The 72,089-nt window shown below is 31.2% G+C and overlaps 4 protein-coding genes and 1 pseudogene across 4 annotated transcripts in view; 2 read left to right on the forward strand and 3 right to left on the reverse strand.

Annotated features, from left to right (window-relative positions):
• Positions 1 to 14,998, forward strand: part of Dok (docking protein homolog) — a 175,149-nt gene extending 160,151 nt beyond the window's left edge. The window contains exon 2 of the mRNA XM_065508898.1: positions 13,215 to 14,998. Within this exon, the coding sequence (XP_065364970.1) occupies positions 13,215 to 14,900 (1,686 nt within the window). The 3' untranslated portion in view covers positions 14,901 to 14,998. The remainder of the gene's footprint in view (positions 1 to 13,214) is intronic.
• On the forward strand, positions 558 to 737 carry LOC135959328 (5.8S ribosomal RNA; annotated as a pseudogene).
• Positions 14,999 to 26,021: 11,023 nt separating the features above from the next.
• LOC135958551 (uncharacterized) lies at positions 26,022 to 26,696 on the reverse strand. Its single transcript, XM_065509453.1, has one exon. It carries the CDS (start codon positions 26,694 to 26,696, stop codon positions 26,022 to 26,024), a length of 675 nt encoding a protein of 224 aa, XP_065365525.1.
• An 11,541-nt stretch (positions 26,697 to 38,237) lies between these two features.
• Positions 38,238 to 58,251, reverse strand: LOC135958807 (G-box-binding factor-like). The gene is made up of 2 exons (XM_065509709.1): positions 58,123 to 58,251; positions 38,238 to 39,600 (listed from the first exon to the last, which is right to left on the reverse strand). Exon 2 carries the CDS (start codon positions 39,447 to 39,449, stop codon positions 38,865 to 38,867), a length of 585 nt encoding a protein of 194 aa, XP_065365781.1. The 5' UTR covers positions 39,450 to 39,600; positions 58,123 to 58,251; the 3' UTR covers positions 38,238 to 38,864.
• LOC135958552 (uncharacterized) lies at positions 51,148 to 54,069 on the reverse strand. Its single transcript, XM_065509454.1, has one exon. It carries the CDS (start codon positions 54,067 to 54,069, stop codon positions 51,148 to 51,150), a length of 2,922 nt encoding a protein of 973 aa, XP_065365526.1.
• Positions 58,252 to 72,089: the final 13,838 nt, after the last annotated feature.

Raw genomic sequence — 72,089 nt, forward strand, 5'->3', positions numbered from 1 at the left:
AGTGGGACTACCTTGTATTTTTGTATCATGGTTCATGCTAGACTCTGTGTAAATAAACATCAATTGTGTGCCTTAAAGTCTGCTGTATTTCCCAGTGAATTCGTGTACATTATAAAGTGTGTCTGTATTTCTGCGAATTTATAAACGTCTATAAAAACACTGAATGACTACTTAATTCTGTTGTTGTTGTACATTTGAATAATTAAAGAGTTGTTACAATTTTTGAACTACTAAACGGCTTTTATATGCAATCAAAAGTATCCGGTTTATTTAAAGGAAATAAACCCCCATTTTTAAAAGGTAAGAACGTAACAATGGCCCATAATCATAGTCAAACACTAAAGTCGGTTCTTTTTAAAATCAACTTTTAAATAAAAACCTGCTTTTTATTAATTTGCAACCATAGTCAAAATTAAAGTATGTTTTAAATTGAACCGACTTTAACTGCGTGCCACCGCAAATGTAGAAAATGTTTTCATACAATATACAACAAAAAACAGACAAGTGGCAACGCTGAACAGCTGACATACAAAATTAAAAAAAAAAACTAAAAAACGTAAACTAAGCGGTGGATCACTTGGCTCATGGGTCGATGAAGAATGCAGCAAATTGTGCGTCATCGTGTGAACTGCAGGACACATGAACATCGACATTTTGAACGCATATCGCAGTCCATGCTGTAAGGTACTTTAATTTATAATTAGAGTGCTGCTTGTACTACATATGGTTGAGGGTTGTAAGACTATGCTAAATAAGTTGCTTTAAAAATATTTTATATATTTAATATGTAAAATTTTTAAAAGCATATGTTGTATAATTAGATATTTTATTGAATATATTCATAATACTAAAAGTTAAAGATACAAAACCTCTAACGAATAAAATCAGAGTATTTAATTATATATTTTATATTCTTTTTTTTAATGAGGAAGGTCTAGCATAAAATATTTTTTTATGAAACTAGGATTGCCTCTCTATTAAAAAGATTTTTTTTTTATTCAAACAGAAAATAAAAGAAATGATTTTTATTTGTGGTTTTGATATTTTATGATTTAAAAATTTTTTTTATTACAACCTCAACTCATATGGGATTATCCCCTGAATTTAAGCATATTAATGAGGGGAGGAAAAGAAACTAACAAGGATTTTCTTAGTAGCGGCGAGCGAAAAGAAAATAGTTCAGCACTAAGTCACTTTGTCTTTATGGCAAATGTGAGATGCAGTGTATGGAATGTCAAATTTCTAGTATGAGAAATTAACGATTTAAGTCCTTCTTAAATGAGACCATTTACCCAAAGAGGGTGCCAGGCCAGGTAAACTCCATCTAAAACTAAATGTAACCATGATACCGATAGTAAACAAGTACCGTGAGGGAAAGTTGAAAAGAACTCTGAATAGAGAGTTAAATAGTACGTGAAGCTGCTTAGAGGTTAAGCCCGATAAACCTGAATATTATGGAAAATTCATCTTTATGATTTTAATATTTATAATATTATAATAATGGTGTGCATTTATTCTATAAAGGACATTGTAATCTATTAACATAAATATATTTATCATAAGATCATTTGCTTAAGTTTATTCAAATTATTTGATAGATGTATTATATATAGTGCTTAAATATTTATATTTTATAATAGCATATTGATCATTGATCTTTATGTTTATTATATGCACTTATATGATTAACAATGCGAAAGATTCAGGATACCTTCGGGAACATATTTGCAAGTTATTGGGAATAAAAACCTAATAGCGTAATTAACATAACTTTATTTAATGGGATTAGTTTTTAACCTATTTATAGTCTATTAATTCAATCCCGGGGCGTTCTATACAGTTATGTATAATAGTATATATATTATTTATACCTCTAACTAGAGCGTACCTTGAGCATATATGCTGTGACCCGAAAGATGGTGAACTATACTTGATCAGGTTGAAGTCAGGGGAAACCCTGATGGATGACCGAAACAGTTCTGACGTGCAAATCGATTGTCAGAATTGAGTATAGGGGCGAAAGACCAATCGAACCATCTAGTAGCTGGTTCCCTCCGAAGTTTCCCTCAGGATAGCTGGTGCATTTAAAAATTATGTAAAATAATCTTATCTGGTAAAGCGAATGATTAGAGGCCTTAGGGTCGAAACGATCTTAACCTATTCTCAAACTTTAAATGGGTAAGAACCTCACCTTTCTTGGTATGAAGGTAGTGGTTGTGATATAATGTGCCCAGTGGGCCACTTTTGGTAAGCAGAACTGGCGCTGTGGGATGAACCAAACGTAATGTTACGGTGCCCAAATTATGTTCAATTTTTTAATATTCTCGAATATTCTCAAATATCGCAATCAAAGGTGAATTGGTTTTTCCAGATTTTTTCGGAATTACCAAGGAAATTTTGGTTTGAGTCTTCAAAACTGGAAAGCAAATATATAAAAATTATAAATCGCCTGTTTACTGGCCATAGCTATGGTAAAACCTACTAGAAACTAATTCATACTGAACAAACGGATACCTGTGACACCTGTCAGGTACGCCAAACAGATAATCATGTAATTTTTGACTGTAGCAAGTATGCAAACTTCGTCTTTTTCGTCAAATTTCGTCTTTTTTGATAAGTATAATAACCTGCTAGATCTCCTCAAAGATAAAGATATTGATGTCCTCAAAATGCTTGTGGACTTCATTAAAGATGCAGATATTCAGCTTTAATGGATAAATTCAAATATAAAATTTTTGTTGTATCGCTCTTTTTGTTTTTTGGTCATACGTGGCCTTGCCACATCTCAAAACACCACCAAATGTGACATTTAAAATGTTATGTATACACTTTAAAGACAGCAACACATCGTGAAGAATGAAATAAAATAAGTTAGCACTGGCATATAAACATATGTTTAGCCATTAAACACAGTCAAAAAAAAACAATAAAAGTAACCGGGACATCTAAAGAAAGAAAGAAAGTTGTTTGTTGTGGAAAAATGGAAAAGATAAGATTAATTAATAATAATTACGATATTTTGGTACTAATTTTATTGATAACTGTTCAATAATTGCAAACTCTCTACCAATATCTTGTAACTTAAACATTTTTTTACTTTGTGACGAACTTTTTCACTCGTCGAAGAACAGCTGATGCTGTTGTTAAACGAGTTAAAAACAACTTCAGATAGTTTTATATTTAATACTTTAACTTGTCTATGATAGCCCTAAAGTCAACTCTTAAGTAAAGTCGAGTTTAATTCTCTTAAAATGTACTTTATTTTTGACTATGATTATGGGCCAATATATTTAATTATTTTATTTAATAGTTTTTATTAGCCATTAATGGCCCCTAAGGCTTGGTTATATAAATTGAAGATAAATAAATATAATATTTATTATACAGTGACTCTCATTAATATTCGGTTTTTATATATCAGTTTCTGAAATCCGAAAATTCTTACTGAATGTAATGACATCTTATTAATGTTAATTTTTTTTATCTAAAGGTATAGAGGTTTAGAGCTCACTTTACACCAATTGGTTTTAATTAATATTGAGTGAATCTATTTTAAAATAATAAGAAACTAAAATACTACAGAAATGCATGCTTCATTAATATTCGGTTTTTTAGTTTTTACATAAAATTCACCGCTGTAAATCTGCATATTTACATAAATTATTTGTAAAATTGGGATACACGCATTAATTAACATCAAACAATGTTAGCTGAATAAACTCGTCATTCTCAAGTTTTTTTTATAAAAGCCGCGGTGGGTCGAAAAGGAAAAAATTCTTCGTTAGATCAAATAAAATCAGTGATTTTCATTACAAAAAGGAAAAAAATAAATATATTGCTGAAATATTGAATATGAAGCCGAATGCTGTCGGTGACATTATTCGAAGCTATAAAAACCAGGATCGAATTGATTTAAAAAAAACAATCTGGACAGCCAAAAAAGCTTGCCGAGGTGGAAGAGCTCCGTTTTGTTAGAAAAATCAAGGCTAACCCACGCTTCAGTGCCCCCAAAATTGTTACTGAAGTTAAGGCGGAATTTGGAAAGACAGTTTCAGAAGCAACAATAAGTCACACCATTAAAAAAAGGGTTCAATGCTCAAAAAAAAAACCGTTCGTGAATTTAATGTTTTTTTTCGGGCAATACGGCCGTTTAATACTCGGTTCAAATTTACTAAGGAACTTATAAAAAACCATGTAAATTGGTGGGAAGGCGTAATTTTCTCGATGAAATCTAATTTAACTTATTTGGAAGTGATATAAAAACTATGGGGTAGTGGAAGCCGAATTAGGAGTTATAAGGAACAAATATTACTCCAATAGTTGAGCATGGAGGAAGAAGTGTAATGGTTTGGGGTTGCATATCAACGAAAGGGGTTGGGAAATAATAATCTGCAGAAAAAATAGGAATTGCAAGAACTTTTGAATTATAGTTCAAAGCATAAAGCCCATGATATTCGTGAGTGGTTGCTTTATAATTGTCCAAAAGCGATTAATACGCCTGCTCAGTCCGAAGACATGAAACCCAAAAAAATTTATGGTATTATTTCCCGTTCCTTTGAAAAACGATCTCAAAAAAAGCTGCAGGAAGAATGGTATAAAATCTGTGTTGATTACTTAGAAAAAATTATTTATAACATGCCAAATAATTTTTCTGAGGTTATAAGAAATAAAGGCCTAGCCAACCATATATTACATAATTTATTTGTTTAAATTTTTATTTAAACAATAATGTTATATGTACTAAAAAACCGAATATTAATGAAGTGTTGTAATAAAGTCGTTTCACTTTATTATGGGGTTTGAGGATTTTTATATTTATTTATTCTGAGTCAAATAAGGCAGTCAATCGCCAGTATTTGTCTTCAGATCTGCTAGTCACAGTAGTCCACAAAGGTCTTCCTGCGTCTTAGCAATTTTGTTTAGTTATTAAAACAAATATAATTTTCTTTATTCAATGACTATCGCTTTTAGAATGGCACATACTTGTTATTACAATGAGCTTACTTGATTCTAGCAAAATTACAAAAGTCGTCTAGTATAAAGAATAAACAATTATTACAAAAACAAATTAATAGGAATTACAATGAGAGCAAGAGCAAGTGATAATAATTAGTCTCTTTTAGTGATGAACATTAATATTGATTATTGATTACATTATTGTGGTTACATCGTTAGGGTGTACATTATAATATTAAATAGATCAAGTAAGTTTACATAAAATAAGTGATATTAAAATAATCACAATACAAATAATGAAAATATAAAAATATATGTGTAATAAAGAAGAATGATCAAATATAATAAAAACAATGATAAGGTTAAATGAAAATAAAAATAATGTCAGATACAATTCAGGCTGTTACAACCTCCCCCTCTGGTGGATTAGTCGTCTCGATAATGCAACCATGATTTTAATTTCTTCGATTTTCCTCAAGCCGCAATGATTTTCTTAGGGTTATTGGATGATTACTGTTGTTTTGCTGCTTGTTGCTATGTTGTTGAGTTGCATGGTTGTTGTGTTGTTTGGTCGTTGTGTTGCTTGGTTGTTTTGTTGTTGTGTTGCTTGGTTGTTTTGTTGTTGTGTTGTTTGGTTGTTTTGTTGTTGTGTTGTTTGGTTGTTTTGTTGTTTGGTTGTTGTGTTGTTTGGTTGTTGTGTTGTTTATTATTACTTGGTCGACCTCGTTTACGAATTGGATATATTGGATTTTCTGAATCGCCTTCATATGGAGTTAAATCTGATGTATGTAGTGTTGCTAATGGTATATTTGGAGTAGTTAATGAGGCAATTGTGAAACATGATGAACCTTTGGCTCCAATTACAACATACGGACCATCTCTTCGAGGTGTAAATTTCGAAGTAATTCTATCTTTTGCTTTGCTTAGTATATGCGTTGCTACTAACACCTTGTCACCAATTTTAATTTCGTTTGACGGTTTTCGTTTCAAATCTGCAAGACTTTTATTGCGATCTTGCATTTTACATTGAGTGTCATTTGCAATTTCTAATATCTCTGCAAATAGATGAGGCGTTATTTGAGGGATAAAGTTTTCTGCCTTTACAATGGATTTGAAGTCGTAGTTCACTTCTGTCGGCGTTCTCAGTTCACGACCAAATGTTAGGAAAGCTGCAGAATAACCAGTACTGTCGCATTTTGCAGTGTTCATGGCGAATCTAATAGCTGGTAACATTACATTCCATTTGGTATGGTCTTTTTCGACACAAATTGCTAGTTGAGTTTTCAAATCCCGGTTTTTTCTTTCTACAGGGTTAGATTGTGGATGATATATAGCAGTAAATGTTTGTTTAATACCCAAACAAAATGTTAATTTTTGCATCACTGCAGATATAAATTGTGTACCATTATCTGTGTGTAATCTCCGTGAAATTCCATATCTTAAAAAAACTTCATTAAGAAGCGTCAAAGCACAGTTTTCGGCAGTTGCTTCTTTCAATGCAAAGAGTTCCACCCATCTACTACAAACATCTTCTACTATTAATATCCATTGGTGTCCTTCTGGAGTTTTTGGCAAAGGACCAAAAAGATCAACTGCAATGATTTCGAATCTTTTGTTGTTGCTAAGTGTTTGTAACAGTCCACAGGGTTTCATATTTGTTGGTTTGTACTTTTTACATTTTTCGCACGATTTAACGAAATTTGTAATATCGGTTCTCATACCTGGCCAGTAAAAGAGTGGTGCTATCCGACTTATGGTTTTATCAATTCCATAGTGACCAGATATTGGGTCATTGTGATATTTGCTTAAAATTTGTTGACGATGTGATTGTGGTATAACTAACTGCCCGTTTTCGGAATCTTGGTCTGAGTTATATTTGTACAGAATACCATCAATCATAATGTAACCACGATTTGTGTGTCTTGTGATGTTTTCATCATTATTTTCAAAAGAAGATATAATATTTTTCAAATCTTCATCCTCTAATTGAGCCTTACGAAACTCATCAAAACCTTCTCGTGGAAAATCAACTTCAACTGCATTACAGTCACAATTTTCCATACATAGTTCATTTATACATGGTGGGCGAGAAAGAGAATCCGCAATAACATTGTGCTTTCCTGGAGTATAATCAAAAGTTAAATTATAGCTTTGAAGTAAAAACGACCATCTTGCCAGCCTTCCGGTTGGAGTTTTTAGTGAAAATAACCATTTGAGCGGTTGGTGATCTGTGAAAACTGTTACTTTTGAACCTTCAATGTAGCCACGAAATTTCTGAACAGCCCATACAAGAGCTAAAGCTTCACGTTCTGTAGTAGAATAATTTTTTTCAGCTTGAATTAGAAGTCGACTTGCGTATTCAATAGGATGTTCTTCGTTCTTCTCCCCCTGCAATAGTACAGCTCCGATCGCATAATTGCTTGCATCAGTTCTTAAAGTAAATGGTTCGTTTTCTTTTACTTGTTGAAGTATTGGTGGTGTTATTAACTTTTCCTTTAACTTTTCAAAAGCTTCATTTTCATTTGTAGACCATTTCAAAATAACATTCTTTTTAGTCAAGTTAGAAAGAGGTTTTGATATTACTGCAAAATTAGGTATAAACCTTCTAAACCACGAACATGTTTGCAGAAATGACATTAGTTGTTTAAGATTTTTAGGTTTAGGACGTTTTAAAATAGCTGATTTTTTTTCAGGGTCAACTTCTATCCCGTCTTTTGTTAAAATATGTCCTAAATACTTTACTTTTGGTTAGCAGAAAAAATATTTATCATTATTAAGATGAAAACCAGTAGCTTTTAGTTTTTTAAATGTAATTTCTAGGTCATACAAATGAGTTTCAAAATCCTTAGAGCAAATAATAATGTCATCCAAATATGCCAAAATAAGAATGTTTGGGAGGCTTGATTTAATTTTATCGATTATTCTTTGGAACGTTGCTGGAGCATTTTTAAGTCCAAATGGCATTCTGTTAAAAACGAATATTCCGAAAGGAGTTGTGAATGCTGTTTTTAGCTTATCATCTTCGTTCATTTCTATTTGCCAGTACCCAGATTTCAAATCAATAGTTGACATATATGGTGTTGTTTTATCAGCATGTAAAAGATCTTCCATTCTCGGCAAAGGGTAAGTGTCAGAGACTAATAGAATTAAGTTTTCGATAGTCAACACAAAGACGTATAGAGTTATACTTTTTCGGTATTAACACTACCGGAAACGCCCATGGAGATTCTTTTTCTTCTATTATTCCTTTGCTTATCATCTCATTTAGTTAAATTTTTAACTTATTTTTCATGGTTGGTGAGATTCTATAAGGTGGATTAGTTATGGGTGTATTATTTTCGGTGTTTATTCTATGTTTGACTCCTATTATCGGTGAGCATATGTTTTGAAAAATGTCTTCATAAGAAGTTAAAAGCTTTATTAAATTTTCCTTTTGATTTTTGTTTAAATGTTTAGTTTCATTTTCACATATATTGAAATCGATTGCATTTAACTCGAACGATTTTGTTAATGGTGAATCTTCATTACCTTTCTTTTTCTTTAAAGGAGGAAACAAATCGGTTTCCTTTTCTTTAGGCATTCCAAAATTTTGTGGCAGAGAATCCTCAAAAATTTTAAAAATTCCTCTGGGGGAATAATCGTTTTTAGGTGAATAAATAGATTTTAGTGCTGGGATATTTTCCGCATCGTTTTTGTTATTGGATTCAAACCAAGATAAAAAATCATTTATACTGCTTACATTTGATGAACTTGCTTGACTATCTGTTAAGTTGGCTAGGTTAAGATTACCGTTATCTTTAACCTTAGATGGTTTTGATTTAAATTCAAAGATTTTCAGTGGTTCATCTTTGTAATGTCATGTTCTTTGAGCTAAATACATTACAATGCCTCCAAAAAATCAATACCAAGCAAGGTTCTATTATCTTTAGCCTGTGGCAGGCAAATAAAACGAATTCTCTTTAAGCGATTACCGATCATAATATCGACTATGGTTGAAAACACGTTTTCTTTACGAGATATTCCATCAGCTAGAGTTATCTCCGCAAAGACTGATTGAAATTTAACTTTCTTTTCTATAAGTTTTTTAAAAAGAAAATAGCCAGCTATACTAGTTCTAGCGGCGGTATCTAGATATGCTTCACCTTTTAACCCATTTACATTTATCTCAACAGTTGGGACATTTCTACCAATAATGTTTGTTTGAATACTGTGAAAATCCATTTCTTTGGGGCTTTCTAGAACGTTTTTATAATTACATGTAGGACAGTTTGATCTGTAGAAGCCAACTGCTCCACAACCGTAGCAATTTAGCTTGACTTGATCAGGTTGTTTGTCTTTTCCATCTCTAAACGCTTATAACAAACATCTGCCGTGTGATTTTTCTTCCTACAGAAAGAGCATTTTGCTTGAGTATTTTCTCTTATTCCTATAGATTTTGCGAAAGATTCTGACTTGTTTTCATTATTAAGGAATTCTATATCCCGAGCCCTTGAGAGTAAATCTTGGAAGGTTTCTATACTTTCCCTAGGAATTTTCTCTCGGATTTGTATAGTAATTAATGAAAAAATCATATTAACTTTTGTATTCTCTGGAAGTCTTTCCTTCCGTTGGGCAAATAGGCGTCGTTTTCTGCAAATAAAAGTGTCTGTAGATTCAAAAGACTTCTGTTTGTCTTGAAAAATTTCAGAATATATTCTCCAATCCGGTTTGGGTGGAGCAAAGGCGTTACGTAGGAGCTCTATAGCTTCATCAAAATTGCTGGCCTCATGCTTAACTCCTTGCCACCACGACGATGCATAACCCTCTAGCAATAATGGTAAGCTTGTCAAGGCTACAGAGTCGGAAATTCTTCCGGCCTCTTTGAAAACTAAAATTGTGGCTATAAAATCTTCTACCTTCGATGTATTTCGACCTCCATTAAAACGAGCGCTACAGGAACTGAATGTGGATTTTATTTCTTGACGAACTTGTAGAGATACAAGTAAATCGGAAAATTGCCGCTCTGTTAAGTTAATACTTAAAGGTGCATTACTGGTGGAATTTGGGGCTGTAGAATTTTGCCTATTGGTACTAGATTGCCTATTTGTGGACGGTATGGACGAGTTCGTGTTTGTAGGTACAACGGGGGTTGGAACCTCTATGGAATTTTGCATTTCTGCATTGAGAATAGAATTTTGGGAATTCATAGTTGTTCTAGGCATTTTCGAAAAACTTTTCTGAAAACCCTAACTAATCAATTTTGTTTTATTATCTTATATGCTCTTTAAAATGTTTCTCTTAAGAAGTTGAAGTTACACGAATATTTATTTGTTTGGTATATGTTACAACAACGCATATACTTTTCAATGTTATATTTTTTCCAAGCAAAGAAAGATATAATTAAGATATTTTTGAAGAATAACCGTTTTATAATAACAACACTACAGGTTGATGATGAATAAATAATATTCTTATGTGCTCTTTAATTGTGTCTCATAATAAGTTGAAGTTACACTGCTGTTAATTAGATTTTTATAATATGTTACAACAACAATGCATGTACTTTTCAGAGTTAATAATTAAGCAAAGAAAGATGTAACGAAGAGAATTGAAGAAAAACAACCGTTTTATAAAAACAACACTACAGGCTGAGGATGAATAACCAATATATTGATGAACAACTGCAGCTTTTTTGGAAATTTTTCTTCAATTTGAATTATTTTTGCAACAAAATTTTTAATTAATTTTTGCAAAAATTATTAACAATATTTTGCGTTGGGCGCTAATTCTAATAAAGTGGTTTCACTGTATTATGGGGTTTCAGGATTTTTATATTTATTTATTCTGAGTCAAATAAGGCAGTCAATCGCCAGTATTTGTCTTCAGATCTGCTAGTCACAGTAGTCCACAAAGGTCTTCCTGCGTCTTAGCAATTTTGTTTAGTTATTAAAACAAATTGAATTTTCTTTAATTTTTGGTCTTTATTCAATGACTATCGCTTTTAGAATGACACATACTTGTTATTACAATGAGCTTACTTGATTCTAGCAAAATTACAAAAGTCGTCTAGTATAAAGAATAAACAATTATTACAAAAACAAATTAATAGGAATTACAATGAGAGCGAGAGCAAGTGATAATAATTAGTCTCTTTTAGTGATGAACATTAATATTGATTATTGATTACATTATTGTGGTTACATCGTTAGGGTGTCCATTATAATATTAAATAGATCAAGTAAGTTTACATAAAATAAGTGATATTAAAATAATCACAATACAAATAATGAAAATATAAAAAGATATGTGTAATAAAGAAGAATGATCAAATATAATAAAAACAATGATAAGGTTAAATGAAAATAAAAATAATTAATTAAAATAATGTCAGATACAATTCAGGCTATTACAGTGTGAATTATTTAAGTTTTTTTTATTTTGTTGTTATTTATGTTGTTTATACAATATTCAGAATTCTGAAATAACTTTTTTTTTATCTCCTAATATGACTTATGAATAAAAAATAATAATATCACCGATTTTTTAATATTTTCTATTAATTTTGTTGACTTTTAATAACTCGAATGTAAGAACCGAATATTAATGAGAGTCACTGTATGTATACCGTACACCAAATTTTATTATGATCGGTCCATAATTAGTCATAACTCCCATATAAGACCCGCTTCCGTAAATCACTTTAACGTTCCTAAATCTCATAAAAATGTTGGTATACACATAAAATGCAATATAAATATGTTTCATATAGACATAAACTACGACCTAATTTCATGGTGATCGGTCAATAATTGGTCATAGCTCCCATATAAGGCCCACTTCGAAAATCACTCACGAATGTAAATTATTGAATTTTTAAAAGAAAAAAATTGTTGCTCATTTACTTAGTGTAAACAAGAGCTACCAAAATGCTATCGAATCACCAAAAAAAAAAGGTTAGGAAAAGTTTTGTTTTCTATATTCTTTGGACCCCAGGATGGATGCCCATATGTCAAACAAAAAAAGAATTGTTTGAAAATCGTGAGTGACTACAAAATTATATGCATTTGAATTTAAAAATTTTAAAAAGTCGATTTTTCTGTAGTTTTTCCGAAAAAAATACTTTTTTTCTTTTTAAAATATCTAAAAAAATTCTAAGATGTATAGGGAATTTATACTTTTTGAAAAGCTAACTTTACATAAAATATTTTAAATGAAAATCAATTTTAAAATTATTGATCCGAGGTCCATCCAAAAAACGCATATTTTTTATGTAAAATACAACTTTAGGATATCAAAATATGGTAAATATGGTTCTTAAATATTTTGTAAAGGGTTCCTCTCTGGTATGGATATTATAGCCAAAAAACTAATAATCCCATTTTTGGATTTTAAAATTTTTTTTTTTGTGAATTGCGGGATTCCTGATTACAAATTTCAAAATTTGGTTTTATTTTTCCATTTTCAACAGAAAAATCAATATATAACTGTAATATAATAAATAACAATATAAATTCAATTTGATAAATTTGTATCTTCGTATCAAAAATATGAAATGTAGACATGGAATGTAGATCCGTTGATATATAACATGTCTACCTTATGTTTTTTACGTGGCAAATTAATTAGAGTAAAAGGTACTTTTTTTCGCTTTAAGTTATCTAAAAAATTTCTAAAATTTCTAAGAAATTTATACTATGTAAAAATTTTATTCAAATAGGACTAAGGGTTTAGAATTTACAGATTTATTTCCCTCTTTTTTTTCTATACCACTGTGTGTCGTCTGTCAGGGTTAAATTTTAATTAACATTAGTGTGCTCTTAATGCAAATAACCTTAAGGAATATTTTTTGGAAATACGAAAAATTAGTGTCTATGAATATTTATTTATATCTAGGAAACAAATAAAAATAATTTTATGTAATCATTAACATGAATAATGTGCTTAATTGAAAAACCATATTTCCGAAAATTTACTAGATATTTTTTTCATTCGAAATGTCAAATGAGGCAAATTATTTTCTTTTACAGGATGATAAAATAAGACTTCCTGATCCAATTTAATTTGGTATTTATTATAGAACGCATTTTGATTTTGTGTAAATATGGCTATCATATAATATATTTGATCGAATTCATAACCTTTTATGGGCTTTAAATTATTTTTTTAAATTAAATAAATATGTTCAATTCACAACCGAACAATACGACGGTTGTTAATTGACAACTAATATATCGTGTAACTGTTTAATTTGCAAAAACATTTTTTTAACTATTTTTCAGAAACCGTGCCAAAAATATTGTCTACTTTTTAAATCAAGTCGATATGGTATAGAGCGATTGGAAATTTGTGAATCTAAGGAAGATAAGAATCCAAAAATTGTTACACTAGAAAACTGTGTTAAAATTACACAAGGATCGTGTCCTGCTAACTTAATCCATATAGTTAAAAAAACTGGAACTCTGACTTTGAACGCATTGAATGAAGATAGTTTAAAAGAATGGGTGAATGCCCTTCAGACAGTGGCATTTCGCAGCAAGAACGATACATTAACACAATCAGCAATTGAAGAAGACAATGATTTATATTGTAGTTCTTATGGCGATGGGTTATTTATTGTCACTCTGATACCTTCCGAAGCTTCTATTCGTTGTAATATTGAGCCAAAGGTTTATATGTTGCATTTAACTCCGACGGAACTACAATTAAAATCTACAAGTGATTTAAGTAATATAATTTCTAATTGGCCATATAGATTTATAAGAAAGTATGGCTATAGAAATGGGAAATTTACATTTGAAGCTGGAAGAAAATGCTATACAGGAGAAGGTGTATTTACTTTAGATCACACAAATCCGCAAGAAGTTTTTCGTTGTATGTCATCAAAAATGAAATCTATGAAAAAAATGATTTCAGGAGATTGTACCAAAATAGATAGCTATGAAAACCAACTCCATGTTGCTGCATCAATGGAAGCCGGATCCCGGAGTCCGTTACCACCATCTCCATCTAATCAAAATATAACGGAATTTGAGATCAATTCTACACAAAGTAGTTTTTCTATTCGCAACTTATTGCCATTATGTGAATCTTTCATGATTGCCCCAAAAACTATTCCTAACAAGCCTCCTCGTAAAATAAATGCAACTGACAAACAATGTATGCCTTCTAACAAACAACCCCACAGCGAACAATTTATTAAATATAACAGTTTCGAAGCTGTTTCAATTACATCATCTTCTGATCCAAACAAAGCTGCGGGATCATCAGTTATTTTGAAACCGCCTTCTCCTGGTGAATACAGAAATACCCAAGAAATTGCAAAATCCGTCCCTGAACTCCCTGCACGCAATGATTTAAAGTATGAACGAGATTATGAGTGTATTGAAACTATCACAGATGCATGGAAAACATTGGGTATAAATGATGTTAAACATAACGAAAATATAAACTCAACGGATCTCAATGATATTATATGGACCCGAGCTAATACAAAAAGTATTTCTACCCCAAAAATTATAGATATTGATATTGGGGAATGTAGTAAAAGTCAATTAAATAACATACGTTCCGATCTTACATACGATCGCCTTGATTTTTTGTCTGCAAACCATAAAACGTCAAATGGTTATAAAACAATTGTTACAATCGCTCCTTTATCAAGTAAAAATATTGAATACAAAAAAGCTTCGCAAAACGAATACGAATTAATAAATGTTCCAGAGTCAGAGTTAATTCGTAAAACCGATGAAAATTGTTTAGGCTACGGAGTCCTTCGACCGACACAAACACTACCATCTTCGACCAAGGAAAGTAAAGCTGAACACGGCATAACAAAAAACATAACTATAAATGTTGATACGAATAATGCAGGAAATAAGGATGCTACTTCTAATGATGTCTATCTAGATGACAATAAAGATAATTGTTTAAACTACGCTGTTGTTAGTAAAGCTAAACGGATATAATATATGTATTTCATTGTATTTTATAGTTAAACACTAAGCTTTTTACTTAAAAAATAATTTAACCAAAATAAGAAATAACAATTATTATACGACAACAATTCATCTGGGTGTAAAATCGTTATATTATAGTTATAATATTACATAAAATCATTCCTCCAAAAGCTTAAATATGAACTAAAAATTAAGTGTCCCTAGAGACGATTTATTTCAAATAGCAATAACAAAATTACTTGCAGCTAATTTGAATTATATCTTGGGTTATAAAAACACATTCTGCATAAAGATAACTCGTGCCGCATAGGATCTGAATTTCAGATATTCATCCCAAATTCCTGATGCATGGGAAAAACTAAATTTTCCAGTTTTTGCACAAAATTGGTTTATATCAGTGATGTTCATCCCATACAACAATTGTTTAAAAAATTTAAACACATTTGTTACGCTCTTTTAAAGAGCGTAGATTCGTCTAAGATTCATCCTTCAGTAAATTTTTACTGAATACTGAAAAAAATCAGTAACAGTAAATTGAAATCCATTATGCAATTACCGGTAAAATTTTATTAATTATATGTTAGTAGAAAAATATGTTACACTTCTTAATAGATATGTTATTAGTAAAAATATTTACCTAAAGCCGTAGCCCACTGGATTTGAACCGAGGGCCTCAGGTTTGCTGGTCGCCATTCTACTCACAACACCACCCCCTTATTTATTAACTGTGCGTTTTTAAATACTATGTACTTTATTTTCTGTTCATGTGAAAAACAGTTTAAAAAATAAAATAGACAAATTAACAAAATATACATATTTCGATTCAAAATGTATGCATGTAAACAACGCACTCTTTGTTTTGTATTTTTTTTATTTTCGTTCGACATAAAAAATGATATGTATACTTGTGGTTTGTATTTTTATAAAAGAGAAGAAAATTTGTAAATTGGTTTAGACGAAACTTTTTATTTTTTCAAGTTGCAACTTCAAGAAAATCCCCATATTACTACTTTTGCTACCAAAAGTGCTAAATTGTCATGACTGATTGTAGGATAGTAAGTGAAGTTTTTGTTGAGAATATAAAATATTTTAAATTTAAAATAGTTTTTTAAAAAAAAATATATAAAAAATACTTAACACGTCTATTATTCGAACCAGCGATGTCAATCTTGTAGTCCACTGTTCTACCGACAACACCACTGCGTAGCTATCTGATTCTATGTAAATTATTTTTAAATATAAATAACAGTTTCCTTTCCGTTTTAAACAAAATATTTAAAAATAAATTCGGCCAATTGACAAAATATAACTGTTACTTACATTTTTTGTTTATTAACACTTTCACGTATGCGGTCACCGGTGCCCCAAGATTTTTTGGACATTCTTTAATCACATGCAAAAGTCTATTTGAGTGTTAAAAGTGTTAAATTCCAAGTGTAAAATTTTGAAATGTTGGTGTTAAGAAAAGCTAACGGTGTATTTGAAAACAAAAAAAACTTTTTTTCATCAAAAATATTTTTTTAACAATAAATAAAATAAATATTATTAATTCTTTTTTTAGGTCTGTTCATTTACTTTCCTAGTAAGAGTGAGTCGAAAATCCTCAAATACATATTAACATGTAATTCATAAAATTTTACCGGTAATGCATAATAGACTTCAATTTAATGATACTGATTTTTTTCAGTATTCAGTAAAACTTTACTGAATACTGAATTCTTTTTCAGTAATCAGTAAAATTTTACTGAATACTGATTTTTTTTTCAGTAGTCAGTAAAATTTTACTGAATACTGATTTTTTTTTCAGTAATCAGTAAAATTTTACTGAATACTGATTTTTTTCAGTAATCAGTAAAATTTTACTGGTAATGCAATCTAAATTTCATTACCAGTAAAAATTTACTGAATAATGCAATGCTTAATGCATTAGAAATATAATGCAGTGTGCCCATGTATGGGTGTTAGACACTATGGTGGTGTAGGGTATAAAAATATTTTTAAACCCGAATTTTTATTTTTCACCAAAAAAAAAATTTTTAAATTTAAAAAAAAATAAAAAAATTTTAAAATTTAAAAAAAAAATTCGAAAAATATTTTTTTACAAAAAATTCAAAAAACAAAAAATTTTGTTTACTTAAATATATTTAAAATTTGTATTTTGAAGTATAATTTGGTGAAGGGTATATAAGATTCGGCACAGCCAAATATAGCTCTCTTGTTTATACCCAATCTATCGGAAAATGTGCGGGGACTGATAAAAAATAAATACTTTTGCAATTTTGCGTACTAATTTAGAATTGTCTATATATGTTTAGATTTCCAAAGTGGTTATTCCCAAATGCAAAAAAATAAGAAAGTATAGTCGTTGAAGCCCGACCATATGATACCCTACATCAATCGCCTTAAAATTAGGTGGCATAACTTCTATTTACAAATAAATAAATCGTTACTTTAATATATGTATAAAGGCCCTAACTCGTGTTTTTTATAAGCCCAGATTTTCGATTCTTTCGATAAATATCATATATCATATTTAGCATAAAAATTTCGACTTAAAAAAACACGAGTTAGGGTCTTTCTATATTAAGGTAACCAAATGCTAATTAATATTAAAATTTTTAGATTTTGTGTTTATTTTAACTAATTTTTATTAAAAAATAGTTAAAAATCAAATTTTATTTCAATTTATAATTCACTTGTAACTTGTAAAAAATTGTCTGAGGGTCTCCGTCGACCCTAAGCTTTTTTTCTACAATTCTACAAGTTTACAAGTGCAAATTTCACAATTTTACAGGAAAAAACACTTGTAATTGTGAACTTGTAGCTTAGTGAAATAGGCCCCAGATATGAAAAATGTCTCTAACAACGAATTTTTTATATATTTAACATAATCGAAATTCTTAAGTTCCTTAATTAAACAAAGAATTTATTGATTTTATACTGATTAAAAGTACGACTGTGACAATACCTATAAAATGCCACTATTAAATTAGAAAGCCTTATAAAGGCTGGACCAACATTGTACTACCAAATATATTATTTTAAAAGCCTGGTACAATTATAAGTCAATTTGTTCCAAAAAATGTTCCTGTTTTTTGTTTAATTTAGTGTTAAAAAATTCCCGGGAATGAAACGATTTTTTAATTTACCCCCGGGAAAGAAAAAAGTCCGGGAAATTAGGAACCCTCATTCAGGAATACCCGGCATTCCTCAGTTAACCTAGATGTCGTGAAGACACCCGCTATTCCGTTAATGGCAGCCTTGCTGCCAGTAAATATACATATTTCACCAGATATTCGATAATACCTCAGCCAGTTGGATGCACCTTTAATGGCAGTAATTTCCGCCTGAAGAGCTGTACAGAAGTTAGGATTTTATCCCAAAGTTCTCAATATAGAAACCTCCACCGACCCTATTTCCCCTATTGGAGCCATCAGTGTATATCCGTATGACATCAGCAGGGTGAAAGAGTCCGCGCTGCCATAAATCCCTATTCGGGATCATAATATGGAAATGCCTATCGACAAAAGGTATTGCGATGCAGTAATCGACATTACCATGTATGTGCCCATAGTAATTCAGTATCCTAGAGTGTCCAAGGCATAGAATAATATATCCATAGAAGCGTTACTGAGAGCGAAAAAACCTAAGTCTGTTGTCAAAAACCTAAGTCGTGAGAATGTATTAGTACATAGTTTTGAGGTTGTATTGGTGCCTTTTTAATTTTCACCAGACACACAGACTTCTATAAAAATGTTTAAATTGGATTTTATTTAAATTTTCTTCTATTTTCAATGCCAAAAAATGAAACTGTTCTATAAATTAAATTCCACCACAAATAATATTAAGTGTCAAAAATTAATAAAAAAAATATTTTTTTTTCGTTTGAGCAAAATTAACGTTTTTCGGAAAAAAGTGTCCTGCAAAGTATTCAAAAAGTTTGCCAATAATTGTATAGAAGTGTAATAAAGTGGTTCGGTCTGTATTTAGTCGGAAAATCAAAGTTAAAATTTCAAGTATTTTGATGTGTTTAATTCTCTCACAAGTATGTTAAATTCACATATCACAAGTACGTGTGAGAGAGTAATTATTGTTACTCTCAGCTTACTCTCAGTTGCACCTCTAGTTGTACGCTATGGTCCAAGGTCCTTACCAGACCACGAACAACCAGCATTTAGTCTAACAGCAGAGTTGAGAGCCATTTGTATCACCATCAAATCCACTGGTAACCAGTTTAGAATAGTAAAAAGTGCCTTAGAGGAAGTAGACCTTATAGCGCCTGTAATCAGTATCGTCTTTTCGGTGAGTAGCATTATCAATACCAATACTCCATAGAATAAGATGGGCTTAACGACTGCTTTGAAGATCCAATTAATACCTTTGGGCATAATTCCCCAGTTAGTACCAATTGCCTTTTTGCAGGAGTAGATGGCCACATAAGCCTTATTAATCCTGTTCTGAATGTTCAAATTCCAGGACAATCTCTTATCTAGAATGATGCCAAGATACTTCGTATTATCCCTGATCTCAAGAATTATTCCATTCAGTCTAGGTGGTCTAAAGTCATCGGTCTTATACCTCCTAGTGAAAAGAACCAATTCCGTTTTTTAGGAGTTAACACTAAGTCCATTCGATATACTCCACTCACTCAGTGTAATTAATGCCGATTCCATACAACTAGATATTGTATCCAGAAATTTACCAGATATAAATACTGCAACATCGTCAGCATACGCGACTGTTTTAATCCTTCTGTTGTCCAACCTGACCAACAGGGTATTCATAGCCACATTCCACCCTGTGGGGTTCCACGATTGGCCACTTTTGAAACACCTAGGGTAGCTCATATGACTCTATAGCCGAGTATCTTTCCGACTAACAGGCGTACACAAAGATCTATTCCAAGTTCGTCCATCGCAGATAGGATGGCGTCGGGCCTAACATTGTTAAAAGCTCCTTCAATATCGAGAAAGGCAACAAGTGAATACTCCTTATGTGATAGCGACTATTCAATGGATCCAACTAACGAATGTTGAGCTGTTTCCACAGATCTGCCTTTAGTGTAGGCATGTTGGTATTTAAAGATGAGTTCCGTTGGAATGGTCATTCTCAGGTATACGTCAATCACCCTTTCTAGGGTTTTCAGCAAAAAGGATGCAAGACTAATTGGTCTGTAATCCTTTGGTTTAGTGTGAGTCGCCTTACCTCCTTTAGGAATGAAGACTACTCTAAACCTCGTCCACCTTATAGGAATATAGGTCCATTTAATACACGCTGTGTATATGTTAATGAGCCATGGTACAACTATTTCTTCATTCTTCTGAAGATCAGCAGGAATAATTATAAAATTTTACGTAATCGGTTAGAATCAGAGGATCCTTCCACGCCGCTACAGAAGTCCCTCCAGGCTTTCCTTTTCGCATTCCTCGTAAGGTTCTTGAAGTGATTCAATGAGTACTTGTATGCCAGCCAGTTACCCAACCTCTTTGCCTTGTTGAACAGTTTACGATACATGTGCTATTTCAGGATTCCACCATGGAGGCTTATTCCTACATCTGCGGATGATCGGCCTACAGGCCAAATTAGTAGCCGATTGGAACGCTTCTGTAAGTGTCTCAACTGCTACCTCAATATCTTCCCTCAATAGAGGCCGGGTTTGGTAAAGACCGAGAGAGTACGTCACATTGCATCTCCCAATTGGTCTTTCTCCTATTTAGAATGTTATCAACACTTCTATAAGTTACACTAATATTGAAGTCAATATATTGGTGATCGGAAAAGGAGCAGCACTAGCGGCAGCCCAATTAGTAATCATACTGTGGTGCTCAGCACTCACAAGTGTTAAGTCAATGAACGTAGGTTCTGAACCTCTATTTACTACTTCCAAACTACTATTAAGAATGAAATTGAAAAGATTCTCACCTCTTGTATTGGTGTCGCTGCTACCCCATATAATGTGGTGCGATTAGCGTCAGCATAGATAACCAAAGGTATCCTGGACTCATTCGCCTTATTAACAGCACTATGGACAGCATCGTATGGCGGATGCTCCCCATGATCGTGCGCCATATAGCTGGAAATCAGCCATATCAAACAGCCTTCATTGCTGTAATCAGATAGAATGAAGATATTCAAAGAGCTTTTAGCCAGTATACAGGATCTAATTTTATCTGCGCCTTTAGCGTAGTAGAGCTTATAGCCCTTCAAACATAGTCCACAGATACGATCCTGATGGATCCAAGGTTCCTGGACCATGACTAGCTGCTCCCCTTTTTTGGCAATTCGGTTTTCTTTGAGAACACCCCTACCAGTTTTTGCTTCATCATATCCCAATTTTATTGAGATATGGATCCGTCATTACAAAAACTATTTTTCTTATTAACTTGCGCCATCAAAAAATACAAAAATAATTTTTTTTACCAAAATCTTTTTGTAGTGATTTGTCGAATACTGCTGCCTCATGGCAGAATCAACCAAGTACAATTACACTCTGCTACAAAATAACACTTTTTGTCAGAACTTGAAAAGCGACCTAATATGGGTTGTAGGCCTAGGTGAGGACATACTAAAAAAAAAAAAATATTGAGATATTTTGAAAACATAGTTTTAGGGTAGGTCGTACCTCTAACTTATACATTTTTAGACCGATTTCTAAATTTTAAACAATTATAAAGAGACAAAGAAATAAGATTGCATAAAATGTATATTCCCAGAAACTGTGTAAGTTTTTATAAAAAGTTTCGAATGTTTTTTATTTTTTTCGTAATTTTTCAAATTCAACAATAGTTATTTAAATTTTTTTCTGTGATAACCAATCTTTTTTGCACAGCGTTTTAAAGACAATTTTATATAGAAAAAAACGAGACATTACTTGGTAAAATATTTGCAAATGTTATTAAACTTTTTCTAAAAAAGTTCGAAAAAATGTACCTTGTAAATTAAAAATTGTACAAATATTTCTTTTGTACAGTTTACTGTTTTTTATTTTACATGCGCTGGGGGAGAAAATACTAAAAATGGTATTAATGAAAAGTTGAATAACTTTTACAATTTTTTCCGATTTGAGTAAATAAAACATTGTTATAAATGTTTACATACTTCCATATCAAAATAAGCGATGAAAAGCGACTAAAATCAAAAAAGTTGATAAATTTTGTTTTTCTTTTAGATATTCTTAACAAAACAATACTTATAATCAGGGAAACCGGAAATATGCTCTAAAAAAAGAGTTTTAGGCGCTTTAAATATGCAGTAACAACTTTAAAATATGCTCTTAAAATTTAAAAAATATGCTCTTAAAAAAACAAACTTTTACATAATTTTTAACCAAAAAAAATTTACTTATATTTTCAAATAAAAATCGTTGTCTATTGGATCTGAAAACATTTTTATACATAGAAAATGTTCTTTCGACACCAACTGATGTTACAGGAGCAAATTTAAAAGACAATATTTCTTTAACACTTAGAACGGTTAAGTTTGAATTATAACTAAAATTTGATATTTAGATGGAGCTATTATTAAAATAGTGCTTATTTTATATTAAAACAAGTAAGAGAGCTATATTCGGCTGTGCCGAATCTTATATACCCTTCACCTAATTATACTTCAAAATACAAAATTTGAATATTTTTAGGTGAACAAAATTTTTTTTTCAGTTTTTTTGGGAAAAAAAATTTTTTTTTTTTAGTTGAACATTTTTTTTCAATTTTTTCATTTTTGGGATAAAAAAATTTTTCGAATTGTTATTCTAAATTTTAAAAAAAAATTTCTGTTTTTTAAATTTTTTTTTGGTGAAAAGCCATCTATTTTTCAATTTTGAATTTTAAACAAAGGAAGTAAAAACCTGTAACACAACAGCGAAAAATAAGTAAGACAAAATTTGTTTTTGATAAACTCAAAATATGCTATTAAACAGTAAAATATGCTCTAAAAACGCAAAATATGACATAAATATGCTCTTAAAACAAATATATGCAAAAATATGTATTTAAGGGTAAAATATGCAAAAATATGCACTAACAAATCGATGCCAAAATTCTTAAATAGTTCTGAAACGTATAAATATCTTATCCATGTGCTCATTAGACTCACCAGAAAAAACATGCATTTGCATATTTTGGTTTCCCTGCTTATAACTTACAAATGTACGTCATTTGAAATCGTAATCAATTTTCTTTCCAAACCTATTAATATATTTAAAGTCGGACATGAATTGGCTGAGTTACAGTTCGATAAGTTACGAATATCACTGAAAACTGTTTTTTTCAGAATAACTTCTGAATTTGAGGGTGTTTCTGAAATTTTTTGACACAATTTGTAATGTATTTACCAAACCCTATAACCCACGCTAGTTCCTTTTCCAAGTTTTTTTTTTCCATCGTAGCACCGTGTTATTAGGGAGAGTTGTATATATTTACCCCTACAACGCACAGTGGTATGAGAAAAAAAAAGAGGGAAATAAATATGTAACTTCTACTTGCGCAAAGGGGAAGTGTTGTCGAGTTTAAGTTTTGAATTTGGCCTTCATGACCCCACCATGAGCGGGACCAGGGGTCCCCAAATTAGGACACCTCGGAATATTCAATTTTAAAAATGATCCTATTTCTTCGTTTGTTTTCCGATTACATATATAGAATCTTCTCATCGAGCACTACACAAAACCTTGTCGTAGCTATCAATTATCTTTTATAGCTTAGAAGATATTCGCATTTGAAAATTAAATTTTCAACATTTTTACCCACCCTACTCCAGTTTTTTTATGACCGCGGTTCCAAATATTTCCTTTTATAGGATTAACAACAGATGTATATATCAAATAAAGAAAGAATTGTTTAAAAATCATGACTGAGTCCAAAGTTACATGCATTTGAATTAAAAAAAAATGCGATTTTTCGCTATTTTTTGGAGAAAAAAGTACTTTTATTCTTTTTTTACAAAAAACTGGAGTAGGGTGGGTAAAACTGATGAAAATTTAATTTTCAAATGCGAATATCTCCTAAGCTATAAAAGATAATTGATAGCTACGACGTGCTCGATGAGAAGATTCCATATGTGTAAGTTTTTTGAAATCGAAACACAAACGAAGAAATAAGATAATTTTTAAAATTGAACATACCCGAGGTGTCCTACTTTGGGGACCCCTGGTGCCGCTCGTGGTGGGGTCATGAGAAGTTCAAGGTCCTCTTTGCGCATGTTAAATTTCATTCAAATTGGACTAAGGGTTTAGAAGTTACAGATTTATTTCCCTCTTTTTTTTCTCATACCACTGTGCAACGTCAAATAACGCATTTACTGTCATAACTTTTTATTTTGTTTTCACGATGTTTTGCACGTTATATTAAAACCAACACATATTTCACGAACAAATTTAAATACATAAATATTTTTAAATACAACCACAAATTAATTTATTTTTCTCTTAGGGCCATTTTTTGAGATCGTATTTAAATATGAATTATTTTTAAGTTCTATTTAAATACGAAAATGAGTTTCTCAGGGTTTTATTAATACTTAAATGGCCAACGTTGGCCATTTAAATTCTATTTAAGTTTAATAAACTACCACAATTCCGATGCGGAGCAATTGGAGCATCTTTTGTGCATTTTCCTACCAATAATTTTATTCCTTAATGGGCAAAATGTATCAATTTTTGTTTTGGTTGAACAGCTGTTATATGCATAACTATCGATAAATTTTTGATATTTAGTAGTGCTACCGCACTTTTATCTTTTTAAATAAGCTACTCTATTGGCAGCAGCATGGAAAAGTGTGACTGAGTCCTCTCTTGCAAAGTGTGGGAATAAGATTTGAAAAGAAAGTGATCATTTTGATGATAAAGATGACATCCCATTAGCCTCATATTTACGTAATGACGAACATGCTAAAGCAATTCAAACTGGAGTTCATTTGTTAAGATCAATTTTTCCCACTGTATGACAATTGTTTTTGAAATTAATGGCCCTAAGAGAAAAATGAATTACAATTACGGACAGAAATATCAGTAGAAGATTTAAACTCTTGGGTCGAAAATAATATTTCACCTGAAGAAGATGATGAAGAAGAAATTGAGCATGATGATGTTGTCGAAAACATATATGCAATATAAACACGAGCATGTAGTCAAATACTTTGAAAGCTGCATTAAATGGACGCAGCAAAATAATATTGATTTTTCAAAATCAAAGATTTTAAGAGAGCTTCAAGAAGAAGCAATAAAAATGGAAATTTTTAAACCCATGATACAATAATTGTAGAAGGTAGAATCACTAGGGAGAGTTTTCAATATTTAGCCCTATAACGTCAAACTTTGATTTTGATTTTTTTCATATTTTTTTATATTTTCTTTTGTTTGACGTTACAAGAATTGTATAATTGAGAATTTATTTTCTACTGGGTGTTGTTGTATCATGTTTAAACCAAGAAAACAAACATTTATAAATCAACTTTTTAAATAGATTTGTTTCAAAGAATTTTTTTGTATGTTTTTGTTTATGTTCTTTATGCGTACTAATGTGATATGAATTATTATTTTTTATTATTTTTAAACAAATTCCAACTCTTATTTTGGAAATTTGTTCTTTATTTTGATTTTATATTTGTTAATTGTTAACAAAGATGGTTCAACAACAGCGTTGAACGTAGCACTAATAAAATTGAGAATTTTATTTGATACTCACTTGCTTTTGCCTTTGGTGACACAAACACTTTATTGTTTTTTTTATTTTATTTTAATATAAGAGCACGGGAGTGCGTTTTATTGGGGTTTTTTAATTATTTTATAAAACATTGACCGGGGGTCGTTCGGGTTTTTTACAATAATGACTTCGGCGCCAAGCTCGGCTTCCTCCAAACACTTCCTAGGAAGTGTTCCGAATTTCCCTGAGGAAGTGTTCGGGGACCTTCAGTCGAGGTCGATGAGGCCGTCATCGAAGTCGATAACGTCGTCATGTAGATCGATCAAATCGTCTTGGTTTAGGCCTGACCGGACTTCGACATGCCGGCCCCCTTGCACTGGTGCAACCGTTGACCCGGTAAGCTGGCTGAGGGCCGAAACAATTTGATTTACCAGCACCTGGGTTGAGGCTGGTGATGGCACCGGTTCCGCAATGGCAATCGGGGGTTGTACAATCAATGGTTGGCGTGGTTGCTGCCGTTGTTGCTATCGCCGTTGCTGTCAGCCACTCGTACACGTTTGTCCCGACCGGCATGTACGGCTTCTATTCGTCCTAACCTCCAATCGCATGGAGGAAGAAGCTCATCCTTTACGATGACGAAATCACCAGTCTGTAGATCACGTTGTGGATTCAGCCATTTGTACCTCTTATGGAGTTCGTGAAGGTACTCTGTTTTCCATCTTTGACTAAACTTGTGATGGAGAGCCTTTAATCGTTCCCAGCGATTAATCAAAGATAATTGATCAGATGGTAATTCAGGTGCGAATATCAACGGGGCCCCACGGAGGAAATGACCTGGAGTAAAGGCCTGTAGCTCATCAGGATCTTCAGAGATCGGTGAAATTGGTCTTGAGTTGAGGACGCTTTCAATTCTTGCTAAAAGAGTGGAAAACTCTTCAAAATTAAACTTCTGTGAGCCAGCAACTTTCCTAAAGTGAAGTTTAAAACTTTTAACTCCAGCCTCCCATAAACCTCCCATATGCGGAGCGCTGGGTGGAATAAACTTCCACTCAAATCCGTGAATGGCATATTTTTCCGTAATATCTTTCGAAGTAGTTTTGAGGAATAAGGAATATTCCTTGAGCAATGACTTACTAGCTCCCAAGAAATTAGTGCCATTATCAGACATAACCGATTTAGGTAGTCCTCTTCTTGCTACAAATCGTGCAAATGTGGCAAGGAAAGCTTCGGATGACAAGCTAGAGCAAGCTTCAAGATGAATGGCTCGTGTTGCAAACAAACATACAAGTATAGCCCTTCATATATGGCGAATTTCGCAAATTGCCGGACTTAATCTGAAACGGACCAGCAAAGTCGACACCCGCATGTGAGAACGGTAAAGAAAGAGTAGATCTCTCCTTTGGCAGTGCAGCCATTATTTACGATTTCACATGCTGTTTATAGCGAACACAGGTCAGACAATTATGCACGCATTTCTTAACTGTTCTTTTTAAACCAGGAATATAGAACTGGCTTCTTACTGCACTCATCATAAGTGCTATGTCAGCATGGACTAAAGTTTAGTGGACAAACTCTAGAAAAATTTTACAAAATTGGGAAGAGTTGGGTATAATTATGGGAAATCGCTCATCGTGCGTAAGCGAAGCGTTAGCTAATCTACCATTAACCCGCATAAGCCCTTGGGAGTCGAGAAATGGATTCAGAGTAAGCAGAGAGCTTTTTCTGGAGATATGCTTAAAATCTGAAAGATTTTTAAGTCTTCAGAATAATGAAACTTCTGCGTTAATCTAATGAATACAATTTTAGCATTATTAAGCTCTTCGTGAGAGAGCGTTAAGTTTTCGAATCTACTTTTCCCCAATGTTTTACGAGTGGATCGTATGAATCTATACATATATGCTGTTACGGCGAGTGCTCGCCGATATGAAGAAAATCTTTGAATAATATTGAAGTCATCTGTAGCGGAACAGTGAACTTTAACTTTTCTTCGTTCCATAAGAGATATGGCAGGTGGGTTTGATTTTGGCCAATTGTCTTGGGAGTCAAGTAGCCACATTGGTCCATACCACCATAAAGGATTATCCTTAAGATCTTGAGGTTTACAACCTCGTGTTCCAAGATCTGCAGGATTTTCGTGGGTTACAACGTGGTTCCATTTAGTATTACCAACATTTTCAATAATTTGAGATGTTCTGTTTGCTACGTATGTTTTCCAAACTGATGGATGTTTTTGTAACCTCGCTAAAACAATAGTAGAATCAGACCACAGGAAAAGTTGAGAACTTTTGAACGAATTGTTAGTTAGAGTTTGTTTTATTAGTTTCGAGAGCAGTAAAGCTCCACATAACTCTAACCGAGGAAGACTTACGCGCTGCAAAGGCGCAACTTTGCTTTTCGCCACTAGCAGATTAGAATACCTACCAGTCAAATCTTCCACTCGTATATATTGTCGCACAATAAGCTTGTTCAGATGCATCAGAGAAACCATGGATCTGGATTTTGCTATCTGGATGGAAATGGATCCATCTGGGGATTTGAATGGATTTTATGTGTATAAAATCTTCTAAGAAAATGTTCCACCTTGAAAGAGTCTGAGGTTTCACATCTTCGTCCCATTCGACCCCATCTTGCCACAATTCCTGTAGAAGGATTTTATCTTGTACAATAATGGGCGTTAGCCACCCTGCAGGATCAAACAATTTGGCGACCGCGGACAAAATTGTTCTTTTCGTTGGTTTTCTTTCGAAATTTGGAATTTCGACTTTATAAGTGAAGGAATCACTTGCATTCCACTGAATACCTAACGTCTTCGTAGAGCTCGAATCGTAAAGTTTTAAGAAATCTGATCTTAAAATGTCTTCAGTTGGAATGTTTTTTTCCACTGAATACCTAACGTCTTCGTAGAGCTCGAATCGTAAAGTTTTAAGAAATCTGATCTTAAAATGTCTTCAGTTGGAATGTTTTCTAATAATTTACTATCATTTGCCGTGATTTTCTGAGGTGGAAATCCAGCTGATTTTAAAGATTTTATTAATTGATTCTGCGCTTCTAGAGCTGAAGCTAAAGTATGTCCACCAGCTAATATATCATCGACATATGTTTCATGTCTTAATATATGAGATGACAAAGGAGCCTGCCTCTCTACATCTGTTGCTAACTGCAGCAACGTTCGTATAGCTAGATATGGTGCGCAATTCACTCCGAAAGTGACTGTCAACAACTCATAATCTTCAATATTGCTTGAAGTTTTTCTTCTATATAAAATTCGCTGAAATGGACGATCTGACTCCGTTACCAGTATTTGGCGATACATTTTTTCGATAACACCGTTAAAAACGTATCTATAATTACGACAATTTAAAATAACTGACATTAAATCAGATTGCAATGTTGGACCTATATGCAATGTGTCATTCAACGAAAATGAGCTTTTCGTTTTGCGTGAACCGTTAAAGACAACTCTAACTTTTGTAGATGCGCTTTCAGGTCTAAATACAGCATGATGAGGTAAATAATATGAAAAATACTTCCCATCTTGACAAATTTCGGTAGAATTAGTTTTTCTCATATGGCCCAATGATATATATTCTTCTAGAACGTCATTGTAAATCTTGTAAAGATCTATTTGTTTCTGTAATCTTGTTTCTAGATGTATATATTGGCTTTTTGCGGCAAATCTGGAAGATTGTAAGTACAAGTTTTCTGGAAAATCTTGTTTAAAAGGTAGTTTGACAACATATCTACCATCATTTTGGCGATATGTTGTATTTTTATAAAGTTCTTCACAGTAGAGATCTGTTTCTGAGGGAACTTTCGACTTTGGAACCTCTTCTGATTCCCAAAATAGTCTAAGCATGGAGCTTAATTTCTCATTTTCTTCCTTATTTTGAATATTAGCAGTTAGGGAAACGCTATGTAATTTCATTGGGCCATAAATATACCAACCATATATAGAATTTTGAGCAATGAGATTGCCTAAAATGTTCTTTTGTATTCCATCTTGAATAATATATGGAATTATATCACTACCTATTAACATGCCTATTTGTGAAGATACCAGGAAGTTAGGTTCGGCTAATTCCAGATTTTTTATCTCTGAGAGATCAGCATTTAATATTGAAAAGCTTGGCATAAATTTGGTTAAATTTTGAACTATTTTAACTTGAGTACTGATTGAGAAATCGTGTTTTTTTCTACACAATGTTATGGTAGTTGTTTTACTTGAATTTGCTACCACTGTACCCCCTAGTCCACAAATTTCAAAATTTGCATTTTGAGTTGCTAAACCAAGCCGTTTTGATATTTTTTTGTCAAAAACGAGCGTTTTGAACCTGAATCTATTAGGGCTCGAACCGTAAATATTTCTCCTAAATGTAAAATTTCTACTAGAGCTGTAGGTAATAAAATATCATCATCATTGACAGAAAAGTTCGTTTGAGTGTTTGTCTTATGCATTGTAGACATTGAGCTACATGGTTGTTGGAGGTTTATTGCATCCACCATTTGCTGTGAGGAATCAGCACGAAACGTATTGGACGTTTTATTTTTATTTGCCTTATTCTTCCTATTATTAGGATAATTATTAAAATGAAGCAAGCTATGGTGCTTGTTCTTACATTGGACACACGTGTAAACGCTTTGACAGTTTGTATTTAGATGTGCTGAAGATAAACAATTACTGCAAATTTTGTTCTTTTCTACATATTCTATTCTCTGCTTTACTGAAAAATTTTGAAATTTAGGACAATTTCGAATGATATGCGATTTATTACACAATTTGCAAAGCATATCATCATTTTGCGATTGAGCATTTTTGTTCGGTCTATCATATCTAGTTTTATGCTGCTGTGAAGAGTTATTATAATTTCCACCTTGATTATAATTTGGAACATATGTTTGATTTTGCGCTCTGAAACTAGATATTCTTTCCATTACTTGATGCCTATTTATCAAAAACTCTTCCATTTCCGCCCAGGAAGGTAAACGAGTTGGTGAACTCAGAGATTGCTCCCATAGAGCTAATGTTTCATCAGGTAATTTTGTGGAACACAAATATATTAGGATTGGATCCCATTGATCGATTCTTATACCCTGAGCTTTTAATATTGATAGACAATCACTAATTGTAGTTTGAATTCTATTTATAGATTCGCAATTTTCAGTCCTTGCTGCTGGTATATTAAATAGAATTTTCAATTGATTGTCTACTAATATACGTTTATTTTCATATCGCGCCTTTAATGCGTCCCGTTCTAGTAAATAATTCTGATCTGAAAGTGTATATTTTGCGACTATACTACCTGCTTCGCCCTTTGTTTTATTCCTAAGATGATATAGTTTCTGAGCTTGAGTCAATCGGGGGTGATTACCATAAATGGCAGTAAACATATCGCGGAATGATGGCCATTCCTCATAACCCCCATAAAATTCCTGAGTATCACAAGGCGGAACTTTTATACAGATTTCCGAATCATTAAATGTTGTATTAATGGGATACATATTAGACATATTGTAAAGTGTGGAGTTAGCCGGGTGATCCGGCCTTGGACCTTGAGTACTTGCAGATACTTTTATCTTCAATTGGTCCATTATGTTTGCCTTTGTACGTTGGTATTCGTCTTTAACTGACCCGAATTTTACTTTTGCCGTACACTTTTCACTTTCAGGAATGATATTCTCATTCGTTAAAATTACATCCTCAAAGGCTTTTCTAACTGATTGCCAGTCCTCCTCAAGCGATTATAATTTTGTCTCGAGTAGTGAACACGATGTAACTAAATTATCGCATTCTAAAACAAACTTCGCACCTAATGTGGAGCCCATTGTCAGAAAAGAAATTGGAAAATTTAAAAGCCGAATGGAAAAAGTATCAAATCAATGAATATTAAATAACAAGGAGCACAATAAGTGATATGCGCTAATATTATTTTATTTTACCGTAGATTGACTACTAATTATCTAAATTTTTACTTAAATTCGAGAAAAATATCCTAAAAAAAAATTCCGTATACAAATCCTATGATGTACCTAATATACCGAATTTATGCGTAGGGTGACCGCTAATTCGCGAAAATATTCCTCAACAATAATGTATGTATTTATTTTGTTACTTGTTCTCTACTTTCTTTTGTTATAGCTACGGTATAGCGTATAAAAAAGAGTATTTATTTTGTTATTTTAAGAGATAAAATAAAACAAAAAACCACCACCAAATTCAATTTAGTATTTAAATAATAATATTGTAAATATTAGTAAGTATGTATGTGCTATATTCAACAATGTTTTGATGAAAACAAAACAATAAATATCACTAGTTCTTGCACTAAATAAAATGAACTGTGTATCAACAATAATTAAGTATGTGAAGAATGGAAACTCTTGCGACTATACTTATTATTATTAAACTATATTTCAATTAATTTAGCACTTTCACTATGGTTCAAGATAGGACCATAAACAAATTCCAACTCTTATTTTGGAAATTTGTTCTTTATTTTGATTTTATATTTGTTAATTGTTAACAAAGATGGTTCAACAACAGCGTTGAACGTAGCACTAATAAAATTGAGAATTTTATTTGTTTCTCACTTGCTTTTGCCTTTGGTGACACAAACACTTTATTGTTTTTTTTTATTTTATTTTAATATAAGAGCACGGGAGTGCGTTTTATTGGGGTTTTTTAATTATTTTATAAAACACTGACCGGGGGTCGTTCGGGTTTTTTACAATAATGTCTTTGGCGCCAAGCCCGGCTTCCTCCAAACACTTCCTAGGAAGTGTTCCGAATTTCCCTGAGGAAGTGTTCGGGGACCTTCAGTCGAGGTCGATGAGGCCGACATCGAAGTCGATAAGGTCGTCATGTAGATCGATCAAATCGTCTTCGATAAGGCCTGACCGGACTTCGGCAAGTTTTATAAAATAACAATTAATTTTTTTTATTATTTTTATAAAAAAATAATTAATTTTTATAAAATATACTTAAAAAAAATATTTTAAGTACTTTTGAATTATTCTTATACCAAAAATCCACATTTAAGTTAGTACTGCATATAACGAACTATTCGATTTTACCTGATAACATATAGGTTCGTTAAATCGGATAACTACTGTATTGACATATTTATATGAAAAATTTTGAGGAATGCACATGTGATTTGACTGAAAAGTATGGCAACGCTTACAAAATTAATCCATTAAGCTAAGTACTCTGTTCATATTTGCGAAAAACGATGTTTTTCATTCCAAATATTTTATATGTAGTTTGACAGCTTTTCGCACGAAATTTTGAACAGAGTACTTAGGTTTAGTGAGAAACCTAAAACATATTTCAGGTTTAATATAACAGCGTGTTAACCTGCGTTTAACTGACAAGTATGAAACTAGTTCTTAGACATTTCGTTTTGGTTTTTTCTAATTTTCTTTTGTTTGACATTATAGGGAATGTATAATTGAGAACATACTTCCTATTAATTGTACCTTGTTAGTTCTGTCATGCTGCTGTCTATAGTTTTTTTTACTATCTTTTGTTATTTTGTCATGGTATATTGTTATGGTGTTGTAGCAATTTAATTCCTCTTTCTGCATTAGCGTTAACCACACGTTAAAAAAAGTCTATAAAATATCAAATCTCTCGAAAACTTTTATAGTATTTTTTGAAAATTTCACAATTCCTAAAATTTTCCTATTTTATTATAAGCTATTTGGTATTTCTTCGTCTTCATTTTCAGAAGTGCCTATAGACATTTTCTCCACTAATTTGCCTTTTGTTACTTTATATATTCTTTCGTCAAGTAAAGAAAATCCAATACATTCCTCGTTTAAATAAAAACGATGATTTACTATTTTCAAACATTACATAGCCTTGGCCATACATCTAGCATAGTGCAATTCACCAGATTTAGTGAATTTTATATTAGAGGAATACTACCACCAAGGAATATAATTATTAGTTCATCATTTCTTGGAAACGATTCATTAATATTATTATTAGCAAAAGCTAAAACTTCAGCAACATCATCGCCTTGAATTTCAATAACTCTTGGATGGGCTATTCCAGGAATATAATTACACTAGGTAGAAAAAGTCTGCGTACATAATGCTTAGAAACAGTATTATTTCTCAAATTTTTATCAAATATCAAAACACCTAAAAAACAGGTGTATTTTAATAGATCGACTCCTTACTAAATTATTGATGGCAACTCTATTTCACAATGATCGATAACATTAATTTAACGGGATTATTTAAGTTGTTGGTTTAGTTAACTGATCGTTGTGTATAATTTTTGTTAAAAATCGTATTCTTACGTGGTTTTAGTGAATTTTAGTGAATTTTAAAGAATATTTAATTTCATAATTAGTATGGTCCGTAAAGCCTAGTACTCTGTTCATATTTGCTAAAAATCATGATTTTTTCATGCGAAAAATTTTATATGCAGTTTGACAGCTCGTTGTTGCTTTTAATTTCGTGCGAAAGAAGTGCTGCGTATGTTATTTCGTGTGGAAAAATAAGGTTGCCAGATGTATTTCACATGTTATCCACAATAAAAACAGAGTACAACTTTTGCGGAATTATTTCGCATATATTTCATTACAAATATTTTATATGTAGTTTGACAGCATTTCGCACGAAATTTTGAACAGAATACCTAGCTTAATGGAAAAGAGGTAAATCCGGCAGAGCGCGAAATTATCGTTAATTTATGGAAAAAAGGAGAAAGTTTAAGAAAAATCGGTCAGACGGTGGACAGGTCGCATTCTTCTATTTAAAGAGTAATAAATACTTGCAAAGAAACTAACCAATTTGTCTCTAATGCTCGATCTGGTAGTCCAACCAAGCTTAATTGACGAGAAAAGAGGTACGTGATTCAATCTGTCAAAAAAAAATACCAAGGTAACAGCCTCGAAACTAGCTTCTTCTTCAATAAACAGAAGACGATTTTTTTCATCTTAAGATTTTAGTATAGGTGATTTAGTAATATTTTCATCCCATTTCAAAAGGTCATAGTATTACGTAGCATTAAAATTTGTAGTTAGTATCTGAAACAGCCGTAATTTATTTGGCGATGTGAATCTACTTTTCAATATTCGATGGACAGCTAATTCACGAATAAGTTGTTGGGATATGTTAACATTACAATTAATAAGTTTTCAGGATGTGCTAAATACCTGTTTCTTTGAATCACTGGGCCGACAAACCTTCAAAGTTGTTGGTAAATATCTGCTAAGTTTGATTAGTTCCAAAAAGTGTCGAGGTCCTTCTTTACAGCTGGGAAGAGTTTTTATAGAAAACCACACTGGAGCGTAAACCTTTACAATATATATTGCAAGAGTTGTTAGATTTGTTCTCAACTGAAATTTATAGATGAAGGTCTGCTCTGGTAAGTTCGTGGGAATTGGTTGAAACTTCACTATTGGCCTTTTTTAAAGTTTTCAAGTTCTTTGCCAATTTCTCCTAAAAATGTTTGTGGTCTTGATGATCCACCATCAATATGTTGAAACAGGTGTCTGAATGGTAGTTCATTCATATGCAACATACAAATCTTTTTTCTAATAAACGAATATACAATTAAAAAATTTAGTATGCAAGAAAAAGATTTTAATGGTAATAATTGTAATTGTTCTGTTTCTTCACAATCTGACTGATCATATTCATGTTCAGATGCACTGCTCAATATAAGTATCTGGCTACTTATAGCCATTTGTGTAACCGTTCTCTGGTATGTTATCAAAATTCGATCTCTTGCAGGTATTTTTTTGTTTTTTAATGCAAGTACATTTCAGAAAATCTTTGCACTTACATGCCAAAATATCAAACAAAGTCTTGCTTTCACACAGGATCTTTTCCAACTTTTCTTTAAGAATTTTCGGGTTAGACTTTAAAAGATTTTTACATTTTAAATGACATGTTCGTATCATAACCTTCATTCGTCTAACAGATACTGAAGGTATTGACGATTTCTCCCATATTTATATCAGTTTTCCAATAACGATGGCTTCTATTTCTTTATATGTTGGCTCTGTTTTAGTTTCCCTCTCATATTTAATGCTAAGTATGGTCCACTCAAAATTTCATAAGATCTGCATTGGTTGCCAATATATTATTTTTTAAATCACACAAAACACCAAAATAAGGTACACTTCCAACTATTCCACTTCTAAGACTATGAAAAACAAATAAATAATAGAACTTTTCTCCTAATCTATCGAAATATGTAGAAAACTCGATTTTTATTGTATTTGTATAAAAAAAGTAATATATAAATACTTGTTCTGCTGAAATGTAATAGTAAGAATCCTGATTTGAATGGTAAAATTTTATATTGGTATTTTATATCACTAGTTAATATTATTTCGCATAAAAATATATTATTAATGTGATGTAAACAATTTTATTGCTCTTAATAAAGAACACTTGTCTGGTACAGTGAAGCATGGATAATGGTCTGGGGGTGTATGGCAGCAAACGGGATTGGACAGCTGCGATTTATTGAATCAACTATGGACAAGAGAGGCTATTTAGATATCTTGAAAAGCAATTTACATCAAAGTGCTACAAAATTGGGTCACAGGCATACGCGTAGCTAGACTATTATTCTGGGGTGGGCAAGTACCCTTCCCAAATAGTAAAAATAAACAATTTTTTTATAAAAAAAATATTTTTGTATTAAAACAAAACTAAAATATCACAAAAATTCAGTTTGCTAACATAACTACTTCATTTTTAATATTTAAAACTGCTAATTTATTTTATAAAATATTTTTATAATTTTTTTTTGAGTTTTTTTAATTTTCCTCTTGATCTAAACTGTTATTTGTTCCTTATTGTATTAGTTAGACAAAATACTATTTTTGAGTTGAAAAGATTTATTTATATCTAAACTCTCTATATCTAAAAATGGAATATTGTATACATACATATACGCCTTTGTACAAATAATTTTATAAATAAAGAATTGAACTGAAAAAAAAACTGCTAAATTTGAAAATCGTTCCTGAAGCTGAGAAACTTCTTTCGCAACTAGCAGAACTAATAGTAATGCATAATGCCTCTATGATAAGAATGTTTGCGCTGATGATATGTGTGAACACGAATCCACAATAACTAAATTTAGCCTGTCGGATAAGAAATGAACCAAAAAGATTTGCGGATTTGACTCCTTTATTTTAGCTTGTAAAAACCAAACATTACATGTGCTCCATTGTACGATTGGCATTGGAATATTTTTTAACTTTTTGGGTTCCAAAACCCCATGATTAATGTTCTAGGGCACAGGAATCTCTTATCGGAACAATCTACAAATCCAAAAAAATCTTTCTGCGACTTTCCAAATTTTTATCTGGGGTGGGCAGATGCGAGTCTGGGGTGGTTTTGACCACCCCAGCACCCCCCAATACGCCAATAGTCACAGGGCATACCGCTGAGATAGTAAAAATGTGGCTTCTCTATGATGTTCCCAAACAGCTGCTAACATCTCCCCAATCGCCAGATGTCAATGCCATTGAGCATCTTTGGGATTTATTGGAAAAGAAAATTCGGCAACATCAAATAACTTCAAAAGCCATGCTTAATGATGTTACGCAACAGGAATGGAACAATATAACACACGAAGAATCCAAAAAAATAGTGCAATCTATGCCAAAAAGATTGACAGAGGTTCTGATACGCAAAGCTGTTCAGTGGTGCCACTTGTCTATATTTATTTGTAAATTGTATGAAAATATTTTGTACAAAATAATTAAAAGCTGGTTTTTATTTTAAAGTTATTTTTAAAAAGAACCGACTTTAGTGTTTGACTATGATTATGGGCCCCTATCTTTTCCAATTTTCCACAACAAACAACTTTCTTTCTTTAGATGTCCCGGTTACTTTTATTGTTTACGTTTTTTGTATTTTTTTTAATTTTGTATGTCAGCTATTCAGCGTTGCCACTTGTCTGCTTTTTGTTGTATATTGTATGAAAACATTTTCTACATTTGCACCCAGTTAAAGTCGGTTTAATTTAAAACATACTTTAATTTTGACTATGGTTGCAAATTAATAAAAAGCAGGTTTTTATTTTAAAGTTGTTTTTAAAAAGAACCGTTTGACTATGATTATGGGCCATGATGTTCAATATGATTGAACATATAATAAATGTTTTGTTTATGAATCGTTTTCATCGAAATTTTCACTTAGAAATAAATTTGTGAATTGGTATTGATAAACCCACAATTCCAAAAAAAATTTTCAAAAATCACAAAAAATTGTATTTTTTAGATTTTTGACTTTGTTGACTGTACCAAGGTCCGGATTATAAATTGTCTTGCAAGATATTTAAGAACATATTGGGTCATACAAGAATGGTTTTAATTTTTTAAAAGCAGATATTCCATTCGAGTAAATTTGGCATAAATTCGCAATTTACAAAAAAAATAGGTCTAATTCGGACCGCGCAGTTATAAAAATTTTCAAATTATTTTCTTTTATAGTACTTCCCTAAATGTTACCTTTGAAAGAAATATAAACACATTATTTATTTTGTTTTTTTTTTCTGTATAACAATAATGTAAATACTTTGAAATAATCTGATGGGGACAGATTACCTTAAATCTTCCACGCCTTTGGGATTTGGGAGTTGAAGCTTTAATGGAAGATTATAATTTTAATCACTCAAAGTTAGTGATTAAAATTATATAGAGTTTTGAAGAGAAATAAAAGAGATTAATAGTTTCTTTTCAAAACGTTATAATGATTTTATTTCAGGGGTTTTGTTACCTTTTGTTTGGTTTTATATGTAGGTGAAGAACTTCAATTGTGGCAAGTACAAGTTTGTGTTAAGGTAAGTATGTATATGATTTAGAGTTACGGTAAGTATATATTTTAAGGTTACGGTAAGTATTTAGATTTACGGTAAGTATTTAAATTTACGGTAAGTGTTTAAAAAATTGAATATATAAATATAGTAAAATTGAGGTAAATATTGAAGTTCCGAATTTGAAGTTGTTCAGCCTGTTGCTAAGTGCCAAGTGAACGATTTATAATTATATTTTATGTTTCAACATTTTCTGTTCTCAACAAATACAAATAATTTTTGGAACATTCCCGTTAGTATATGTTGCTAGCAACTTCAAATTCTTTAATTAAATTAAGGTGATACATATTTTTCAGTTAACAATTCAAATATATGTTTAGATAAATAGTACATTTGGAATTCATATATGTTACTATATATATAATTTTACAAAATTTAAATCATACAATTTTCAATTCAAGGATAAAATATAAAAATTATTTTATTATGTTTATTGTCTAAACTTAGGTTTAGACATGGCGCCGGCCTCGGCATTTGCTATTATTATTGTTTACTGGTAACACACAACACATCGGCCAGTGATTTTATGGCCTCGGCTAAAATATGCGCATTTGGCTGTTGTAAATTGGATGGTTGTGCTGTAGGTGGCTGAATTTCCTGCTGCTGACGATGTTGTTGTTGTTGCTGCTGGTGATGACGATGTTGTTGTTGATGTTGATGACGCTGATGTTGTTGATTTTGACGTTGTTGATGATGACGTTGACGTTGTTGACGATGATGATGAAGTTGACTACTCTGACGCTGAAGTTGACGACTCTGATGCTGAAGTTGAAGATTCTGATGCTGAGGTTGAAGATTCTGACGATGAAGTTGACGACTCTGATGTTGAATATGTGGTCTTCTAGGGCTGGCTGAATGGCGTTGGGGGCTTGACGTGCTTCGGTTTGGCGATGCACCTCTTCGCTGCCGTTCTTGGCGACGTGGCGGATGCAACAACGTGTGGTGTAATTGGTCGCATCTTTTGCACGCTCCCATAGATGAGCAAGAATTTAGATTATGGCTCCTAGCCAAGCAGTTGAAACAGTAGCCTAGATTTCCAACCACTTCCCTCCTCTTCTCTACTGACATCTTCTTGAACTTCCGGCAGAACCTTAAGCCGTGGTACCCCCTGCATATTAGGCAGTAAAATACCTCTAAATCTCTTGGCTGATGGCTGTTGTTGCTAATGAGGTTACGGCTTGGGCTTGTAATTCTTGTTGCCGTTAGTCTGCGGTTAGATCTATTATTAATAAATGGAGATTAACAGAAGAGACAAAACAAATTGATTAGTTTGCGAGTTAAAATTCAATTGGAAGCTGGAAAAGAGTAGATTTAGTAGGAAATCGGATTAGAGTTGGGTTATTAATGAGTTATATTTAATAATGATAGGAAATGAGTGTAGTATTATAAGTAATCTTATGATTCTTAATATATGTGTGAAATATGCTTCTTGTGAAATCTCTAGTTGCCTAAAAATGGTAGATAGCATAACTTTACTATGGGTCTAGTTACCAGTCCAGAAGATGTGCGTATCTCCGCAATACGAGCGTTTTTATCTGTACCATGGAAAATTTTCTCAATCCTACCTAGACGCCACTCATGAGGTGGTAACAAGTCATCAATTACGACTACTAGGTCGCCTATTTGACGGTTTGGAGCACAGTTTTTCCACTTATAGCGTTTATGTAAAGATTTTAAATATTCCTCCTTCCATCGTATGGAAAACTGGTGATGAATGGCTTTCAACTTTTCCCATCGGTTTATAACAGAGATATTTTCATAAGTTTGCTCGGGAAAGGCCATTAAAGGAGACCCTCTTAGGAAATGTCCTGGAGTTAGTGCTGTTAAGTCAGATGGATCTTCTGATAGGGCAGAGATTGGGCGAGAGTTGAGAACAGCTTCAATTCGCGCCAGTATGGTAGAGAATTCCTCAAAGTTGAATTTCTGAGCGCCTGCTACACGCTTAAAATGAAACTTAAAGCTCTTTACAGCGGCTTCCCATAAGCCGCCCATATGAGGAGCGTGAGGAGGTATAAATTTCCATTCAAACCCGTGAGCTATATATTTTTGGGAGATATCTTGAGCTGAGTTTCTGAGAAATGTTGCGAATTCGCGTTCTAGAGCTCTACTTGCCCCAAGAAAGTTCTTTCCGTTGTAACCCTTTGGGGGAGGCCCCGCCTCCCGACGAATCGAGCGAATGCGGCTTGAAACGCCGCCGTACTTAGATCAGAGCAGGCTTCTAAGTGAATAGCTCTTACACTGAAGCACACAAAAACGCAGACGTAACCTTTAACATAAGTGGAATTGCGTAAGGGAGAGACCTTGAGCTCAAAAGGCCCAGCGAAGTCAACGCCTGTTGACTGAAATGGTGGCGATAAAGTGCACCGTTCAGGTGGTAAGGGAGCCATAATTTGGGAACAGGGCTTTTGCCTTTGTATTATGCAAATTTTACAGTTGCGTATTATGCTCTTTACTCTAGGTTTAAGCCTTGTTATAAAATATTCTGTTTGTATCATTCTGCACATTTGGCTGCATTCAGCATGATACAGAAATTGATGTAAATATTTAAGATACAAACGACAGAATTGTGAGTTACCTGGGAGAATTATAGGGTAACGCTCATTGTATGGAAGAGTTGAGTTAACTAATCTACCGTTTGCTCGAAGAATTAAGTCTGAGTCCAAAAATGGATTTAAAGTGTTTAGGGGACTTTTATTTGGCAAATTTTTAGAGGCTTTCAAACATTTGTATTCTTCGGGAGTAGTATAAATATGGGGTTTCTGGCGTGATTTAGAGGAATTTTTTTCCTCTAAACTGGCAGTGAAGAGGAATATTGAAAAGTTGTTATGAGGAATATTGAAGAGCATTTTCTGAAATTAAGGCAGCTACAATTTGATGACGAGGAATTGTTGGCAGAGAAAAAGGTAGCGACAATTTGATGACGAAGAATTGTTGGCAGAGAAAAAGGCAGCGACAATTTGTAAATTTTTGTTTTCTTGCTTCAGGTAATTTGAGTAATGTATAAAAATGCTTTGTGTGTTGTATTGTGTGGAATTGATTTTGTTTTTTTTTTATTTCATTAGTTTTGTTGTACTATTGTGTAGAGGCTTTTAATAAAGTTTTAATAGGAGGGTTTATTTTCTTTTAATTAGTCTACATTAGGGTACACAATTTTTAATGGGATAATTTTTTTGTTTTTATTCACATTTAACATATTCATATCTAGAATACTTTTAAAATTAGTATATGGCTCAATATTTACACAACGAACGTAAATTAACATTCTTCTCAATTTGAAATTACAAAATGAAAATAGAATTTTAAAGCATACGCCACTTAAATCTCCTCAGTATAACATAAAATCTAAACAATTTTCATAGAAGCAAATATAACCACGAAAAATCTCTTTATTCAAATAAAAATTTAAATAACTATAACAGGTCTCACTAAGCCTTTAATTCACAAGTCTCCACTAAATATAACTTTAAAACGAAAATAAAATGTTAATAAAAGTCTTTACTTTAACCAAATTTTAAGAAAAAAATATGAATTACCTACTTAAAACAATATAAAATAAATCCCTACACCAGTTTTACAAATTTCAAACATTTTAATTTCAGAACAAGGTCTCAGATATAAAAATAAATTCACAAAATAAATATTTTAATCCAAATTTCATCCAAAATTTAAGAAACAATTACCAATTATTTAACTGCTACAAATCAATAATAAATTATATTCAAACTTAGTTTTCAGTCTTTATTTGGGAATTGAACTTTCAACCTCCTAATTGATAGATTAGCTCATTACCAAATAGCCTGTCGAGTCATCTCAACTATATAATAATAACTTTATAATAAAATTCTGGTTATTGAAATTACTTTTTAAACCCTAAACAACAATACTAGATGTATAATAAGGTCTCATTAAAAATAATTACAAGTCTCCACTTATTATAACTCCACTAAAACATAATTTTAACAATCAATGAAATCCCCTATAAAGTAAATAAAATTATCAATTAATGAAATGAAGAATAATAAAAATAGATTAATAATTTTTAATTCAAAATCAAATAAAGATTTCAAAATACAAAAATATAAATTTTAATATTAAACTACCTCAAGAGCATTAATGATCGAAATAATAATAAGCATTCAAAAAGAATTCTCCAGAATTTTCAACACAACATCTATTATAAAATTCTCCACTCAAACCTAACTTTGTCAAACAAATTTTAATCTCACATTTCTAACACAATATTTTAGATTCAAAAATCTAATTAAGCAGATAATAAAATTTATCATTTTTAAAACATAAAATTAAATCAACAACAACTTTAACCACAACTTCAAAAATCCAATATTTTCAAAGTTTACATCAAGTCTACATAAAATAATATGGTCTACAAAATATTTCAAACTATAAATATTAAAAATTTCTACAATTGCATAACAACTAATGAATAATATATTCAATTCAAGTTTAAAAATTTTCTACTTTTTTACATTTCTACTTTTATAATTTTTTACTTATCTACTTTTTACTTTTTTACATTTTTACTTTTATAATTTTTTACATTTCTACTTTTATAATTTTTTGCTTTTCTACTTTTTACTTTTTTACATTTCTACTTTTATAATTTTTTGCTTTTCTACTTTTTTTACTTTTCTACTTTTATAATTTTTACTTTTTTCTTTTCTACTTTTCTATTTTTTACATTTCTACTTTTTTTACTTTTTTACTTTTATAATTTTTACTTTTCTACTTTTTTACATTTCTACTTTTATAATTTTTACTTTTTACTTTTATAATTTTTTAAATTTCTGCTTTTATAATTTTTTGCTTTTCTACTTTTTACTTTTTTACATTTCTACTTTTATAATTTTTAGTTTTCTACTTTTTACTTTTATAATTTTTTACATTTCTACTTTTATAATTTTTTACTTTTCTACTTTTTTACTTTTCTACTTTTTTACATTTCTACTTTTATAATTTTTTGCTTTCCTACTTTTTTACTTTTCTACTTTTTTTTTTACATTTCTACTTTTATAATTTTTTGCTTTTCTACTTTTTTTACTTTTCTACTGTTATAATTTTTACTTTTCTACTTTTCTATTTTTTACATTTCTACTTTTTTACTTTTCTACTTTTATAATTTTTACTTTTCTACTTTTTTTACTTTTTTACATTTCTACTTTTATAATTTTTTACATTTCTGCTTTTATAATTTTTTGCTTTTCTACTTTTTACTTTTTTACATTTCTACTTTTATAATTTTTTACATTTCTACTTTTATAATTTTTTACTTTTCTACTTTTTTACATTTCTACTTTTATAATTTTTTGCTTTTCTACTTTTTTACTTTTGTAATTTTTTACTTTTCTACTTTTTTTTACATTTCTACCTTTATAATTTTTTGCTTCTCTACTTTTTTTATTTTTCTACTTTTTACTTTTTTACATTTCTACTTTTATATTTTTTTACATTTCTTCTTTTATAATTTTTTACTTTTCTACTTTTTTTCTTTTTTTCTTTTCTACTTTTTACATTTCTACTTTCACAATTTTTTGCTTTTCTACTTTTTTTTACTTTTCTATTTCTACTTTTATAATTTTTACTTTTCTACTTTTTACATTTTTACTTTTATAATTTTTTACATTTCTACTTTTATAATTTTTTGCTTTTCTACTTTTATAATTTTTTACTTTTATAATTTTTTGCTTTTCTACTTTTTTTACATTTCTACTTTTCTAATTTTTACTTTTTTACATTTCTACTTTTATAATTTTTTGCTTTTCTACTTCTACTTTTATAATTTTTACTTTTCTACTTTTTTACTTTTATAATTTCTACTTTTATAATTTTTTTTACTTTTCTACTTTTTTACATTTCTACTTTTATAATTTTTTGCTTTTCTACTTTTTTTTAATTTTCTACTTCTACTTCTACTTTTATAATTTTTACTTTTTACATTTTTACTGTCATAATTTTTTAAATTTCTACTTTTATAATTTTTTGCTTTTCTACTTTTTACTTTTTTACATTTCTACTTTTATAATTTTTAGTTTTCTACTTTTTACTTTTTGCATTTTTACTTTTATAATTTTTTAAATTTCTACTTTTATAATTTTTTGCTTTTCTACTTTTTTACTTTTCTACTTTTTTACATTTCTACTTTTATAATTTTTTGCTTTTCAACTTTTTTTTACATTTCTACTTCTACTTTTATAATTTTTACTTTTTACTTTTATAATTTTTTACATTTCTACTTTTATAATTTTTTAATTTTCTACTTTTATAATTTTTTGATTTTCTACTTTTCTACTTTTATAATTTTTACTTTTTTCTGTTCTACTTTTTACATTTCTACTTTTATAATTTTTTGCTTTTCTACTTTTTACTTTTTTTACATTTCTACTTTTATAATTTTTTGCTTTTCTACTTTTATAATTTTTACTTTTCCACTTTTTACATTTTTATTTTTATAATTTTTTACATTTCTACTTTTATAATTTTTTACTTTTTTACATTTCTACTTTTATAATTTTTTGTTTTTCTACTTTTTTACATTTCTACTTTTATAATTTTTTGCTTTTCTACTTTTTTTTACTTTTCTACTTCTACTTTTATAATTTTTACTTTTCTACTTTTATAATTTTTTACATTTCTACTTTTATAATTTTTTACTTTTCTACCTTTTTACTACTTTTTTACATTTCTACTTTCATAATTTTTTGCTTTTCTACTTTTTTACTTTTATAATTTTTTACTTTTATAATTTTTAGTTTTTTCTTTTATACTTTTTTACTTTTCTACTTTTTTACATTTCTACTTTCATAATTTTTTGCTTTTATACTTTTTACATTTCTACTTTTATAATTTTTTGCTTTTCTACTTTTTACTTTTTTTAATTTTTTACATTTTTACTTTTATAATTTTTTGCTTTTCTACTTTTTTACATTTCAGAACACATTAATCATGAAATAATCCAGACACTTCGATTACATGAAAAATTAGGTTTTACATATAAATTTACATATAAAAACATGGGTTTTTATAATACATATTGCTTAACAATTTCTAGCCCGACCATATAATACCCTACACTAAGTAAATGACCAAAAAAATTGGGTAACATGACTTCCGTATATATAAAACTTATTTGCAGAGAAATTTGTATAGATACCTATAAAAATTAAACATTTATGATCGATAAAGTCCAATTTCTGGTGGACATTTGTATGGGGGCTAGGTAAAATAATGGACCGATTTCAGCTAGTTTCAATAGGATTCGTCATTGGAAATATCTTCAAAATTGCGACCTGTACTTTTCGCACAAGGTTTACATGGATAGCCAGCCAGCCATGAAAACTGAATTCAATAAATGAATCAACAACACAAAGAGGGTCAACAACCCAACTCTGTAAAAATGCATTGAAAATTCGTTATCAGATACTATGTTCAAGGTTAAATTCGAAGAAATTTTTATTTTATTTTAAATATTAATGTGTTTTAAATTACAACTTAATACCGGCACGCGACAAACAAAAAAACTATGCATTCTATGGGAAAATACATTTTGCTTACGCCACAATTTAACATTTTTATAAATTCATTTATTTTTTTGTTTTTAAATAATTTGGGATTGCAAAAAAATTATGAAATGAAAACTGAATCGCATAAGTGAAGTAACAACACAATGCAGGTCAATAACCAACATGGTGGAAATGCATTAAAGATTCATATTTGAAAATATGTTCAAGGTTAAATTCAACGGAAATGAAAAAATTTGTAAAAAAAAAAACATAATTTTGCTTTCAAGAAAGCAAAACCAACAACAACAACCAGTAAATTTACTTGATTTTGTTTGAAAACAAGTATGTGAAATCTCATGATAATTACATGATTTGTGGATTATCGAGTCGATTTTAAAAAATCGAGTGTATTTGAATAAAATTTATTTTTACACTCGATTTTTTAAAATCGACTCGATAATCCACAAATCATGTAATTATCATGAGATTTCACATACTTGTTTTCAAACAAAATCAAGTTAATTTACTGGTTGTTGTTGTTGGTTTTGCTTTCTTGAAAGCAAAATTATGTTTTTTTTTTACAAATTTTTTCATTTCCGTTGAATTTAACCTTGAACATATTTTCAAATATGAATCTTTAATGCATTTCCACCATGTTGGTTATTGACCTGCATTGTGTTGTTACTTCACTTATGCGATTTAGTTTTCATTTCATAATTTTTTTGCAATCCCAAATTATTTAAAAACAAAAAAATAAATGAATTTATAAAAATGTTAAATTGTGGCGTAAGCAAAATGTATTTTCCCATAGAATGCATAGTTTTTTTGTTTGTCGCGTGCCGGTATTAAGTTGTAATTTAAAACACATTAATATTTAAAATAAAATAAAAATTTCTTCGAATTTAACCTTGAACATAGTATCTGATAACGAATTTTCAATGCATTTTTACAGAGTTGGGTTGTTGACCCTCTTTGTGTTGTTGATTCATTTATTGAATTCAGTTTTCATGGCTGGCTGGCTATCCATGTAAACCTTGTGCGAAAAGTACAGGTCGCAATTTTGAAGATATTTCCAATGACGAATCCTATTGAAACTAGCTGAAATCGGTCCATTATTTTACCTAGCCCCCATACAAATGTCCACCAGAAATTGGACTTTATCGATCATAAATGTTTAATTTTTATAGGTATCTATACAAATTTCTCTGCAAATAAGTTTTATATATACGGAAGTCATGTTACCCAATTTTTTTGGTCATTTACTTAGTGTAGGGTATTATATGGTCGGGCTTGACCGAGTTTTCTAAAATAAAAAAATTATTTCAATTCAAATAAGTACATACATATGTAATATAGAAATTGTTAAGCAATATGTATTATAAAAACCCATGTTTTTATATGTAAATTTATATGTAAAACCTAATTTTTCATGTAATCGAAGTGTCTGGATTATTTCATTATGATTAATGTGTTCTGAAATGTAAAAAAGTAGAAAAGCAAAAAATTATAAAAGTAAAAATGTAAAAAATTAAAAAAAGTAAAAAGTAGAAAAGCAAAAAATTATAAAAGTAGAAATGTAAAAAGTATAAAAGCAAAAAATTATGAAAGTAGAAATGTAAAAAAGTAGAAAAGTAAAAAAGTATAAAAGAAAAAACTAAAAATTATAAAAGTAGAAAAGTAAAAAATTATAAAAGTAAAAAAGTAGAAAAGCAAAAAATTATGAAAGTAGAAATGTAAAAAAGTAGTAAAAAGGTAGAAAAGTAAAAAATTATAAAAGTAGAAATGTAAAAAATTATAAAAGTAGAAAAGTAAAAATTATAAAAGTAGAAGTAGAAAAGTAAAAAAAAGTAGAAAAGCAAAAAATTATAAAAGTAGAAATGTAAAAAAGTAGAAAAACAAAAAATTATAAAAGTAGAAATGTAAAAAAGTAAAAAATTATAAAAGTAGAAATGTAAAAAATTATAAAAATAAAAATGTAAAAAGTGGAAAAGTAAAAATTATAAAAGTAGAAAAGCAAAAAATTATAAAAGTAGAAATGTAAAAAATTATAAAAGTAGAAATGTAAAAAAAGTAAAAAGTAGAAAAGCAAAAAATTATAAAAGTAAAAAATTATAAAAGTAGAAAAGCAAAAAATTATAAAAGTAGAAATGTAAAAAATTATAAATGTAAAAAGTAGAAAAGTAAAAATTATAAAAGTAGAAATAGAAAAGTAAAAAAAAGTAGAAAAGCAAAAAATTGTGAAAGTAGAAATGTAAAAAGTAGAAAAGAAAAAAAGTAAAAAATTATAAAAGTAGAAATGTAAAAAAATATAAAAGTAGAAATGTAAAAAAGTAAAAAGTAGAAAAATAAAAAAAGTAGAGAAGCAAAAAATTATAAAGGTAGAAATGTAAAAAAAAGTAGAAAAGTAAAAAATTACAAAAGTAAAAAAGTAGAAAAGCAAAAAATTATAAAAGTAGAAATGTAAAAAAGTAGAAAAGTAAAAAATTATAAAAGTAGAAATGTAAAAAATTATAAAAGTAAAAAGTAGAAAACTAAAAATTATAAAAGTAGAAATGTAAAAAAGTAAAAAGTAGAAAAGCAAAAAATTATAAAAGCAGAAATGTAAAAAATTATAAAAGTAAAAATTATAAAAATAGAAATGTAAAAAAGTAAAAAAAGTAGAAAAGTAAAAATTATAAAAGTAGAAAAGTAAAAAAGTAGAAATGTAAAAAATAGAAAAGTAGAAAAGTAAAAATTATAACAGTAGAAAAGTAAAAAAAGTAGAAAAGCAAAAAATTATAAAAGTACAAATGTAAAAAAAAAGTAGAAAAGTAAAAAAGTAGGAAAGCAAAAAATTATAAAAGTAGAAATGTAAAAAAGTAGAAAAGTAAAAAAGTAGAAAAGTAAAAAATTATAAAAGTAGAAATGTAAAAAATTATAAAAGTAAAAAGTAGAAAACTAAAAATTATAAAAGTAGAAATGTAAAAAAGTAAAAAGTAGAAAAGCAAAAAATTATAAAAGCAGAAATTTAAAAAATTATAAAAGTAAAAAGTAAAAATTATAAAAGTAGAAATGTAAAAAAGTAGAAAAGTAAAAATTATAAAAGTAAAAAAGTAAAAAAAGTAGAAATGTAAAAAATAGAAAAGTAGAAAAGAAAAAAGTAAAAATTATAAAAGTAGAAAAGTAAAAAAAGTAGAAAAGCAAAAAATTATAAAAGTAGAAATGTAAAAAAGTAAAAAGTAGAAAAGCAAAAAATTATAAAAGTAGAAATGTAAAAAATTATAAAAGTAAAAATGTAAAAAAGTAAAAAGTAGATAAGTAAAAAATTATAAAAGTAGAAATGTAAAAAAGTAGAAAATTTTTAAACTTGAATTGAATATATTATTCATTAGTTGTTATGCAATTGTAGAAATTTTTAATATTTATAGTTTGAAATATTTTGTAGACCATATTATTTTATGTAGACTTGATGTAAACTTTGAAAATATTGGATTTTTGAAGTTGTGGTTAAAGTTGTTGTTGATTTAATTTTATGTTTTAAAAATGATAAATTTTATTATCTGCTTAATTAGATTTTTGAATCTAAAATATTGTGTTAGAAATGTGAGATTAAAATTTGTTTGACAAAGTTAGGTTTGAGTGGAGAATTTTATAATAGATGTTGTGTTGAAAATTCTGGAGAATTCTTTTTGAATGCTTATTATTATTTCGATCATTAATGCTCTTGAGGTAGTTTAATATTAAAATTTATATTTTTGTATTTTGAAATCTTTATTTGATTTTGAATTAAAAATTATTAATCTATTTTTATTATTCTTCATTTCATTAATTGATAATTTTATTTACTTTATAGGGGATTTCATTGATTGTTAAAATTATGTTTTAGTGGAGTTATAATAAGTGGAGACTTGTAATTATTTTTAATGAGACCTTATTATACATCTAGTATTGTTGTTTAGGGTTTAAAAAGTAATTTCAATAACCAGAATTTTATTATTTTATTATAAAGTTATTATTATATAGTTGAGATGACTCGACAGGCTATTTGGTAATGAGCTAATCTATCAATTAGGAGGTTGAAAGTTCAATTCCCAAATAAAGACTGAAAACTAAGTTTGAATATAATTTATTATTGATTTGTAGGAGTTAAATAATTGGTAATTGTTTCTTAAATTTTGGATGAAATTTGGATTAAAATATTTATTTTGTGAATTTATTTTTATATCTGAGACCTTGTTCTGAAATTAAAATGTTTGAAATTTGTAAAACTGGTGTAGGGATTTATTTTATATTGTTTTAAGTAGGTAATTCATATTTTTTTCTTAAAATTTGGTTAAAGTAAAGACTTTTATTAACATTTTATTTTCGTTTTAAAGTTATATTTAGTGGAGACTTGTGAATTAAAGGCTTAGTGAGACCTGTTATAGTTATTTAAATTTTTATTTGAATAAAGAGATTTTTCGTGGTTATATTTGCTTCTATGAAAATTGTTTAGATTTTATGTTATACTGAGGAGATTTAATTGGCGTATGCTTTAAAATTCTATTTTCATTTTGTAATTTCAAATTGAGAAGAATGTTAATTTACGTTCGTTGTGTAAATATTGAGCCATATACTAATTTTAAAAGTATTCTAGATATGAATATGTTAAATGTGAATAAAAACAAAAAAATTATCCCATTAAAAATTGTGTACCCTAATGTAGACTAATTAAAAGAAAATAAACCCTCCTATTAAAACTTTATTAAAAGCCTCTACACAATAGTACAACAAAACTAATGAAATAAAAAAACAAAATCAATTCCACACAATACAACACACAAAGCATTTTTATACATTACTCAAATTACCTGAAGCAAGAAAACAAAAATTTACAAATTGTCGCTGCCTTTTTCTCTGCCAACAATTCTTCGTCATCAAATTGTCGCTACCTTTTTCTCTGCCAACAATTCCTCGTCATCAAATTGTAGCTGCCGTAATTTCAGAAAATGCTCTTCAATATTCCTCATAACAACTTTTCAATATTCCTCTTCACTGCCAGTTTAGAGGAAAAAAATGCATCTAAATCACGCCAGAAACCCCATATTTATACTACTTTCGGGATAAAATGTTTCTTGAGCTAAAGTAATTAGACGTGGTTTCGTAAATTTCATTTCCGCATGTGTTAGATTAATCAAAGTCTCTTTATGAGTCTTTTTTCGTAAATTTTTTATGCAATTCTTATAAAATCTGAACATATAGCATACAACTCGTAAAGCTTTGCTATAAGATTAGAATCTACTCAAAATTTCACTGTCTTGAACTTCTGTATGTAGGGATTGGGTTTCATTTTTTAATATATCTAAAGTTTTAAGTGGATTTCTTTTTGGCCACTCTGTTGAGGGTTTAGTAAGCCATGATGGTCCATGCCACCATAGAGAATTGTGTGCTAGATCTTGGGGCTTGCAACCACGGGTACCAAGATCTGCTGGGTTATCGTGAGAGGGGACATGATGCCATTTTGCATCTGACACTAATCTGTGAATTTGGGCTATTCTGTTAGCGACATATGTTTCCCATGTCGAAGGAGGTTTTGAGAGCCAACCTAGCGTTATGGAGGAATCAGTCCACAAATGAATCTCTTCAGTATTGATTTTAAATGATGAAGTAACATAATTGACGAGATTCGCTAGGAGAACTGCGCCACTTAGTTCCAAACGTGGCAGAGAAACAGTTTGAATAGGGGCAACTTTACTTTTCGCTACTAACAAATTAATGAACGTAGTTTGGGATCTAGTCTGACACCGCAAATAAATTGTGGCACAATATGCTATTTTGGAAGCATCTGAGAATCCATGCAATTGAATCTTGTCTGAGGGATTATATTGTATCCATCGAGAGATCGAAATTATTGTCACTTGAGACAGATCTTGTACAAGTTCATTCCACTTTTGTAGAGATTCTTGTGATACATCTTCATCCCATTCTAGGCATTCCAACCATAGTTGTTGAATGAGTGTTTTTGCCCTTATAACAATAGGTGCGAGCCATCCAGCTGGATCAAACAATTTTGCCACTGATGAAAGAATCTGACGCTTAGATATTTTTGTAGCTTGTTCAAATGGATCAAAATTATAGGAAAATGAGTCTGAGAGCGCATTCCACTTAATATCAAGTGTTTTGGTAGAGCTTGCATCGTGGAAGCGAAGAAAATCTGAGTCATATAAATCCTCTTTTGGAATGTGAGAAAGCAATCTAGGATCATTTGCAGTGATTTTCCTTAATGGGAACCTTGCTGAGTTTAATGTTTTTATAAGTTCAGTTTGGGCAGAAAGAGCTTCTTCAATCGTATAACCTCCTGAGAGAATGTCATCGACATAAGTTTCTGTTCGCAGAACTGATGCTGCTCTAGGATATTCTAATTCGGAATCTGATGCGAGTTGAAGAAGTGTCCGAATCGCGAGATAAGGAGCACAATTTATGCCAAAAGTGACGGTTTTTAATTGATAATCTTTAATTGGATCATCTGACTCATTTTGAAATAATATTCTTTGAAAAGATCTATCTGAAGGGTGAACAAGTATTTGGCGATACATTTTTTCTATATCTCCACTAAACACATATTGGTATTTTCTCCAATTAAGGATTATAGTAATTAAGTCGTTTTGCAGAGTGGGACCTGTATGTAACACATCATTGAGCGAGATTTTTGATTTTGATTTTCTTGATGCGTTAAATACGATTCTTAATTTGGTTGTTTTGTGTTCTGGTCGAACTACTGCGTGGTGTGGTAAGTAAAAGGAATAATATTTATCTTTAGATACAATTTCACTGGAAGAAGTTTCTTCCATGTGATCTAGGGTTATATAATCATTCAGAACTGATTTATATTGAGCTTGAAGTTCTGGATCTTTTGCGAGTGTTTTCTCTAGGCTGGAATATTGAGCTAATGCAATATATCTAGATGAGCCTAGGGAAACTTTGTCGGGAAATTCTGATTTGAATGGTAGTCTAACTACGTACCTTCCATTCTCTTGTCGAGTAGTAGTTTGAGTATAAAACTTTTCACAAATGTCATGTTCAATGGCTTTTGGATGAGAAGTAGGAATTTCTTCCTGTTCCCAAAACCTTTTTAATGTATTATTTAGATCTGCAGTTTCACATGGTGTGACTGCAGTGGTAAAAGTTTGGATAGTTTGGGTTTTGATGGGACCACTGAGTACCCAACCAAAAACAGTATTATAGGCCGATGTTTGACCACAAACATTTTTCTTAATACCTTCAATATTTATGGAGTGTTCATAATCATTTCCTAATATTAGATCTATCTGAGAAGATTTGTTAAATGTTGTATCTGCTAGATCTAATTCTTTTAAAACGGTTGAGTCCGGTATTTCAAAATTGTGCGCTGGAAGTCCTTCTGTTACTTTTGGCAACACTATAGCTTTAATGGGGATTCGTAAGTCATACCTTTTGGCGTACAAAACAAGCTCGCATTCTTTGTTTGCCGTTTGCCTTTGTCCGCCAATACCGTAGATTTTGAAATGAGATTTTTCATAGGGTAACTGAATACGATTACGAATTCTTTCTGTTAGAAAAGTTCGTTGAGAACCGGGATCAATTAACGCTCTAATTGTAAAAAGTTCACCTCTGTGCTCTATTTGCATTAATGCTGTTCGCAGCAATATATTTTCACTGCATGTAGAGCAGTTGGCTTGAAATTGCCTTGAGGTGCTAGGAATTTCATCTTGTGGGTTTATTCTTGAAATTTGAGTATTTGTGGAAGAATTTTGATTTTGATTGTTGTGACTAATTGCAGAGTCTTTATATTGCGATCTTTCTGCTGATTGAGTAGCATGTTGTATTTTTGGCTTCATATGAAGCAAAGTATGATGAGGCTTTTTACATTGTAGGCAAGTGTATTTACTTCTACAATTAGCTTTAAGATGAGATGACGCTAGACAATTATTGCAGAATTTATTTTTAAATACATAATCTACTCTTTGCTGTACCGTGAAGGCTCGAAATTTTGGACATATTCTCAAAGAGTGGTTTTCTTTGCATAACTTGCACGACAAGTTTAAATTTTCTTGGGAAATGTATGTCTGTATATCAGATTTGGGTGTATCTGATAGAGTGAAACAATCTTTAGTGGTTTTTATGCTGTTGAGACGTTCCACAGCTTCATATCTGTCCACTAGGAATTGGGACATTTAGTTCCACTTTGGAAGATCACGTGGAGAAGTTAGTGATTGTTCCCATAGCGAAAGTGTAACATTTGGAAGTTTGGTTGAGATTAAACGTATGAGAATAGGATCCCAGCTTTCTACGTCGACGACAAGCGTTCTGAGAGTAGCTAGGGAATCATTTACGGATGATTGAATTCTCCTGATTGACTCACTATCCTCATTTGTTGCCGAGGTTATATCAAATAGGATTTTTATTTGATTGTCTACCAAAACTCTTTTGTTTTCATAGCGGGTTTTTAGTGCATTCCACGCTAGATCAAAATTGTCGTTTGAAAGGGAATATCTCTTCACTATTGCCCCCGCTTCACTTCTCGTTTTATTTCTGAGGTGATATAATTTAGTCACTGGTGTTACCTTTGGGTGGTTTATGTATACGGCCGTGAACATGTCACGAAATGATGGCCATTGTTCATAACTACCTTTGAAAATTTCGGTGTCACAAGGAGGAAGTTTAATACATGAGGTGTCAGGTGTAAAATTTTGAGTGGAAGCTTGCTGGGGTATGGAAAATCTAGCTGATGTATTGAAGCCTTGCATATTAGAAGCGTCGACTCTAAAAGTCTTCACTAAGTCGGTTATTTGCGAATTGCAGTGATAGTATGTTTCAATGCACGCATCAAAATTTGTTTTTGCAATTTCTTTGAATTCTGGGTCTATTGACTCTTCAGAAGCTGTCATTACTTTTTGATAAGAATAATCTAAATTACCCCATCTCGATTCCAAGTCCTTTAACTTGACCTCGAGAACTGATTCAGTTTGGTCTTCGACATGAATCGTATTAAACTTTTTGCAAAATTGTAATAAATGATCGCATTTAAATACAAAATCTTCCTTTAGAATAGGGTCAGAATTAGAGGTATTTTTCGATGTCGTAGCCATTTTGACAATTTGATTTGGGCAAGTTTTAACTTAATTTTGTGAACTGGTGCTAATGGGAATAGCGATAGATTTTAACTTCTAATTAAGTTATTAATTATTTTTCTTGGAGGCTATTTGGGCAATAGCACTAGACTTTGGTATCTAGTTTTAATATTTCTTATGGATTTGAAGCTATGTGGGAAATAGCAATAGATTTTTAAATCGTGATAATATATTTTGTAGATTTGGGGCTATTTTTAGAAATAGCAATAGATTTTGGTATCTATTTAAAAATATTTTTTAGATTTGGGGCTATTTGAGAAATAGCAATAGATTTTGGTATCTATTTAAAATTATTTTTTTAGAATTGCGGCTATTTTTAGAAATAGCAATAGATTTTGGTATCTATTTAAAATATTGTTTAGATTTGGGGCTATTTGAGAAATAGCAATAGATTTTGGTATCTATTTAAATTGTTTTTTAGAATTGCGGCTATTTTTAGAAATAGCAATAGATTCTGGTATCTATTTAAAATATTGGTTAGATTTGGGGCTATTTGAGAAATAGCAATAGATTTTGGTATCTATTTAAAATTATTTTTTAGATTTGGGGCTAGATTTTTATTCTCTAGTTATCTATATTAGATTTTTATTCTCTAGTTATCTATATTATTTATTTTCATAGAATTTTTCATATTATGATTTATTTTCTTTCCTTAAATTGCTTTATTTCTTTAATTTTCGTACGCCTTATAAATTTTATAATTCGATAATTTTAAAATGTATTTAGTTTTAATTTTCGTTCGCTTTATGAAAATTTATTTTAATAAATCGAAAATTTTAAATTGTCCTTGATTTTCATTCGCTTTATGAAATTTATTTTAATAAATTGAAAAAAAATTTTTTAGAATGTTCCTGATTTTAATTTTTCACACACTTTATGAAATTTATTTAATATTGTTTTTGATTTAAATTTTCATACGCTTTATGAAATTTATTTTAATCTTGAAAATTTTCTAAAATGTTTCTAATTTTAATTTTTCTCACGATTTATTGAATTTATTTTAATATTGTCTTTGATTTAAATTTTCATACGCTTTATGAAATTTATTTTAATCAGTACATGTTCATTTGATTAAGGGATAATACCTTGTTTAAATTTGTAGCGTACCAATCAAACATAAAAGCTGAGATTACTGTTTTCTTTTGTTATTCTCTTTCCCTTTCTTTTTTCTTTTTGTATAATTATTGAAACCACTCAAACAAGAACATTGAGTAATTGGGATCAAATAATTTTGTTTATCTTTTAAGCAAAGCAATATTTAGAGAGTTTGTGAGTTTAACATATGTTTTAATACAGAGCTTTATCTTGAAGAGTTTTTATTTTAAACTCAATAAAGAGAACACAATTAACATTTCGTTTTTAAACAAGATTGTAGATGTAATAAGAGTATAAAATATTAAAGTATGAGTGGGATTATAAGCGGTTAGTGGGTAAAGAAATAAATTAATAAGTTTTGGTTAAAAATTATTTAGTATTGTGTTTTTTATAATATTCCTTGTAATTTTATTTAGATAATTTTTCCTTTTATATTATCTTTATTAAAGAGCGAATTTAGTGTTTTCGTTGTTAATTATTTGTTTTCGATGTTATTTACTTGTTTCATTTATCTGTTTTTTGTTTGTTGTGGCTGTATATGTATTTGAATACACATAACTTTTTAATTTTATCTTCTTTTTAGAAAATAAAAACCACTTACGAGTTCGTTAAATAGACTGTTATGAAATTTTACTTTTTTTTTTATTTATTTGGTTCCTGTTTGCTGTGGCTGTATATGTATTTTAAATACACATAACTTTTTAATTTTATTTTCTTTTTAGAAAATAAAAACCACGTACAAATTTATTATGTTTAAAATATTTTATCTTACGCAATTTTTTAATATTAATTGGCACTACGGTAACCCTGACTAAATATCAATTGAGTTATTTTATCGTTTCGTTTCTCTTTTGTGTGTGCTTTCTTTTATTTTTGTTAATTTGTCATTGAATTGAGCTTTCTCTTATTTTTGTAACAATCTGGGGGAGGAGTTTTATTTTAAGAGAATGCAATATAAGAATGTTCACTTGTTTTTTTATTTATTTATATCAATTTTCCCTGTGTATATCTTTTAATTTAATAAATTTTTTAACAAAATCACTTTCTTATGTTTCTTATGCAATTAAATTTTCAGTTTTAAGAGGAACAAATGAGAATAATTATTTATAAAAAATTTACTTGATTTCTTTTTTTCTAGTTGAGTGAGATTATTTACTTGTTTTGTGTAACAATTTGGGGGTTGAAAATATTTTCTCTTTTAGTAAATTTTTTCTTTGTTCTCTTAACTTTGAAATTTTTAAATTGTTTTAGTTTCTTATGTTTATCAAATAGCAATTTTCTTTTATATGTGTTTTATATTTTTTCTTGTATAACTTTCAACAAAAGTACTTTTTTAATTTTATTTTGTTTAATTGCGAAATTTAAGAGGAACAAATGAGAAAATGAGTTTCCTAACAAAAAAAAACTTACTTGTCGTGATCTTGAGTGATATTAAAAACTTTGGTGGTTGAATTTTATTTCTTATTTGAGTAACAATTTTTTCTTATTTTGTTCTCTTTTCTTTGATTTTCTTTTCTTTTTTGTATTATTTTGTATGTATACTATTTTTTTCTAGACAGAAACCAAATTATAACGGTCTTTTTTTTCTTAGGGTATCACTATTTTTAAAAAAAATTTTATGTATATATAAATTTTTTCATGTACATATGCACTTCTTTCTTGTAGCAAATTACATACATACATATGTATTTTTTATTTTTTTCTTTAAATTGTATGTATTATATATAGTGTATCACTAAACAAATATATCTATATGGATATTAACCGCACTTAAATTTTTGAATATGTATATTCTATTAGGGAATCAATAAACGATTAAGTAAATTTTGATGCAAATATTTAATCGTGTACAAAAAATTTTCTTTATTTTAGCACTTTATTTCTTTTTGTTGTTTTAATAAATTTGGTTTAGCTTTTTAATGCATGAATGTGCAATTTTTTCTATTTTTCCAAATTAATTTTCACTTTTTTAATTTAACTTTTAGTTTTTATATCACTTACTTTTTATATTTTTCGCGTAATTTTTATATTCTTTTGTCTTTATTTTATATTTTTGTTTAAATTATAGCGGTTTTCCCTTTTCTTTATAATTTTAATTTTCTCGATTTTAAGTTTTCCGTTGAATAATATATTAATAAGGTTTAGGTACTCACTTTGGTTTTGGTTTTTGTACTGATTTTATTGTGTGGTGTTGATTTTTCGTTTACCTCATTATGTTGTGAAGAGAGTTTGATTGAGTCAAATTAACCAGGGTGACCAGTTCAATTTTTGAAGGACCATGAAATAATCTGATGGGGACAGATTACCTTAAATCTTCCACGCCTTTGGGATTTGGGAGTTGAAGCTTTAATGGAAGATTATAATTTTAATCACTCAAAGTTAGTGATTAAAATTATATAGAGTTTTGAAGAGAAATAAAAGAGATTAATAGTTTCTTTTCAAAACGTTATAATGATTTTATTTCAGGGGTTTTGTTACCTTTTGTTTGGTTTTATATGTAGGTGAAGAACTTCAATTGTGGCAAGTACAAGTTTGTGTTAAGGTAAGTATGTATATGATTTAGAGTTACGGTAAGTATATATTTTAAGGTTACGGTAAGTATTTGGATTTACGGTAAGTATTTAAATTTACGGTAAGTGTTTAAAAAATTGAATATATAAATATAGTAAAATTGAGGTAAATATTGAAGTTCCGAATTTGAAGTTGTTCAGCCTGTTGCTAAGTGCCAAGTGAACGATTTATAATTATATTTTATGTTTCAACATTTTCTGTTCTCAACAAATACAAATAATTTTTGGAACATTCCCGTTAGTATATGTTGCTAGCAACTTCAAATTCTTTAATTAAATTAAGGTGATACATATTTTTCAGTTAACAATTCAAATATATGTTTAGTACATTTGGAATTCATATATGTTACTATATATATAATTTTACAAAATTTAAAACATACAATTTTCAATTCAAGGATAAAATATAAAAATTCTTTTATTATGTTTATTGTCTAAACTTAGGTTTAGACATACTTTTTTAAAAAACTACTTTTTAAAATATTTTTTATTTAAATGAATATACCTTTTCTCTCAGTAAAGATTTTGAAATAAGTAATTTTCCCTATTACTAATAGATTTGTTGATAATTCAAAAATGTATATTTTGAACAAAATAGGGAAAATCCAGAATTTTAATTTTCAAATGTGAATATCTCGTCAACTATTTTTTGTAGCTGTCTTCTTGTAGATTCTACAACTATATAAATATTTAAAATCAGATTGAGAACAAAAATTTGGCATCATTTTTAATTTTTCATATAGCCGAGATACCCCATTTTGGTGCGTTCAAATTCAAAACTTATAGACTCAGCTACACCTCCTCTATAGCCGTGGAATTTTATTAAATTAGGACTGTTGGTTTAGAAGTTAAAGATTTATTTCATTTTTTTTTATTTCCCCTACTATGTTCGAGAGGACATTTGTACAGGGGCTAGGTGAAATCATGAGCCGATTATGACCAAAATTAGCAAAGTTTTTCCTTATGTCGAAAAAGTGATGTGGACCAAATATCATGGGAACATGTTTAAACTTGCGCCATAAAATTTAAGGTTTTAAACTATATCCCTTTTTGAACTTAATTTATAATTTTGTATTTTTTAATTGGACATAAAAATATATAGGAAAGCAAGGAAAAGTTGTCGCATCATTTACATTAGATAACCTTATATCTTCTTACAGAACCAACCAAAAAAATCTGCCTTAACTTGCCTCTCCACAATTGCCGATCCAAAAAGGTACATATTTCGTGCCAACGAATTTTTGACTACAGGTCTCAATTTTAAAGATAATTCGACAGAAATTGGCAAAAACTTTTATATTGTCCCAAGAAATAAGCCTGTTGAATTTAGATAGAATCGGTCCATTATTTCTCCTAGCCCCCATACAACTGCCCTATCTGATGAAAATAGTTAAGTTCTCATTAATATCTTAATTATAAGCATATCCAAACCAAATTCAGCACAAATAAGTTTTATATAAGCCGAACTCGTACTGCCAAATTTAGTACCGATCGGTCCACAATGTTCCATAGCTCCCATATAAGTACCATTCTCGAAAATAAGAAAATAAGATTCAATACAAATAAGTTTCATATCAAAAGAAAACTGTTTATAATCACTCGGTGTAGTTCGGGCTTGCCCGACTTGCAAAGAATTAAAAATTCTTGTTTGTCTTGCAATCCAATTAATGCAAAAATGCAATGAAATATTTAAAAACCGAAAGAAAAACTAAAAACGTTAAAAAATATGGCAATGTTTAAAATCTTATTTGCAAATAGTGACGTTAATCAGGAATTGTTTTCGAGAGTTAGCTATTTGCAAATAAAAAAATAATTCACTGTTTATACGGCTAATTTTTCAACTTTCAATATATTTATTTGCGAATAAGTCGTGCGTATAAACGTAGTATATACTTTCTTCCTTGATTATTATACCCTACACCACCATAGTGGGGAGGGTATAATGCTTTTGTGCAGATGTTTGTAACGCATAAAAATATTAGTCTAACACCCACCTTAAAGTATACCGATCGACTTAGAATCACTTTCTGAGTCGATTAAACGATGTCCGTCCGTCCGTCTGGCTGGCTGGCTGTCCATGTAAACCTTGTGCGCAGAGTACAGATCGAAATTTTGAAGATACTTCGATCAAATTTGTTACATATTATTTTTTCGGCCCAAGTACCATGTCTATTGAAACTGACTGAAATCGGTCCATTATTTCAACTAGCCCCCATACAAATGTCCTTCCGGAATTGGACTTTATCGGTCATAAATGTTAAATTTATATACATATGTATCTCCACAAATTCCGCTCCAAATAAGTTTTATATATACAAAATTCATGTCACCAAATTTTGTTACGATCGGTCCATAATTAGTCATAGCTCCCATATAGACCCGCTTCCGAAAATCACTCTAACGTGCATAAATCGCTTAAAAATGTTGGTATACAAATTAATTTTTATATTTTTACAAGATTCTAAGTTTATTAAGTTCAAATTATATTTCATGTTTTTCGTTTTTCTTTCTTAAGAAACAGACGTGTTTTTAGCTAGCTCCGTACTTTTATTGAAGTTAAAAGTGTTAAAGTTTTTTTTTAAAATTAAAAATATATACAATATTTGGCGATTTGGACGCTTAAAGAAAAATAATAAAAAAAAACAATTGTGCACCTAAAACAGTGTAAAAAAAAAAACAAACAAATAGTGCCAAAAAAAATTGTTAAATTATCAAAAATAGATTTAAATTAATAAGAAAGTGTGTTTGTGTTCCTTTTCTTTTGATTTGAGTGAAAGAGCATATGAGTTCTCATGATGAGACTGCTAGGCTCAGCTTAAACGGCAGAAATGCATACATATTTCTCAGTGGGGAGAGTGATCAAAAAAATATAACTGATCGCAATTACAACAAACATTATTTATCCGCCAAACCTATTGAGAATGCTCGCTCTTGTTCCCCCGCTCTTCAATTATATGATGCAAATAATATGCAATCAATATCACCGAAAAGTGATTGTATAGAATATAGCACAAAAGAGAATACAAAAAATTCCAATATAAAGAACAATACGCCTGTGTTAAACACAACAACAACATCAGAGTTAAACATGTATACACAAGCTTTAAATAAACCACAGAAAACAAATTCTAGTGAGAGCGCAAGTGTAATTAACACTAATAAAACCGTAAGTAGTAACAATGGTGCATCGAAGGGTGCCATTCCAAAGGATGTAAGAAATATAACCACAACAAAACCAGCAGTATTACCAGGTATGCTTAGATACATAAGTATTAATAAAAGAATTTTAAGTCCACAAAAAAAGGAGACACCTTTTAAAAAGCAGAAACTAACTACAAGTCCCTTGAATAATAATCGTTTCGCGCTTTTGAGTGAAGATGACAATATTAAGTCTGTTAAAAATGGTTATTCTAATCAGAAACCATTAAAGCCACCACCAATCTTCCTTCGGGAACCTAGTTCTAATAATTTGGTAAAAATATTAATTGATCTTGTTGGAAAAAATAATTTCCACATCGTCCCAATAAGAAAAGGTGGTGTGCATGAAACGAAAATAGTCATATACACTGAGGAGGATTATAGAAAAATCTCTCAATACTTAAACGACGGCAAGAAGAATTTCTACACATATCAGCTGAAAAGTAGTAAGGGCCTTATAGTGGTCATAAAGGGTATAGAGTCCAGTGTAGAACCTAACGAAATCAAGGAGGCCCTGGAAGAATTGGGCTATGAAACGAAAGTAGTAATAAATATATTTAACAGAGACAAAACTCCTCAACCAATGTTTAGAGTAGAGTTAGATCCAGATGATAAAAAACTAAAAGGGAATGAAACTCACCCAATATACTCTCTTCGTTATTTACTGAATCGTAGAATAACTATTGAGGAACCTCTCAAGCGAAATCGACCCGTCCAGTGTGGTAACTGTCAAGAGTTTGGACATACGAGAAATTATTGTACTCTACGCACTGTATGTGTTGCATGCGGAGACTTGCATTCTTCATCACAATGTGATATTATCCAAAAGGGTCTCAAAAAGAAATGTGGAAACTGTGGTGGCGACCATACGGCGAATTATCGGGGATGCCCAGTTTACAAAGAATTATTAAAAAGATTGAGAGAGAGGCGTCAACCAAAGAGAGATGACTTTTTTGTTCCATCTGCGGGTAACATAGATTTTCCTACACCAGTAAATTCAGTAGCCCGTAATAATGAAAATAAGAACTCTACGACAATGAATGCAAATTTCACACAATTAAACACGGCTAAATCTGGAACCAACTCTTACGCTGGTGTTTTGAAGTCAGAAAATAAGCAGCCTAATATACTCCAAAATACGGGAGGGTTAGAAAACCTGTTACAAGCGCTTACACAAAATATTACCTCTCTTAATGAAAACATGACTAACATAATGTCAACCATGCAAAACACAATACAAGAGCTTTTGAGAGCGCAGAACCAAATGCTTCAAATCCTCCTATCAAAAAAATTAGTTTCTTGAAAGTTTGTTTTTGGAATGCAAATGGTTTGAACCAACATAAATCTGAGGTTTATAATTTTATGATAAGTAAAGACGTCGATGTGATGTTAATTTCTGAGACACACCTTACAAATAGATACAACTTTAATATTCCAGGATTTTCATTCCATAACACAAATCATCCCGACGGAAAAGCTCATGGTGGTACTGGTATCTTGATTAAAAGCCGTTTAAAACATTATGCCCTAGATGAATTTTCAAAAGAATATATGCAAGCAACTTCCATACGACTGGAATGTTCATTTGGAAATCTTACAGTGAGTTCCATATATTGCCCCCCACGATTTTCGATGACTAAGGACAAATTTGAAGAATTCTTTGAAACTCTAGGAGATCGTTTCCTGGCATGTGGTGATTACAATGCGAAACACACATACTGGGGTTCACGGCTAATTAACCCTAGAGGAAGACAGCTCTACAAAGTCCTAGTTGACAGTAGGAATTGCCTGGATGTCATATCCCCTGGCCAAACAACATACTGGCCTACTGATCCTAGCAAAATTCCTGACCTTATAGACTTTGCCATATCCAGAAATGTAGATCGAAATTCAATATCTACGGAAATATCTTTTGATTTATCTTCCGACCATTCACCCGTAATAGTCACCTATTATGGGAAAAATATGCCAAAATCTCCTGAAAATATTCCGTTTTACAAAACAAATTGGCTTAAATACAAAAAGTTTATCAGTAGCCATATCCACACAAATCCAAATATACAGTGTGAGGGAGAGATAAACGAATGCGTCAATGACATCACGTCATTAATTATTTCGGCTCTGGATCATTCAAGGATCGAGATCTCTAGAAAGCCAAAAATGCATATTTCGAATTCAGATATTGAACGATTGCTTCTCGAAAAGAGAAAGCTTAGAAGAGAATGGCAACAAAATAGATCACCTGCTGCAAAGCAGAGGCTGTCCATCGCTACTAGAAGACTGAAGAGAGCCCTTTGTTTAGAAGAGGATCGCAGAAACGAAAGATACATTGAGAGTTTGACGAATACTAAACATACGAACTTTTCTCTTTGGAAAGCCACACGTAACATCAAACCACCGGTAGAGGGAAAAACTCCGTTGAGAAAATCTGACGGTAATTGGGCAAGAAATGATAAGGACAAAGCATTAATTTTTGCCGAGCACCTACGTAATGTATTTAAGCCAAATCCACCCAACAATGATTTTGTACTGGAAAATCCTCCTGTTCACGAGACAGCGGATGATCATATCAGAGTAAGTCCCGAGGACGTTCGAAAAGTTATCAAAAATAACACAAATACAAAAAAATCTCCAGGATATGACAAAATTACGCCATCCATGATTAAAAACCTACCGAATATAGCTATAATCGTGCTATCTGTATTGTTTTCTGCGATCATTAGACTAGGCGTTTTCCCAACTAATTGGAAAATTGCTAAGATCATAATGATACCTAAACCAGGAAAAGATTTAACAATGCCGTCTTCATACAGACCTATAAGTCTACTGCCATGCATATCAAAGTTATTTGAGAAAGTATTGCAATGTAAAATTATTCCATACTTAAATAACCAAAATATTATCCCAGTTCATCAATTTGGTTTTCGTGAACAACATGGAACCATTGAACAAGTTAATCGATTGACTGGAGAGATCAGAAAATCTTTTGAAAATGGAAAATACTGCTGTGCTATCTTTTTGGACATCGCCCAGGCCTTCGACAAGGTGTGGCATAAGGGGTTAATTCACAAAATTAAGTGTCTACTGCCACCAAGTACGCATCGATTGCTGGAGTCATACATATCAGACCGAGTTTTTAGAGTGAAGTATTGCGATTATGTAACAGGAAATTATGAAATTAAAGCTGGTGTTCCACAGGGAAGTGTTCTCGGACCAACACTTTATTTGATATATACTTCTGACTTGCCTGTGTGTGATAGACTTACCATATCAACTTTCGCTGATGATACGGCAATACTTAGCTCACATGCAGATCCGCAGGTAGCTTCTACGAAATTGGCAAATTATCTGAGACTCGTGGAGATATGGTTGAATAACTGGAGAATACGAGTAAATGAACTCAAAAGTAAACACATCACATTTACTCTCAGAAGGGGTGATTGTCCACCTATCACACTAAATAACATAAACATTCCACAGACAGATACTGTTACATACCTTGGTATTCACTTGGATAGACGACTTACTTGGCGTCGTCATATAGAAGCCAAGAGACTTCACATGAAGTTAAGAGCCTCTAGCCTTCACTGGTTACTCAATCACCAATCAAAATTAAGCCTTGACTATAAAGTCATCCTGTATAAATGTGTTTTAAAACCAATCTGGACATATGGAATCCAATTGTGGGGAACGGCCAGTAATTCCAGTATTGAACTTATACAGAGGGCCCAATCGAGAATTCTTAGGATAATGACAGGTGCACCTTGGTACATAAGAAATGAGAACATCCATAGAGACCTACAAGTACCGTTAGTTAAAGACGAATTCAAGAATGTCCGTGAGAAATACATCATGAAATTGTGGAACCACCCGAACCCGCTTGCAAGACATCTCACACAGACCCAAACAAGATCAAGGCTTCGTAGAGCCGATCTACCACCCCGCTAAGATGTGGCCCTTATGAACATCAACGCTCCCGTCAGAGAGCATTTAGTTTTAATTTTAGTTATAAGATTTTATTACTTATTGTCAGGCCTAAGTAAGGCAGATTCGATAAATAAATAAACGTTAAAAAAAAAAAAAAATTATATTTCTATTTAGTTTATAAGTTTATGAGTGCAAATTATATTTTTAATATTTTATAAGTTTATTAAGTGCAAATCCAGTGTTGGATTTGACTTGAGTGCTGGTTACAGACTGACTTAAATACAATAATATAAAACTAAAGCAAGCCTATTGTTCCCATTTATTTTGATGACAATGCACCTCGTGTGGGGAATAAGGTTACACAATGTGCTGGGAAACAAATGAATTTATTGCCAGACATGTCGTCAGCAATTTAAAACATTAAGGCGACACTTAAGATGTGCTAACGTTAACTCCTCCCCCACTTAAGTTAGAGCCGTCCTTGGTTCTCCTAAAGCTATCAATGGTGGCTTGAATGGCATGATCTTGGCGCTCTTTCATTTGTCAAATGCGTACATTGGAAATTAAACAATAGGTTAGAAGAATTAAAATTACTATCAACACAGAGACGGTTGGTCCTATAATAAGTTTGCCTTCGACCTCTTTAATATAATTCAGATTCTGGATACCCAACTTTTGGAGATATGGGAGGCTTCATATTTCTTGAAAAATAGAAATTTGTTTAAAAGTGCTTTGTTTATTTTCTTTTTTCAAATTTCGTTAAATTACTGTGAGCATATGAACTCTCATAATGAGAGTAGACTCAGTTTAAACGGTAGAAATGTCTACATATTTTTGAACGGGGAGGGTGAAAATAGAAGTGCTAACAAAAATATAAGAGATCCAGACTTTAACAAAAATTATTTAACCGCCAAACCGATTGAGAGAGCGCGCTCTTGTTCCCCCGTGATACAAATACATGAGAACAATATTGCACACACATCATCACCTAGTAATGCTTGTTTAGAACAAAGCATAAAAGAAAATAAAAAGTGTTCTGGTACAACAACAAATACTGCAGTAGATATAACAGAGTCGACAATGATAAATACACAAGCTTATGATAATCCACTAACAAAACCTAGTGAGAGTTTTAATGTATTTAACACTGAAAATACCGTGATGGAAGATAATGGTACATCAAGGGGTGCTATACCTAAGGTTGGAAATAAGATAAGTAAAACTAAATCTCCAGTTCAAACAGGTATGCTTAGATATATAAGAATTAATAAGCGAAATTTAAGTTTAAAAATTACTGATAACCCCTTGAAAAGTAACCGTTTTGCTCTCTTGGGTGAGGAAGATTCTAATCATCAAAAAAATGATGATAAATCCATCCGTAAACCGTTAAAACCACCACCAATATTTCTTCGGGAAACTAGCTCTAATAGCTTAGTGAAATCATTTATTGAACTCATTGGAAAAAATAATTTTCATATTGTTCCAATAAGAAAAGGAGGTGTGCAAGAGACAAAAATAGTTGTATACACTGAGGATTGTTATAGAAAAATCTCTCAACACCTAAATGACAGTAAGAAAAACTTTTATACATATCAACTTAAGAGTTGCAAGGGCTTGATAGTAGTCATAAAAGGTATAGAGTCCAGTGTAGATATAAACGAAATCAAGGAGGCCCTGGAAAAATTGGGCTATCAGACAAAGAATGTAGTCAATATATTTAATAGAGACAAGGTTCCTCAGCCAATGTTTAGGGTTGAGTTAGTGCCTGATGATGGGAAATTAAAAAAGAATGAAACTCACCCTATATACACTCTAAGATATTTGTTGAATCGTAGAGTAAATATAGAGGAACCTCTTAAGCGTAATCGTCCAGTTCAGTGTAGCAATTGTCAGGAATTTGGACATACACGTAATTATTGTACCCTACGCACTGTATGTGTTGCATGCGGAGGCCTGCACTCTTCGTCACAATGTGATATAGTTGAGAATGGTCTCAGTAGGAAATGTGGTAACTGCGGTGGAGATCATTCCGCTAATTATCGCGGATGCCCGGTCTACAAGGAGTTACTAAAAAGATTAAGAGAGAGGCAAAAGCTGTTGAGAGGTGAAATAGTTGAATCAACACCTACAAATTCGGTATCTACATCTAGACCACTAAGCTCTGGAGTAGATCTTTCAAATGATAAAATAAATGCGGCTCATCCAGTATCACAGGAAAATGGCCAGGGAGCTACAATTAATGCTGGAGCCAGCTCATACGCCAGTATTTTAAAAACGGGTTATCAAAAGCCAAAAGTCCTCCAAAATATGGGAGGGTTGGAAAACCTAATGCAAGCACTTACTGAGAATATTTCCTCTCTTAATCAAAATATGACTAACTTCATGTCATCCATGCAAAACACAATACAAGAGCTTCTGAGAGCACAGAACCAAATGATTCAAATTCTATTAACAAGAAAATGAATTTTTTGAAGATATGTTTCTGGAATGCAAATGGTTTAAACCAGCACAAATCGGAAATTTCCCATTTTATGTTAAATAAAAGCATCGATGTGATGTTAATTTCGGAGACACATCTTACAAATAGATATAACTTTAATATATCAGGATACTCATTTTATTACACAAACCATCCGGATGGTAAGGCACATGGCGGTACCGGTATCATAATTAGAAACCGATTGAGACACTATGCCCTAGATGCGTTTTCAAAGGATTATATGCAAGCAACATCTATTCGCCTTGAATACCCAGCTGGAGACTTAACTCTGAGCTCTATATATTGCCCACCACGTTTTTCGATGACCAAGGAGAAATTTGAAGAATTCTTTATAACACTAGGAGATCGGTTTCTGGCATGTGGAGACTACAATGCCAAACATACATATTGGGGTTCGCGATTGGTAAATCCCAGAGGTAGACAGCTGTATAAAGCTCTAGTTGATCGCAAAAATTGCTTAGATTTCGTATCTCCTGGACACCCAACTTATTGGCCAACTGATCCTAGAAAAATTCCTGATCTAATAGACTTCGCCATATGCAGAAATATTATTCGGAATGCAATATCCACAGAAATATCCTATGATCTGTCTTCTGACCACTCTCCTGTAATAAAGATTTCCTAAGAACTCTTTGTATTTTAAGACAAATTGGCTAAAATATAGGAAATATATCAGCAGTCATATCCACACAAATCCTAATTTACAGTGTGAGGAAGACATAGATAGGACCGTCAATGACTTCACGTCATTGATTGTTTCGGCTCTGGAACACTCTAGGTGCCAGATCCCTCCAAAAACTAATACGCCTATTTCAAGTTCGGATATTGAAAGACTTCTTCTCGAAAAGAGAAGACTCAGAAGAGAATGGCAACATAATAGATCACCTGCTGCAAAGCAGAGGCTGTCCGCAGCAGTACGTAAACTGTGTAACGTGCAGTTACAAAAGTCAATACATCAAAATAACATAATTAATACTAATACAATATGTATTAGTATATTATTGTCAATAATTCCTAAACAGTTTATATGAATTCTAATTTGTTGTCAATAATTCCCAAACAGTATATGTGAATTCTAATATAAGACATCTAAGAAAACAGGAACAGGGAGCGAGAATTGAAGTTCCGATCTACTTATACTTTGCGCCCGGGTAACAAAGCATAATTAGACGAGATCTAAATTCTTACTTCGTATTAATACCGTAGTTAAAATTAGTAGTTAGCCGATGAGAGCTGAAGAATTTATCTCCTCGGATTGCATCCATAAGCTGTATTTACGAATAATTAGTCGTTAGCCGACCGAGAGCCGAAGCATTTATCTCGTCGGATTATACTCATTAGCTAGTCGTACCCAATAAGTGGTAGTTAGCCGATGAGAGCTGAAGAATTTATCTTTTCGGATTGCATCCATAAGCTGTATTTACGAATAATTAGTCGTTAGCCGACCGAGAGCCGAAGCATTTATCTCGTCGGATTGTACTCATTAGCTAGTCATTTACGAATAATTTGTAGTTAGCCGATGAGAGCTGAAGAATTTATCTCCTCGGGTTGCATCCATAAGCTGTATTTACGAATAATTAGTCATTAGCCGACCTAGAGCCGAAGCATTTATCTCGTCGGATTGTACTCATTAACTAGTATAGTCAATAAGTTGTAGTTAACCGACGAGAGCTGAAGAATTTATCTCCTCGGATTGCATCCATAGACAGTATTCACAAATAATTAGTCATTATCCGACCGAGAGCCGAAGTATTTATCTCGTCGGATTCTCTATTAGAAGTTTCACCCATTAACAAACATATTCCAAAAATCCAAGACAGCTCTGTGGTAAACATTTCAAAGGAAGCAGACCTTTGAAGAACCTGGACAGACTAAGCATACCCCGGCTGGAAACAAAAACTGCATCACAAATGGCGCCCGAGCAGGGACCCGACTCCAAACCCGAATCTAGTGGAAAAGCGACGAACACAACCACCAACGGGAGCGGAGCGGATCCAAAGAATAGCCACCATAGCAGTCTTGGAAATTCTTGTACCCTTCAGACGGACTCCGTTGGGTGGATTTACCTCTTAAAAAAGGACAAACTAATAGAAGTTTGCCACCAAAATGGAATAAACACGGAAGGGGCAACCGTAGAACAACTTAGACGTGTTCTGGGAGAGTTGATTCGTAGAAAGCGAGAACGTGCTTCGTCGGAAAATTTACTGCGAACTTTGGAGGAGGAAGTACTAGAGGAAGAAAGGAAACCCGTTAACGAAGGACCAGTGCTAACTATTCCATCTAAGGCACCCAGTAATACGGTTCAAAGTTCACCAAGTGATAGCGAGGTTATGTCCACCATAAGACGATGGGATCTAATTTATGAAGGAGACGAAAATTTAATAGAATTTATTGAGCGGCTGGAAGAATTAGCAGAGTGTTACTCCTTCAACCGAAGTAGACTTTTGTTTGCTTTATTGGAAATCCTTAAAGGCCGTGCCCTTCAATGTTATCGTGTAAAGAGGGATGAAATTACTTCTTGGGAGGTGTTTAAAGAACAAGCAGTTCGATTTTTTCTTCCGAAGCGACACTTGACTCATTTAGAGGAAAGAATTTACCATCGCAAACAAGGGCCAAGAGAAAAAGCCAAAGATTACATAATGACTTTGCAAACACTAATACGACAACACCCGGAATTAAGAAATTTAAACCACACCGACCGAATATATGATGGTTTGAGGTGTGAATACAAGTTGTACGTGCTGATTTCAGAACTGTAGATGAGCTTATGGATCTCACAGACGAATACGAGTTGATACGTCGTGAGGAATCGAAGCAGACTAAGCCACAGCCAAGTCATTATATGGGTACTACGAACATCTCTATCCCTTATGAACCCCTTACTACCTGTTGGAGGTGTAAACAACGAGGGCATTATAGAACACAATGCAAGAACAGCCAACGATTGTTTTGCTCTAGATGTGGGAAGGACGGCATATTGTCCCGAGACTGTTCTTGTAGAATAGCGAAGGAAGAGGAAAGAAATGATGGTCGTTATTACCTCTCCATAGTCGTGAACGGCTTACCGATACGAGCTTTGGTAGATACAGGCTCTACATTAACCTACTTAGGTGAAAATGTCCGACAGCATCTCGAGAAAAGTCATATTCGTCCCCGTGAGCAGCACAGATCGGTACAATTAGCTGACGGAACTTGTATCGATAAAGTGAACGTATACCCGATAAGTGTAAATTTTAACGGACAACCTACTCATTTGCTAGCATCGGTCTTACCTAACTTAGCTGAGCCAGTTATCTTAGGAATGGACTTCCTACGAAGGCGACAAGTAGAGTTAAGTATCGACGGTGTTCGGTTGAATTTTTCGGGTCTTAGTACTAAAAACTTATCCCCTCCCCCACTCCATGCTGTAATAAATCGCTGTTTCATATCCCCAGACCAGGAAAATGAGTTGGAGCCATTGCAATCTAGTACGAAAACTGCGTTCAATGACATGCAAGGCCCTTGTAATACGGGAAGTCATGTAGTCACCATGAAAAACAATCGGCCAATAAAACAGTGGTGTTATCCTGGGAAAACAGCAAGGCAGGCGATCATTAATCAAAAAGTTATTGATGTAGATGAGGTTCCCGAAGAAGAAGAGGAAAATCGAGAAGTAGACGATGAAGACAACGACGATGATGAACCTGGCGAAGAAAAACCTAGACCGTCTAAGGTAGAAATTCCCTCAACTGTACCTGCAAGTATACAAAATGTCAGGGTAACAAAATGTTTCC

The sequence above is a fragment of the Calliphora vicina genome, chromosome 4 (assembly GCF_958450345.1).
Source record: "Calliphora vicina chromosome 4, idCalVici1.1, whole genome shotgun sequence".
In the NCBI taxonomy this organism is placed as follows: Eukaryota; Metazoa; Arthropoda; class Insecta; order Diptera; family Calliphoridae; genus Calliphora; species Calliphora vicina.

Coding starts and splice junctions, on each gene's coding strand:
- LOC135958551 (XM_065509453.1), bottom strand. CDS start 26,696: ATGTCTGATAATGGCACTAATTTCTTGGGAGCTAGTAAGTCATTGCTC.
- LOC135958552 (XM_065509454.1), bottom strand. CDS start 54,069: ATGTCCCAATTCCTAGTGGACAGATATGAAGCTGTGGAACGTCTCAAC.
- LOC135958807 (XM_065509709.1), bottom strand. CDS start 39,449: ATGTCAGTAGAGAAGAGGAGGGAAGTGGTTGGAAATCTAGGCTACTGT.